Source organism: Papio anubis, chromosome 10, assembly GCF_008728515.1.
Source record: "Papio anubis isolate 15944 chromosome 10, Panubis1.0, whole genome shotgun sequence".
NCBI classification, from domain to species: domain Eukaryota; kingdom Metazoa; phylum Chordata; class Mammalia; order Primates; family Cercopithecidae; genus Papio; species Papio anubis.
Window position 1 is genome coordinate 10,087,400 of NC_044985.1, and position 72,089 is coordinate 10,159,488.

Consider the following 72,089-nt stretch of genomic DNA (forward strand, 5'->3'; position numbering starts at 1 on the left):
AAAAAATCTACAAAAACGCTAACAGCACAGGTAAATTAGCTCAGATTTGTTGACCATATAAAAACAAGAGAACATCCCAAGTCAGCTCCATTTCAAAAAAGATAAGACAAAGGATGTACTACTCCACACAGGCAGTTCAGGTTGTACCTATACAGGTAATAAACTGATCATCCAAGAGGTAAAGGCGAAACACATAAGTGAAATCAACACAGGCTTAGGGAAAACTTGCAATTCCCTCACTTGAAAGTTGATATCAGAAGACAACCGACCAGGCCAGTCATGGTGGCTCATACCTGTAATCCCAGCACTTTGGGAGGCCAAGGCAGGTGAAACGTTTGAGCCCAGGAGTTCAAGACCAATCTGGGCAACACAGCAAGACCCCATCTCTGCAAAAAACATTTAAAAATTAGCCAGTCATGGGGGCGTACATCTGCATTCCCAGCTTCTCTGGAGACTGAGGCGGGAGGACTGCTTGAGCCCAGGAGTTCAAGACTGCAGTGAGCCATGATTGCACTACTGCATTCCACTGTGGGTGGCTAAGCAGGACCCTGTCTGAAAAATTACACCGAATGCTGAGGTCCACACTCCTGGAGAACAGAGATTGCCATAGGCCCCCAACCTGGGTTGGGAGGCCGACCCCTGCATGAAGTTTAAAATGACCCCTGCATGAAGTCAGATCAATGTGTTCACTCTAACTTTGATCTGCAGAAAAAGGAAATCCTAAGTATTGGTGACAATGAAACCAGGGCAAAATGGAAAGCTGAGCCCAAAAGTTAGTCTCTCCTGAGGTCTCTCTTCAAATAATAGTATTTTAAAAAGCCCAGAGGGCACAGAGAATGGAAGGGTCACTAACTGATGTGTGAATCTGACAAATTTACAAAAGCCAAAACCCAGAAGTGAGCCGTTCAATGAGGAAGGAGCTGTTGAGAGGAGGGCTGCCTGCCCACCAGGACCGGCTCAGTCTGAACTGACGGATGGAGCAGCAGAACCACGGTGTGTAACTAGAGACAGCCTAAGTAGAGGTCTGTGTGGGACACGGTCCACCCCACCCCTGCAGGCAGCTCTGTCCATAACCAGAGCTCTTCTCTTGGAAGAAACTGTCTGGAGTGAACCAAGGCATCCAGCCTGGCCATTGGCCCCTAAAGCACACCTTCCCTCGATTAGGCATTAGAGATTCCCAGCACTATGACTCGTTTTCTACCCATTCACCCTGAAGTCAAGCCTGGGCATCCAGGATATGGCTGGACAACCAGGAATCATCAGATACATGAGGAAAGCTGCAGCTTAAAAAAATAAAGAAGAAAAAGTGAATACAAACACAACTTTCAAAAGATCTAATATCCTTCAAAAGTCAAGATATTGAATCCATAAGGCTGCCAAGAACAGTTGCTGTGAAAAAGGAACAAGTAAAGACAAAGAAAGCTTTTGTTCACGCAGGCACACGGTGAACAAGTGAGAAGATAAAGTTGATTCCACTAGTGTAAGCTTCCAAAGGGCAAGGAATTTGTCTGTTTTGCTCACTGCTCTATCTCAAGAACTTACAACAGCGCTTCGCAAAGTGCTTGGAAAAACACAGGGAGGGAGGATAAATTAGAGAAAATAAAGATGGAAAATATAGGAAGAGGATGGAGCAGATACGAATCTAGGTTCCAAAGGTGGTAACAGGAGCTCTGGAAGGAGAAAACAGAAGTGATCAAATAATTTCAAAAATACTTTTTCTAGAGCTGAAGAGGCAGGAGTCTTCATTGGAAGCCTCTGCCGACTGCCGAGCAGGATGAGTCACAAAACAGCCACACTTAGATCCACAGCTGTGTCCATTTCAGACCCTGCAGATAAGGAGAAGGCCCCGATAACAGGACAGAGGGAAAAGCCAGGGCCCCCACTGCAAAGGGACGACCAGGGAGGGCTACACCAGTTTGATCACCGATGATGCACCCTCCAAGACTCTGAGCCAAGCCTTCCACATTCCCAGGGAAAACGATTTTGAACCCAGAATTTTACTCCAAGCTAAACTAGCAATCAAATAAAGGGCGAAAGTACCAACACTCTCACACATGCCGAGGGACTCTGAAAGCTCTCCTCCAGCACATCCTTCCTGAAAATGCACTCCAGCAAAACGAGGATGAAAACCAAGAAATGAAGACGTGAAATTCAGAATAGTGTGGAACCGACCCAAATGTCCGACACAATTCTCACCACCCACAAAGTAACCAGTCCGAATTAGATCGGACAACCCACGAGCTCTAAGCAGAATATCTTCAGAAGAATGGAAGCAGATTTCAAGCAACAGAGAAAGAAACTGGCATGAGGGGGAAGAGAGCACATAAGTGTTCTCTCAAGAAAAAAGCAGCCCAACATCAGGAAAAATGGCGAGGGGGTGAAGGGGCACTGCATAGGAAACCACCAAAGCTGAAGCCCACACGTGGCGTGATCCAGGCAGCCAACAACAGCCCACTGGACCAGACACTAGGAATACTCCTTCAAGTGGTGGCCTGCACAGCACGGCGAAAGACGTGCAACTGCTGCACAGTGCTCAGCTCGGCAATGAGCCAGGTTCACAAGTGAGAATAACCACATCATCCATGACTGATGTTCAACTTTCAGAATTAATCTACAGGAAGCACCAACGCCTGAATTATGGTCACAGAATGGAATGCCCATGTCATCCATCCTGATAATGTAAACAAAGAAGAAAGAACTGACAAGAGCTGGGAAAGAGACGGGGTCAAGAGATGGCGGCAGGACTGCTCACACCCTCACCTTTCCAAGTGGGGAACCACGCAGCACTTTCGAGAGTTGACCAAATAAGAAAACGGAAGTTTAAATGTATGGTTTTAAAGGTATGGCAGTCACCAAGAAAGGAATTAAAACTGAAATTACTGCTGACAGTGGTAACTGGGGGTGAGGGGAATGGGTGAGCTAAATCCTTGTCTGTCATTTCAAGTCCTTACTGGAAAGGTCTGAGGTTGAAAATCAAGAAATAATGGCATAAGATGATTATTTAGAAATACAGGAGTACCCAATGAATGAGCTGAGAGTAGAATGGGTTAGAAGTGAGCTTTGAAGCTGGAGCAGGGAAGAGTGAAACTGAAGTTCTTTCCATCACAAGAACTTCCAGGCCACTTGACTTTAAAGCCCATGCAGTTAGAATTTTAATAAAATAATTTTAGGCCAGGCGTGGTAGCTCATGCCTGTAATCCCAGCACTTTGGGAGGCCAAGGTGGGTGGATCACCTGAGGTCAGGAGTTTGAGACCAGCCTGACCAACATGGTGAAACCCTGCCTCTACTAAAAATACAAAATTAGCCAGGTATAGTGGCACATGCCTGTAATCCCAGCTACTTGGGAGGCTGTGGCAGGAGAGTCACTTGAACCCAGGAGGCGGAGGCTGCAGTGAGCCAAGATCATGCCATTGCACTCCAGCCTGGGCAACAAGAGCGAAACTCCACCTCAAACAAACATAAAATAATAATAATAATTTTGGCCAGATGCCATGGCTCACGCCTATAATCCCAGCACTTTTGGAGGCCAAGGCAGGCAGATCATGAGGTCAGGAGATCAAGATCATCCTGGCTAACAAGGTGAAACCCTGTCTCTACTAAAAAAGAAATACAAAAACAAAATTAGCCGGGCATGGTGGTGGGCACCTGTAGTCCCAGCTACTTGGGAGGCTGAGGCGGGAGAATGGCATGAACCCAGGAGGCGGAGCTTGCAGGGAGCCGAGATCATGCTACTACACTCCAGCCTGGGCGACAGAGGAAGACTCCGTCTCAAATAATAATAATAATAATAAACTTTTAAAATGAAAAATCAAGGTCAAGTTTACTGCTATAACATTAACATATTAGTACTTTTCAAACACTGTTAAGCTTCTATGGTGCTTTATTAGAAAGTAGCTCACAGACCAACAGAGGTGAGTTTTGTATTTCAGTTGTCATTTAAATTATATGCCACAATTGACCTAATCTAAAAGACCCATTTTCTCCTACATTTTTATGTCATTGGAATCAGGCTGAATTCATTTAATTGGTAGGGTTCCTAGTGGTACATAAATTGTTTATGTTGTCTTATAATCAGGGTGCCTTAGATTTAATAGGGCACTTGTAGAAAATTATGTCAACATACTTTTCCCCACATTACCTGATGAAATCATAGATTGTTACATCTATTTCTAATACTCTGCTCCTGCTCCCTTGTACTCCAGCTGTACACTGGTCGTTGGGTTTCTTCCTGAACACTTTAGGATCCTGGGACTAGCTGTATTCTAGCCTGGAAAGCTTCTGCACCCAGCCCACCCGCTCCTCACAGCGCTGGCTCCTTCTGGTCACCAAGTCTCAGTTTACGCATCACTCCCTTGGAGAAGCCTGTTTGCTACCCAATCTAAATCAGCTCTATGCCTTAGAGACATTTTCTGTCATACTGCTCAATTTTCATTAAAGCAGTTATCCTGATGTTTTCATTTCTCTTTCCTTACTAAAGCTTAAGCTCCAGGGGAGTGCAGATCTTGCCTATCTTGTTCAACACCACATCCCCGGCACCTGGAATAGAGCTCGATACCAAGTAGGTGCTCAAATAGTTCTAAAATAAATACTTTTTAAAATAGCACTAAGCTATGGACATATCTAAACATTTAGTGAGTGTGTTTCCAATTTATAAGCAGCATGGCTTCATTATTTTTCAATAGCTAAGAATCTCATATGTACAAGTTATTTTGTTAGAAGATCCATTTCTAACGGCTATCCAATTAAATATAATTGTAGAAATATATTAATAGAATATATCAAGTATAATTTCTATAGCATGAAATAAGTCATAACATCTTTAATTCACTTGTACATATTCCAAATTTTTTTTTTTTGAGATGGAGTCTTGCTCTGTTGCCCAGGCTGCAGTGCAGTGGCATGATCTCAGCTCACTGCAACCCCCATCTCCAGGGTTCAAGCGATTCTCCTGCTTCAGCCTCCCAAGTAGGTGGGATTACAGGCACCTGCCACCACGCCTGGCTAATTTGTGCATATTTTTAGTAGAGATGGGGTTTCCCCCAGGCTGGTCATGAACTCCTGACCTCACGTGATCTGCCCACCTCAGCCTCTCAAAGTGCTGGGGATTACAGGCGTGAGCCACTGTGACCGGCCCAAATTTACCCACTCTTGACTAGAACTGATATCAAATGGATGGCAAACAAGGATGAAAACAAAAAGCTTGTTTCAAAAATTCAAGAGTGCCATTACCCTCAACTTTTTAAATTTTAAGAAGAGATGGAGGAAACATGAAGTTAAAATGACTGCTGATACTTATCATTTTATTTCCCCCAACTCAAGTATTAATTGAAATAGTTTGTCAGATATTGAAGAATGCCTGACAAGAACAATAATGAATAACTGGCCATTCCTGGAGTACTTGCATTTCACATGGATGACAAAAGGATAAAATAAAAAGGCTGCAATCCCAAGAAAGTCTATTTGTCTGCTTTTTTATTAAAAAAAAAGCCCATGATTATTTGGGAGGGGATACAGGATCGTTTTCCAGTCAGATCATAATTTCTACAATCTCTGTGATAATCGTAAATTCAAAAGGTTCCTGCTCTCCGCACCCCAATTCACTTTTGGCACCTATATATGAAATGTCACTTCTGAAAACTGGGAAAAAATGTGAATACTGGGCTTTTTACCACAGTGCTCCTTTCCTGATGAAAATCTTACAGTTTGCTCAATTTAAAATACTGATGCAAGCAAGTTTAAAAATATCTCATCAATGAAAATCTTTTTCTAACTATCTGGCTATCTTAGAAAATAATTAGATTAGAAACAGCAGCCAATTCTCAGAGGCAACGGGGCAATGGCTTATCTCTCTCCACTTCTAATTTTAAATTTGGAATTACAGAGCAATTCTATGAGAGGTAGCAGAAGGTCTGGCACAGGCTCTGGCTTCATGATTTCAGGATACAACTTTAATTCGTCGCGTCTTTGGGAAGAGTGTGTGTGAGACACTTAGCAAGAGGCTCAATAGACCTCCGTGCGCAGTGACGCTGATCAGAAAGACACATGCATTCGCCACTAGTGGAGAGGGAGGGGCCTAACCAGAGGACGAGCAGTTAGGAGAGGACTTAGCCAAAGAACTTAAAAATATCTACATGAGTGGAAACGTGTGTCATTTATAATGTACACCATTCTTGAGTCTTCACTTGGTCTGCCAAAAAAAAAATTCCTACATAAAAATCAGGATGCTTACAGGAGAAAAATAACCAACACAGACTATAATTGGCCAGTATTTAAATAAGAGGAAAACAACTCACAACTTTCACTTTTCATATGTGAGGAGGATTCGGAAGCTTGGTATTGACCTATTTGGCGCAATTCGAATTCATTTTTTTAGCTGTTTCAGATCCATAGGGTATTGCCAAGAAACTTACCCAAAAACTCGGTGGATTTTTCAGTGTGCTTAGAGCTGAAGGGATTTTTCTCAGTACTACTACTAACCTGATAAAAGTGGGAGGGCATCTTACTCCACTCCCTCCTCCAAAACCCACTACAATATTTGTAGTTCAAAACAAAGGATGGTAATGTTATAAAACTAGGAACAAAATAAGATGCTGTGACAATTCTCTCTCTCTGTAATTTACAGCTGTCTCCCACCTGCGGCACTTTATACATAGTTAAGCTTTTGGGAGGGAAGAAGGGGAGAAGACAGAAACTCCACAACCTCCTGACAAAGCAGCCCTTCCACTTGTATGGGCTTGTTTCTTCTGCCAGCCACTGAGTCACAAAAATATTTTTCCCCATTTAAAGAAGTCTGAGTGAATGAAGTTGGGGAGAGCAGGAAGCACAAGCAAGAAGTCAACCACAGCCTTCTCTTTACCAACCCAGCCCTGTGTCCTTATGGGCAGCTGGCTTCATCCGTCACCTTGACATTCATAGTAAGCAACATCTTTCTTTAAAACTTTTCTTGTTCTTGCCGCTTTTCTTGCCATTCTTGTCTTTGTTTTCGGACATCTTCTTTGTTCTGATTTCTCTCATTAGGTCAAAGAACACCTAGGGGGTGAGGAGGAAGGAGTAAAAAGAATGAAGTGAAGATAGAGCCATTTAATGACTTTTTTCTTTTATTAACCTGACACTGTGAACACAGCATTGAAGGATTCAATGAAATAATCTGACTAAGCAGGATATGTAGTTATATTTTAAAGCATAAAGTCAAACTGATTTTTATAAACCATATGTCAACAGAAACAATAGATATGGGCAAATAAGAAAAATTAACCTTAAAAAATTCTAATTATACAAAGCAAACATCTCTCATGCAACTGCTCATATCACACAACTGCTCAAGCCAAGGACAGAATCATGGTACTGTCACTGCCATGCAACAGCGGCTTTTTTTTTTTTTAAATTCAGACAGGGTCTCCCCATGTTGCCCAGGCCAGTCTTGAACTCCTGAGCTCAAGCAATCGGCCACCTCGGCCTTCCAAGTGCTGGGATTACAGGCATCAGCCACTGCACCCAGCCTAATGGCTGCTTTCAAAATGATAAAATCTTACAATAAGTTTGATGAAAGGTAAGATGTATTTTTGCATAGAACAGATCTACACATTTATAAAATTTACAAATATTGAGAGTAATAACAGCAAGCAGAATTTCTAGCATTTCCAACCACCAGGAAAGGGAAGAATGCCGTGATGAGTCCCTGCTCCCAGGTGCTCTTGACACCCCTGCATCTGATTTAATCCTTACAAGGACCCCACAGAGATTGGAACATCATTATGCATGACAGTTTTCCCAGCTAACTCCACAAGAGCAGCCCTGGGGAGGCAGTAGGGTGGGAGGAGGAGGGCGTAAAGTATCAATAACTAAAGCTCCTGCACTAGGGGACTGAGAAGACAGAGGAGGAGAGATGTCCTTCTGGCCACCCTATCCCTCCCCACGCACACTCCCCCACCCTCAATCTCAGGAACAACCACTCCTCCGACCTTTGTGATGTCAGCCGAGAGGAACTTTATCAAGAACTCATGAGACTTGTCCTTTTGAAGGTCAGGGTGTTATTTAGATACGGATTATCCTTTTGTCATAGTAGTCTGGGTTTTGCCCTCTGCTACCAGCAATCATGCCAGAGGACTGATTATACCCAAGCAGACAAAATATGAATCCTACGAAGAGACATTTGAGATTTCTCACAGAGAATGACGGAGACTGCAAGTGTGGGACTGAGCACAGTCCTTATCTTTGGACATTCACACAAAACCACAAGCTCCTTCATGGCCACACCTTCTTCTTGGTGAAAAGCAAGATCAAGCCTCTGGAGTGTGGGGCTCCACATGCATTTACCACCAGCTCCAGGCACAGAAAAGCACCCCCAACCCCAGCCCCCAGCTAGATCAGGCCAACCCAAACACCCCTTCTCGCCAGCCTCTCAGGAAAGCACTACTCGAGACAGCAACAGTGAACAGCTTCCAATGCTACAGGTTTGTCTTTTTGTCCTAACAGCAAAAGACAAGAGGAGGGGAATGGAGTGCATCCAACTTAAAATGATGACAAAGTTGTTCATGGGCTGATCTTATCACACCTTTCATATAAATTCTTTACAAGTGAATACAACGCTGCCAGTCATAAATCTCTGCTGGTTCCTGTTTGGCAGGTCAAGCTGGTCCAGCAGATGAGGGGAGATGACAACGCAGACCCCCCACACGACAACCCATCCAGGAAATACACATCCACAGTTCCAAGCTGAGAGAGTCTCCCTGATTTTTTTTAAATGAGGCATATTTCTGGATTTCCTGTGTGGTTTCCACAGCTGGAAAATAATTTAATAAAAATATTTTAAGTAGCACAAGAATATGAGAGTGTAAGAGTTGAGAGATGACAATATAAAGAAAAGCTGACAAAGGAACATGCGCTTCCCATTGCAGATTACAACTAAATGGACTTAGGTTGTAGGATATATGTATCCTATATGTATATCTATCCTACATGTATATGTCTCCTAAGATACATATTTTTATGTACGACACATACAAATAGATGCATCTTGCCAAAGTGCGACTAAAGCAAATCCCTTCTAATACAACATTCTAAATACCAATGTTCTTCTAGCACCATTTCAAGTGAAAATAAAGCTTGGATAAAAATCTCTCCCTTGGGCACAGTGGCTCAAGCCTGTAATCCCAGCACTTTGGGAGGCCGAGACAGGCGGATCACGAGGTCAGGAAATCGAGACCATCCTGGTTAACATGGTGAAACCCCATCTCTACTAAAAAAAAAAAAATACAAAAAAACTAGCCGGGCGAGGTGGCGGGTGCCTGTAGTCCCAGCTACTCGGGAGGCTGAGGCAGGAGAATGGCGTAAACCCGGGAGGCGGAACTTGCAGAGAGCCGAGATCCGGCCACTGCACCACTCCAGCCTGGGCCTCAGAGTGAGACTCCGTCTCAAAAAAAAAAAAAAAAATCTCTCCCTTGTCAGGTCATGAAGCAAATGGGAATGTTTCTGCACAAGAAAGAGAAACAGAAGATGGGAATATGGGGAATTCAGATGCTGATGCCGCAGAACAAAAAGCAGACGTGTCCACTGTGAGGCCGCCAAAGTGCTATGTGCTTAGATTGTACAAGCACACGGATATGCAGTGAGAGCTAGTGAATGAGCTCAAGGCAGAAGGAAAGCCTCATCTTTAAGGTACAGCGTTAAGATTTTAGCTGTGTGGCAACCATATTGAACCTTAATTTTAAAAAGAAAAAAGGCCTGACAATAGCAACCCCTGACAGGTGGATTTTCAAATTGTCAGCATTCATCATTGTCACTCAAGGTCACCCTTTTATTAGCTTCAGAGATTTGATTGAGAAAGTATGCTGGGATGGGATAAGAGAAAAAAAAAAAGAGATCCCAGAGAGTTGATTTCTGAGAGCAAATACTATTTACAGACTACACTACAAAGACAGAACACTGTGGCTCTGTCAGTGAACAGTAAGGTGAAAAGAACAAATCTAACCAATAACTCAATGAAAGCAAAATCAAGAAGCTCCACATATCTTTCAAGGGCACCTATGGGGGAACCTCCTAGAAGCAGCCAGGCCCGCCCACCTTGCTCCTGAAGAGCAAGGCTGTGGGAGGTAACAGCACACACAGAAGCTAATGACGTCCATCCCTCCAGCCCAGCCTTCACAAACCAGTGGCCTTGTCCCACCATCCTTCCCAGGACCACACCAACAGTAAGCATAGATGGCCGGGTGTGGGGCTCACACCTGTAATCCCAGCACTTTGGGAGGCTGAAGCAGGCAGATCACTTGAGCCCAGGACTTTGAGACCACCCTGGGCAACATGGTGAAACCCCATCTCCACAAAAAACAGCCAGTGTGGTGGTGCTACAGGTGGTGCACATCTGTGTTCCCAGCTACTTGGGAGGGTGAGGTAGGAGGATTGCTTGAGCCCAGAAGGCAGAGGTTTCAGTGCACTGAGATCACACCACTCCAGCCTGGTGTCACAGTGAGACTTTGTCTCAAAAAAAAAAAAAAACAAAAAAAAAACCCAAAAAACACATTAAGCATACTCTAATGAAACCTCTTGACAAAGTGAAAGGTTCTGTGAGCTGTTTGAAATACAGGGTGATATCCTCTCAATGCTTCTCATTCTAATCACGATAATGGCTTAGACATTCATATAAATCAGAACCTTCACCTAGTTTTCATAAATGGTTTCATAAAACCCAGCAGGTGAGATGCCTCCATTCTGCCGTTTCTCAGGTCTGTTTCTGAGAACCACACAGAGTGCACACCTACCTTGTCCACGTTGGCCCGCGTCTTCGCCGATGTCTCCACGTACTGCACACCCCACTCTTCGGCTTTACTCCTGGCCTCCTCCACAGGCACCTGCCTCCGCTCCTCTAAGTCAGACTTGTTTCCCACGACAAGCAATGGAATTTTATCTTCTTCAGCCTTCACACGGAGAATCTGTTCCCTAAGGTGTTACACCAAAAATACAGCAGCTAAAAAAACCAAAGTAACAACCCCAGTTTTGTGAACCCATCTAAAATAAAAGCCTTTCCTAAGGCAGAAGGGGAAAAAAAATAATCAGATTTAGGGCATGTTCTGAGAAAGCACTCCCTAGAGGCAGTCATGAGCGAGACAAGTGTCTTCCAAGTCGGGTTCTCAGTTTGCCTGCATGAGAATCCCCTAGGACACTCATTACAAACGCAGATTTCTGGGCCCAGTCTTACAGAAGTAGGTGTCTGGATAGGAGCCCAGGATTTTGCATCACAACAGGGTCCCCAACTTACGTACAAAAAAAAAAGAAAAAGAAGAAAAATGGTCAATCTCTGCAATAAAAACAAGCTAAAGGAACTATCTCCATAAAATGCTAATTCCCCTGAAAATATTTCTTTGTAACATAAAAGCTATGAAATCCAGTGTTTTCTATACAGAAGGTGGCAGTCTGTTAGTGGATCACGAAACCAATCTAGTGGGTCACAACCAGCAGTTTCCCCCCTCTCCCTCAATGAAATAGATTATAGAACAGAACTGAACAGATCATAAATGTCCAAGGGAATCTCAAGTAGGAAAGGTGAATATTGTTTTGTTTTGAAACTTCAGCTTTGATTAGATCTGCATGTGTACATGACAAGTATGTCATCCCACCCCCAGTTTCTATGCAGACACAGAATTGGGACAGATATGTTAGGCAGTAATCACATTCTAATACATACCATTTTTCTACTACAAAGTGAAAAAAATGAAAGGAAATACTACAAGCCCTATGGAAAAGTTCTTCAAAAGTGTCTTCTATAAAAATACCATTACCCATAGCACATTAAATTTTACATCTACTAAAAATTATCAGCTATCTGAAAGTACTAATCAAAACCAAATATTTTTTTAAAAATTAAATATCCCATTTCCATTATTTTGGTCCAGTGAGAATATTTCTATTTTTATATTCCAATATATTCTAAAAAGAGTCCCCTTCAAAATGTATTTTTTAGAGATCTGCACTGACTTTTATATGGTATAGGGTAACATTTCACAATAATAAAATTATTTTCTAGGCCAGGCGTGGTGGCTCACATCTGTAATCCCAGCACTTTGGGAGCCTGAGGAGGGAGGATCACTTGAGCCCAGGAATTCAAGACCAGTCTGGGCAACATAGGGAGACCTTGTATCTACAAAAAATAATAATAATAATAAAATTTCCATGTAGTCAATTTAAGTGCCAGATAGCAAATATTTTAAGACAAACTAAAAAGATGAAAAGATGCTTGAAACTGGCTTTGTGTAGCCTTGTTATATCCTACATTTGAACTCGGGTCAAAGAACAAGATACATTTAAAAGTCATGTGATCAATATAAACTATGAACAATAAAAACTGACAGCTTTCTGGCTCATTAGCCTTGCAGGGGAACACAAAATTACCTCACTGATAAACATATCAATCCAAAAATGGGAGTACCAAGTTCTGGTCTCTTAACAACAAGCCTATTTATCTTACTTCATAAAATATTTTCCAGGAAAAGTTTCAAGGAAGACAGCATATTCACATGTCATTTTATATTGGGGCCTTTCTATTTGAAAGATAATACAGAAATGCTGTTTTAAAACTGCTAACAGGCATGAAGTAAACTGACTAAGTTTAGCCACAGGGCTCAGATAATCGACCTGCATTCTTCCGTTCCCAACAATGTGAGAAACCTAAGCAAAATTCAAGTCAGAAGAACTAACTTCCCCTTCCTTCTGGTTTTAGGTATTCAACTGTCCTTTTTCTTCTAAGGATCTCTCTTTTCACCTAACAGCCAAAACCCTTTTCCATGATGAGGGGAGCCCTGCTCCTACTCTGTGAGAACGCCCTCGTACTATCTGTGCGTCTGGTGACTGAGGAGAGGACAAGGGACACTTTAAATACCTGTATTTCTTCATATCCTCTGCAAAGGACTCTCCTGCCCACTTCCCTTCTAGGTAAGTCACAGAACAACAGGAAATCAAAAGGCTCGGGGCAGGGAAGAAGAAGAGCGTGTGTGCATCTGTCCTGTTTTACCTTCTAGGAGGCATTAAGAACAACTATGTAGATGCAAACAATTATAAATGCATGGGCTACATTCAAACACAGCAGCCCTTAGGAAGGTCTGAAATGTCTAAAAAGTAACAGGACTTCTCATAATGAGTCACAGTCATTTAACTGGTCACTGCAACACACGCACTCTGCTTCCAGAAAAGTAGGTCTTCGACTCTGAAGCCTGCAGCTATGAAGCATCACTGAGGCACCTCCCTATTATCCTTCACTCGCCCTGCTGGGTGACCTGCGCTCACCTGGCTCAGTGATGCTTCCGTCCAAGTCCTGGAAGGATAGTTAGCTTTCTCCTTTTCACCTCTGGCTGCCCACCTTACTGTCAGACCAGAACTTACTAAAGAATTTTAAAAACTGATTGATTTGGGGCTTTTTCTCTTCAGTTCCCTACTAAACTCTAGATCTGCTTCTTAAAAAGTCATCCAGATAGATATATTTATAAGAACAGATTTTTTAAAATATAATTATGTAGGAGAAACAGGAAGGGCATGGCGTAAAGAGATATTTACAGAGCGTAATAATTATGCCCAAAAGGCTATTTCTTTATAACAAAATGAACTTAAGGTATTTTTCACTGCCATATTTTTTTTTCTTTCTTCTCTAACACCTTCATGGAGAATAACTGCCACATTTTAAAATAAATAACAATGGATATTCTACTCACTATGGAAGTGCCACGTGTATGTACTGTGACAGGGCCTGGGGACAATGGAGGGTAGCCAGGTTCCTGCCCCCATGAAATTCACCGTCTAATGCATCCTTTCATTTCATTTCTCAACTCACAAGTGCATTTCCAGAGAAAGAAACAAAATCCTGACACTAAGTAAACTTGCCCATGGTCAGTGAGTGGCAAGGCAGGGATTCAAACCAGGTCTCCTGACTCTAAAGCCACGTTCTCACCCCTCCACTATGCTAGAAGTCCTTAAGTAGCAGCAAATGGTCGTTTTGACTCACATCTTTCACTCTCCGGTCACTGTTTCATAACCTTCAAAACAAACTGAATCTGCTACTTTTTTAAGTAAAATTATTAAAAAGATAGATGGTTGATTTATCAATGAAAATCTCTCAGGATTTATAGGAACAAAATCATAAGTTCTTGAGTATATGGAATAGCTTCATTCTTTTTCAGGGACAATAAGACTCTTAAAATTATTTCATTCAGAAATCACAGATCAGGAAAGCCCGAAGAGATTATAATCATCATGGTCTATAATGTGCCAAGATTAGATTCAGAGAGCCCCAGAAGATTCTCTTTTTTTTTTTTTTTTTTTTTTTGAGGCAGAGTCTGGCTCTGTCGCCCAGGCTGGAGTGCAGTGACGCAATCTCAGCTCACGGGCTCACGGCAACCTCCACCTCCCAGGTTCACGCCATTCTCCCATCTCAGCCTCCCGAGTAGCTGGGACTACAGGTACCTGCCACCACACCAAGCTAATTTTTTCTGTATTTTTAGTAGAGACGGGGTTTCACCGTGTTAGCCAGGATGGTCCCGATCTCCTGACCTCGTGATCGCCCACCTCGGCCTCCCAAAGTGCTGGGATTACAGGCGTGAGCCACCATGCCCAGCCCTAGAAGATCCTTTAGACAGAATTATTCCTGAGAACAAGCTCAGCCCTCTCCTAGTATGCTCAGCCCCAAATTCCTTATAAGCCTAAGACATATGAAAAAAGGCAAAAAGCCTCCTGGGGGCTTCTGCTATTTCATTTCAGACATACCTGAATTCGGCAGTTGCTGTAAAGGATTCATGTTCTGTGATTGAGAACACAAGAAGAAACCCTTCCCCACTCCGAAAGTAGTTATCTCGAATGGCTGCGTAGTCCTCTTGCCCAGCAGTGTCCAGAATATCTATTTGAACTTCTTCCCCATCAAGAACCACTTTCTTTCTATAACTGTCAGCTTTGGTAGGTTCATAGTCTTCTACAAACTGAGGAAATAAACATTATCGGTAATTAACAAAGTCTTAAGGGGAATAAAATTTGCCAAAAAACAAAATTCCACATATGGGCACTTCACACTATGAACAGGACACTATAGAAGTAACATTTTACATAACACTTCTGTTCTTTATAGTTCCGTTTTGCCATTTTTTGTTTTTAAACAATAAGGACAGATATCCCAGTTTACAGATGAGGAAACCAGGCACAGAGCAGAACACTTGGTAATATTATTGTCAATATAAAATTATAATGCAAATACCTGCAAGGGTGAGAAACTGGAGTTCTTATTCATAACAGAAGTATAAAACTCATCTGAAAAGTAATTTGGCAAGATGTATGATATGGTCTGGTTCTGCATCCCCACCCAACTCTCATCATGTAGGTTGTAATCCGAATTATAATCCCAGTGTGTTGGGGGAGTTACCTTACGGGAGACAATGAGATCACGGGGGCGGTACCCCTATTCTGTTCTTGTGACAGTGAGTGAGTTCTCACAGGACCTGATGGTTCCATAAGGGACTTTTCCCCACTTCACTAGGCACTTCTTCCTGGCGCCTTGTGAAGAAGGACATGTTTGCTCCCCCTTTTGCCATGATTGTAAGTTTCCCGAGGCCTCCCCAGCCCAGTGGAAGAAAAGAGGTTATAACCCTCTCCTCTTTATAAACTACCCAGTCTTGGGTATTTCTTCACAGCAGCAAGAGAACAAACTAACACAGTGTACCAAGAGGCTTTTAGTGGTGTGGGTTTTTGAGAAAGGAATGAAGTACCAACGCACACTGCAACATGGAAGAACTTTCAAAACACGATGCTGAGTGAAAGAAGTTAGACCTAAAGGCCACATATTGTATGATTCCATCTATATGAAATGTCCAGAACAGGCAAATCCATCAAAACAGAAAGCGGTTGCCAGAGGTCAGGGGTGGGACGGGGAAGCAGTAACGGGGAATGACTACTAATATGTAGGTTGTTTTTTTCTGGAGTGATGAAAATGATCTAAAATTAGACAATGGTGATGGCTGCACATCTGTATGAATATGCAAAAAAAAAAAACTATTAAATTGTACACTTGAGGCCGGGGCGGGCGGATCACCTGAGGTCAGGAGTTCGAGACCAGCCTAGCTAACATGGTGAAACCCCATCTCTATTAAAATTACACAAAATTAGCTGGGCATGGTGGTGGGCGCCTATAATCCCAGCTACTCAGGAGGCTGAGGCAGGAGAATCACTTGAACCTGGGAAGTGGAGGTTGCAGGGAGCTAAGATCGTGCCATTGCACTGCAGCCTAGGCAACAAGAGAAAAACTCCATCTCAAAAAAAAAAAAAAAATGTACACTTTAAAAGAGCGAATTTCATCATATGTGCATTACACCTTAATGAGGCTGTGATTTAAAAATTTTTTTTACTTAAAAATGGAATTGGAAATGTCAAAGTGAATTAAGGGTTATTTGAAGAAGACTTAAAAAGAGTATCATCAGTTAACAGCTATTCAAAAATAAAAATATTAAGACATGTTTAGAACTAGGTTCTCTTCAATGTGTACTAATAAATTATCTGCCAATAGAGATGTGAAAACTTGCCTATGCTTTCAAGTGTCCTTCTTTTAACTCCTTTCCAAAAAGAAAAATATATGACAAAAAATCCAAAACACCACTGCCCTCTGAAGATCTCTGAATTCTACCATAAATTATCTCAACTGTGTATTTCTGAACTTCCAAGAATAAAGTCAGCCAGAGTTCCACTGGCTCCTTTGACACAGAAGTCAGAATGTCCTGCCGTACATACCTACATACCTCTGTACTCAGTGAAAAGTATGTTGATTACCCCAACATTCCATTACAACCCTGATGTTTACACTGCTCAGCTGGAAACAGAAAATCACAAAGTCTTTGTATCCTATTAGCATGATCCATACTTATCCCCTACTGGCCTTGCAGAGCTCTGCGTGGCTCAGTTTCAGATGCCCAAGACACACGAGTCTAAGACAAACTTCATGCAGACCCCTTCTTTCTAAGCTGACTTTCCTCTAAGCTGACTTCGCCGGAGACTGAAAGTCTGAAACAGCTGCTGCCAAAGCCTCTCCATCCCCAACCTTACTCTCCCAAAAAAGGCAAAAACAAGTATGTTAGGCCGAGCATAAGGAGGTTAAAATCTGACTGCTGCCACCCTGGCATCTCCCTCCAATTTTTCTCAAAGTTAGAACTTAGACAAGAATAAAGACTCTGGGACTATGGCTCCTTCCATAATCTCATCTTCATGAAAATTCCATCATAGAAACTAAAAAACTTTAAATGAGGGTTAAGCATGCACTATGAACAAAGAGTCTGAATGGTGCAGGAGACTTCAGACCAGGGGTGTCCAATCTTTAGGCTTCCCTGGGCCACACTGGAAGAAGAATTGTCTTGGGCCATACATAAAATACACTGATAGCTGATGAGCTAAAATATATATATATATAGTGAGAAGAATCTCAGAATGTTTTAAGAGAGTTTACAAATTTTTGTCGGGCTGCATTCAAAGTCATCCTGGGCCACAGGCTGGACAAGCTTGATTTAGACAGCTGATCTCCCTGAACCTAGAGCTCAGTTTCCTTTGGTGAAATCAGGCTTGACTAGATGATCTCTCAGGCAGGAGCTGCCACACCTGGCCACGTGTCAGAATCACCAGGAGAGCACCACTGAAACACAGTCCCAGTTCTCCAGCTCTGCCAACATTATTCAGGAGGCCTTTTTTTTAAGTGTCCCAGGAAATTCTATAATCAGCTAGGTTTGAGAATTACTGCTAAGGTCTCTTCGAGCTAAAATATTATGATTCTAGAACCATTCTGTCCAATATACTAGCCACCAACCACATTTCAAATGCACAACAGCCACATGTATCAGACAGTACAGATACAGAACATTTTCATCATCATGGAAGGTTCTATTAGCACCGTTTTAGAAAATCAGTTAGAACTCCTCCCCCAAACATACACTACTTCATTTCTATTCCTTCCTTGCCCCGATTTTATTTTACAATTTCTTCAATAACTGCCACTTTCCCGTTCTCAAATATGTTAGCCCACGAGAAAAACAGACTAAGGCCAGGCACAGATTTCTCTGGTCTCTGTGAAGAGAATAGAAAGAAGAGAAAAAACTCTTGAATCTTCTGCATGCATCTTCCCCCTCATCTTACCCCACCCGCTACCACACACACACACACACACACACACAACCCTCAACACCTCCAGACCAGGCTCTCCTAGTCTCCCCTCAGCAGTGCTAGCTCTGTACCCTTTTTTTTTTTTTTTTTTTTTTTGAGATGGAGTTTCACTCTTGTTCCCCAGGCTGGAATGCAATGATGCGATCTCGGCTCACCGCAACCTCCGTCTCCCAGGTTCAAGCGATTCTCCTGCCTCAGCCTCCCGAGTAGCTGAGTTTACAGGCATGTTCCACCACACCTGGCTAATTTTGTATTTTTAGTAGAGATGGGGTTTCTCCATGTTGGTCAAGCTGGTCTTGAACTCCTGACCTCAGGTGATCCGCCCACCTTGGCCTCCCAAAGTGCTGGCATTACTGGCCTGAGCCACGGCGCCTGGCCCCAGCTCTGTATCTGAACTTGCCCTTGGAACTGGCAACCGGGGCATCTCAATCACTAACACTATAGGGGAATCTCTCCTCAGATCTGCCACAGCTCTGCCTCTAATGCAGGTTTCTCAACAGTGGCACTGTGGCTATTTTGTGCTGGTTAATTCTTTGTTGGGGGCTGTCCAGTGTGATGTAGGATGTTGAGCGCATCCTTGGCCTCCATACACTAGATGTTGGTAGCATCTTCCCCCAAGCTGTGACGACCAAAAATGTCTCCAAGCACTTACGAATACTCCCTGGGGAAGCAAAATCCCCCTCTCTCGCCTCTATTAACAACTACTTCTCTAATCCTATCTCCCTAATGCTAATTCCCCTACTCACCCCCTCTCCTCCCCAACTTCTGTTACAGAGGGAAAAAAACCTTTAGTAAGCAAATTATAAGTTTTTGAGCAAAAACAAACGACACACCTCCAAAGCAGGTGCAGATCTCCCAACCTGCTTCTCTTGCACAAAAATGTTTTGGGGAAATTCAGCAGATTACATTAGATTTATCCAGCTTGACTCTCAGAATAAGATAAAGAAAAGCAGGTATCAAACACAAAAGTGTCTCATTATAAGACATGGGGAGCATGACCCGGGAGGATATCCAGGTTTGGGTTTGAAGCTTATTCATTATGGGGGCCCTTCCTTAAGATACAAAATTACACATGTAATACTGGACATTAAAGTAAATGCTGACAAAGAATGAGAAATCATAATCCATTATAAAGTTTTAAAGATGAGTACTCCAGCACTCTCACTCCCTGGTGACTCTCAGTGAGGTGAAGGGAATACCCCATGATATAAGACCGTCTTGGCTGGCTGGAGACTGAAGACTGTCCTGCTGGCCTTGGAGAAGCAAGCCACCGTGGTATGAGCTGCCTATGGAGAGGGCGCGTGGCAGAGGCCTGCAGGTGACTTGCAGAATCTGAGCACCTGTGTCCTACACCCACAAGGAACTAAATTCTACCAACAATTAGGGAGCCTGGAAGAGGACCCCCAAGGCTCAGGAGAGGTCAGAGCCCCAGCTGACACCTTGATTGGAGCCTTGTGGGACCCTGAGCAGAGGACCCAGCTGAGGCTCCAATTCTGGACCTATGGAAACTATGGAATGATAAATGTATGTTGTTTTAACCTGCTAACTTTGTGATTATACAGTAATAAAAAAAACTAATACAAACAGCACTGACATCACTAAATCCAGCAAAATAACAGTATTTTTATTAATTAATTAAACTGCCTGACATACCTCTAGAATACCTTCTACTTTTTTGTTTGCTGTGTATTTTTTCTTGTCATATGCCAATGATTTTGAAATATTCCTATAGAGAAAAATAATTTAGTCTTTCCTTTAGCATGGTTAATGAAAATTTCTTTTGTACTGACAGTTTAGAAGAGGTTCTTTCAGCTTCACAACTATATCACTTTTTTTTTTTTTTAAGTTCTGGGATACATGTGCAGAATGTGCAGGTTACATAGGTATGCATGTGCCGTGGTGGTTTGCTGCACCCATCAACCCATCATCTCGGTTTTAAGCCCTGCATACATTAGGTATTTGTCCTAATGCTCTCCCTCCCCTTGCCCCCCGCCCCCTGAAAGGCCCCAGTGTGTGATGTTCCCCTCCCTGTGTCCATGTGTTCTCACTGTTCAACTCCCACTAATGAGAACATGTGGTGTTTGGTTTTCTGTTCCTGTGTTTGCTGAGAGTGATGGCTTCCAGCTTAATCGACGTCCCTGCAAAGCACATGAACTCATTCTTTTTTATGGCTGCATAGTATTCCATGGTGTATATGTGCCACCTTTTCTTTATCCAGTCGCTCTTTGATGGGCATTTGGGTTGGTTCTATGTCTTTGCTATTGCAAATAGTGCTGCAATAAACATACATGTGCATGTGACTACATGGCATTTCTAGTAATGAAAGTTTTGGGATTACTGCCAAATTTAGGAAATCTCTATTGAGTTTCACCGTAAGAAGCTGTAAGATCTGAAAAACTTTTCTGGCCCAGTTTCTAGCTTCTAGCTTTCACATTTTTGTGTCAGACGGTGCCACAGGACAGGTTCACATCGGGATCCACCCCGGCCCTGCACCTCACATCACGATGCTCTCACGTCAGCACAGTGGGCAGTGGGAGTACTCCTGAAGACAGCAATAATCGCCACACACCACATGACTCCAAACCACACCAACACATACCACTATTCCCACCCAACCCAGCCCAATTCAACTTCCCTCAGCTAGAGGCCGAAAATGCCCATGGCCACACCAACTGCACCCAGCATAAGAGGAAGCAGGACAATGGGAAAGTCTAGTGAAAAGAGATAGTGATCTTAACTGATGTGGTTGCAACAGCTTTCTTTTGCAAATCTCACAAAGCCAATGCGGCTGCAACGCAAGTGAGAGTCCCTGAGGTTTAAGCTCTGCTGGGAACACTCTGCCTGCCTGTACTAGTCATCCCTCGGTATCCTTAGAGAAATGGTTCCAGGACCCCCATCAGATACCAAAATCTGCAGATGCTCAAGTCCCTCAAAATGGCACAGCATTTACATATAACATCCTCCCGTACACTTTAAATCATCTCTAGATTACTTATAATACATAATACAATGAAATGGCTACACAAATAGTTGTTACACCGCATGTTTCAATTTATATTGTTTTTATTGTCGTATTGTTATTTTCCATTGGGTTTTTTCCCCCAAATATTTTCATTCCGCAACGTTTCATTCTACATTGCTTGAATCTGCAGACGTACAGCCCACAGTAGGCCTAGTATCCTAGGAAACAGCTCAAGCAGGGACTTTTGTGGCTCTGGGGATCAACGCTGTGTTGTCACACTGAACTCAACACCAGTCATGTTATCCACATTAAGTACGTGACGTAAATTTTGGGCAAGGATAGTGCAAGCTTTACCTTGCCGCACGGGAGAACTGGATCTGATGTCTATCACTTGGGAAAGGATTAAGTTGTATGATAACTCAGCTCCCCTTTCACTCTCTCCCATGACTGACAAGCGCAAGGCTAAATGCTCATGTTGTTTGGAAAACCTATACAAAGGCTCCTCTCTCCTCCCTTGCTTTGGTCAGAAAGAAAGCTTGCAGTGTAACAACAGAAACGATGCCTGCAGAGATCTCTCACACCCCTACCGGAGTTGAAATTATTTACCTAGAATCAGCAATCCAGATCTTATGCTGATTAGACCTTCCTAGGAAACCACCTCACCACAGACTTGCTCCGTGAACCCCTGTGCACAGGAGGACTGGCACAGAAACAGTGGGAGCAGGGACACTGCTACAGCCAATGCCATCGGAAGGTGGTCTGTGCCTAGCAGGGCTTACCTCGTCATACATGAACTGAAGCGTCAGGGCCGACTTGCCAACGCCTCCACTGCCAACCATGATCACCTTGTGGAGGGCCAAGGAGCTCTGGCCCTTACTCTTGTTGGCAGCCATCTCGCTGGTCTTCTGAGGCTGTGACACACAGACAGATGACCCAGTGAAGAGCTGCTGATGACAAAGACAAAGACTTAGAGGCGATTTGCTTTCAACCTAGCTGAAACCAAACGTCATTCACATCCTCCATTAAAGCCTAACTAACCCAGACATTCCAACAGGAAAGTACTCCTTCCAGGCTCAGGGCAGAGATGCAAGCCCTCCAACAACTCGGGAAGTCACTTACCCCAGCAGAGCTGGGGCAAAGCCAAGGCTAGAGGGGAGAAACGGGGGCGCACACCCCGCACCCGCCTCACTGGGCAGGATAGAGAGGACACCCAGTCACCAAAAATCATCAGACCCTCAGCAGGGCCTCACTGAGGCAGAGACCAAACCGCTCTTGGCCCCCGTTTCCTACCTCTCTGCCCGGTCCTCGGCTGCCGCGGAGAACAGCTCGGGACCTCAATCCCCAGCTCTTTAGCTTCACTCCTCGCTTTGCCCTCGTGCCCTCTACCCCATAACGTGCACACACTCACAACACGCTCACACTTTCATGTTCACACACACACGGTCACTAACACGCTCACACGTGCCCACATTCACACACACCCGCTCACACCCACACACACCACGCTCACATTCACATACTCTCACATTTACATTCACACATGCTCACTCACACATGCTCACGCACACATTCACTCACACATGCTCTCATTCACACACATTCTCTCACACACGCTCACATTCACACATTCACACACATGCTCACATTAACACACATTCACTCACATTCACACACACGCTCGCACACACGCATGCTCTCATTCACATTCACATTCACACACACACACATTCACACACACGCTCACATTAACTCACACATTCACTCACATTCACACACATCCCCGCACATTCACTCACGCATGCTCTCATTCACACACATTCGCTCACATTCACACACGTTCACATACACATTCACACACATGCTCACATTAACTCACACATTCACATACACACACATTCTCACACACTATCACTCATTCTCAGGCTCACACGTTCTCACATTCACACATGCTCTCACATGTTCTCACGTTCACACACATTCACACACTTGCTCTCACACACTATCACATGCTCACACACATGCTGTCATACATGCTCACATTCACATACAAGCTCACACTCATCACACACGCACTATCACACACTCATATACACACACTTTCACTCATAACACGTTCACAATGCTCTCGCAACACACTCTCAACCTTGTGCTCTCATATGTACACTGAAGGTCACACACTCTCAACACTCTCCATACACTATTACGCACACACTTGTCCTCTCACAGGTACACTCATGCTCTCACACAACACATGCACTACACTCACACATGCTCTAACACACATACATGTTTACATGCTCATACCACACACACGTTCATGCTCACACCACTCTGACATGCTCTAACACATACATGTTCACACCACACATGCTCACATGCTCTCACACGTGTTCACATGCTCAGACATGCTCTCACGTACATGTTCATGCTCACACCACTCACACGCTCTAACACATGCATGGTCACATGCTCATACCACACATGCTCATGCTCTTAACACACACGTGTTCGCATGTTCATACATGCTCTCACATGTTCTAACATACATGTTCGTGCTCACACCACACGCATGCTCTCGCACACATACATGTTCACATGCTCACACACGATCTCATAGGCTTTAACACATACATGTTCGCATGCTCATGCCATGCATGCTCTCATGCTCTAACAAATACATGTTCACATGTTCACACAACACACTCACACATGCTCCCATGCACTCTCATGCTCTCATACACACATATTCTCACAAACACATATGCTTTCACACTCTTACACAGCTTCACACATCCCTCTGGTTGATTAAAGTGAGTTCAAGAATAAATACCCCTTCATGACACATGAGAATTAAAAGAAGAAATCTCAAAACCAGTTTGCCCTCATCAGAAGGAAGATAAAATGAATACAGCAACTCCAGTACTGTGGGATGGCAAAGCATCCCAAGTAAGTATATTTAACAGGGACTTGGAATCTACTGTAACCCAAGTGCCAATCTTTATTTTAACCAATTTGGATGGAAAAACCTATTTCACATACACCAAAACACAAGGAGAAAGGGTAGGGCTTGAGCATCTGGCAGGCCTGAGTTTGGTTCTGCCATTTGTGAGCTGTGTGACCCTAGAACTAGTTCAGTTTCTCCAAGACAGTTTTCTTATGTGCATAAAACCAACCACCCACCTACCTTGCAGGAATGTTCTGAGGACTAAATGGGATACGCATGGGAAAGACCAAGGCACAGTACCAACCACACAGTAGGAATGAATCAATGTTGGTTTCCATCCCATCTAATTGTAAGAGTGATACTGGAGGTAGAAAGAAACCATTTAGGCAAATAGTGAGGGCAAAGAGTCCTCGGCAGAACTTTTTTTTTTTCTTCTTTTTTGAGACAGAGTCTCACTCTGTTGCCCAGGCTGGAGTGCAATGGCACGATCTCGGCTCACTGCAACCTCTGCCTCCCAATTCAAGCAATTCTCTTGCCTCAGCCTCCTGAGTAGCTGGGATTACAGGCACGCACCACCCTGCCTGGCTGATTTTTGTATATTTAGTAGAGATGGGGTTTCACCATGTTGGCCAGGCTGGTCTCAAACTCCTGACCTCAAGTGATCCACCCCCTGGCTCAGCCTCCCAAAATGCTGGAACTACAGGTGTGAGCCACTGCACCTGGCCAGAACTTCCCTTCTAACAAAAAGCAGCCCAAGAAATCACTTATTTTCTAAAAAACAGCAGCCTGGAAGATCAGGCTGCACACATAGATAAGGAAGCCAGAAGCTTGCACAGCTGCACGCCAGCAGCTGCACCAATAGAAGGGCTACCTGGGGCCAAGTATGTTCACCATGGGGGTTCCACCTCCCCTGTTTTTAGCACATGCACAACAGGAAAGAAATAAGCAACATGGAGTAGCTCAGGCTGAGGACCCCCCTGCATAATGAAAGACTGTGATGGGGGCTGCCAGAGATTCATGCCTTATGCAGATGGCACACTTGGTCCTAACCAGTTTTACACACCCTATGTAGATCAGATACTGCCTCCCCACTAGCTCATCTATAAAAAACTCTGCATTTCACTGCAGGATGGCAACCCTTTTTCCAGGACCCCTCTCTGTAGCAGAAAACCATTCTCTTTCTTTCACCTATTCAATTTCTGCTCTAAACCTCACCCTTGGTGTGTCTGCATCCTTGATTTCCCTGGCCATGAGACCAAGAACTCTGGGTGTCACCCCAGACAACGAGGCCACTTTAAGATGGTGTTCATTCTAACTACAACATGGTGGACTCCTATTTCCATTACTGCTGATGAGATAGCCTGAAAACATCCCCACTAGAAAAATAAACACACACAACACACACACATCATTGGGTGAAATAAAACAACATCATTTTAAATCAGTGGTTCCCATTCTTAGCTACACAACAGAATCATGCAGGGAGCTTCAGAAACATCCTTACGCCTGGGTCCTACCCTAGATTCTGAAAGAATTGATCTGAGATGCGACCTGGGCACAGGAAATTCTAAAAGATTCCCAGGTGATCCTCATGAGCAGCCAAGGCTTAGAATTGCCCTTAAATGCACAGCTGAGCTCAAAAGAAAGCAAGGATCCCCAAACAGGAAAGAATCAGAGCAGTAAGAGCAGCAGTTCCTGCAGTTCTGGATGGTTGCTGTTCTTGGTAATCTAGGATTTAACGTACATGTGTATGTGTGCGCATGGACACACACACACATTCACATGGCTGGGAGACCAGACACACACACAAGGTAGGAGTTAGAATTGAGACACCTTTTCAACTGAGAACTGAGAAATCAAGACCCTTGAAGGAGCATACCATCTGTGAGCCAACAGAGGAAAATGACAAGGAAGCTTGTCTCCCTGGGCTCTGGCTGTAGGAAATTCTCCCCTGAAAACCTATACCCACAACACTCCTCCAAAGCCAATAAAGTAACATGAAAAGTGGTCCCAGGATGCCCATAGTGCTGGAACCCCAGAGAATGCTAAATGAAACCTCTCTGGGGGAACAAGGAGCAATGAAGACAGTTCGTGAGTCTCACAGGTAAAGCCTACAATTCCAACTCACAAAACACAAGCAAATCGCAATTCATGAGAGTCAATAGCAGTAACAAGCAGGACTCTTCAGGCAAGTGTTATAAAAAGTATTAGTTGATCAATTTTAACAAAGACAAAAGCAAAATGTGAAAAAAAATGACATCATTGAAAGACCAGATGGAGTTGAAAAAGAACCATTTCGAATGCTTAAAATACTTTTTAAGTATTTTAAATGAAAAGTAATGATGCTCATAGCAAATTTACAGAATACACATAAAAAGCACCTATTATTCTATCACCCAAAGATACTCACTATTAACTGTGTATACCAGAATTTTATCTACACCTTCCTATATTTAAAACCTGTTTGAGGCCATATTTACATAGTATTGCAAGTTACTTTTCATGTATTAGATTTCTCTGTCTTCTGAAACAGCAAAGACTGAACATAATCAAGCTTTCTCCTGATGACCTCAGGGCACTCATCAGTTAGTGAAGGGCCTTGGCTGCCAGGAGTCCAGATCACATTTGCTGTTCTCCCCGCTACACTTGACCATTTACCTGCCTACACCAAGCGTTCTTTCCACTTTCCCTTTGCGAATTACGAGCTTTTTTTTTTTTAAATAAGTGAACTAAGCAATTAACTAGATAATTATGCACACTGAAATGTGGCTAAAATAGAATAAATGGGATAAGAAGCAGACCTCCCCAAAAGGCTTGAGTTTAGAAGGTGAAACTACTTCTGGCCTCATTTCTGGTCCACACCGTTTCCTACAGAGCTGAGGTTTGTGAATGAGGTTGGAACCTCCAGACCATCAACCTGTCACACAATTTCTCGGAAGCAGTCCTGGTCCTATGAATTATTATGGCCGTCTGAAACGGATATTTTTCCAGGCTTGGAGGTGGGGGGATACTTTCAAACAGGTGTAGTTATCTAATTCTGAACTGCTGTTTTCAAAAACAAAGTCAATCTACATAGAAGAAATAATAAATGAATTGAAAACTATTCAGCACACCCAGATACTTCCCAAAATATCTGTCCTTAAAGTTCAAAAACTGAAATAACCATAGTGGATATTTCCAGCCTATATCACTGCTTCAGTCAACTTGGCACGATTAAGGGAAAGAACAGGGAAGGTAGAGGTGCTGACCACATGCCCCTCACTGAACCAATCCTGGAAACAGCAACCTCCAGACTTTGGGTGAAACTGCTTTGCAAAGATTCTGACAGTGAGAGAAGCCCAACATGCTGACTCCATCGTGCCTCTGGTCTCACAGGCTGGCATCTTCTCTTATTCCTGGGCATAGGCCACACCCACCACGAGAGGAATTTCTAGTTTAACAAGGATAATAGTCCCTCCCTAAAATTGATCCTTTCCTTGTTCAGGGACTGAAACTGCCTTTATAAAACTAGTAAAAGGCCATGAGATTAGGATTATGGGAGGGGCCCGAGTTCCGCTAAAATATAGGCCTCCTTTCTATAATCCCTTACTGCTCAGGAGTCATGGTCAGAGGTCACAAGATTGGGACTACCCTAGTTGCTCCTCTAGATAACATCAGTGTTGTAAAGCCTAACATTGGTCTTTTGAGATGTTTTTCAGACTGACCCCACCTGGACTCATGACTCAACCAGTCCTGTGGTTCCTCACCACCATCCAGAGGTGGACTCAGTGCACAAGCACCATTTTCCACAACCCTATAATTGCATCCCCAACCAACCAGCAGCACCCTTTCCCTAACCCCCTGCCTACCAAAATATCCTTGAAAAACTCTAACCTCTGAGCCTGTAGGGAGACTGACTTGACTGATAATTCCAGTTCTCCCAGGTGGCCAGCCTCAAGTCCACTGAACTCTCTTTACTGCAATACCGTGGTCTCAGTAAATTGGTTTTGTCTCTGCAGTGGGCAGGAAGACCCATCGGGCGATGACACAGGGTATTCGAGATAAGAAACTTATAACTGTTTAAGCCACAGAGAGTCTATTGTTGTGTTTGCTTTTTCTTGTACCAAAAACATTCCAGAACATAGTCTTTGCCCTCAAAAAACTCAAAGACTAGTGGTTCTGACAGATTAGTAAGTAAATGATTACAGTACAAGATGATAAATTCTATGGCAGAAGTATGCAAGTGGTGCCCTGGGAACATGGAAAGACACATCTATATCAGGCTGGAAGGTCAGAGGAAGTTTCCTGGAGGGACATCATATGAACTGAGATCTGAGGGAACTGACTAAAGACAGGAGGAGAAGGAGCAGGAAGGAAAAAAAAATCAGTCAAGTTTAAGAAGCTCACAGTAATGATTTAATGGCTATAATAGAAATGCCTACCCAATAAATGTTTTCTGAAAAAAATACAGGTATCTTCCCCAACATTTTATCCCAAAAAGTTTCAAACACTAAGAAAAACTGAAAGAACTGTCCTGTGAATCCATACACTCACCGCCTGGACTTTACAATCAACATTTTGCTCCATTTGCTTTATTATAAATCCATTCATCTGTCATCTCTCTACCCATCAATGCATCTCATTTTCTGATGTATTTCAGTACAAGTTGCATATACTTCATCCCTAACATGAAGCACAGACATTCATTTTCCCCAAAGCAATTAGACTTCCCCCACTGAATTCACTAACAATTTCAGAACTACATCTTGGGGTGGGGACCGCTTGCAAACCATAAGGTAATACGGATAGGGCCCTGATCCTATTCGATGGGTACACTTATAAGAAGAGGAAGCGATACCTGGGCTCTTTCCACCATGTGAGGACACAGTGAGAAGGCAGCTCAGGTATCTCTTCCTCTTCTTCTAAGGCAGGAAGAGAGCCCTCACCAGAACCCACCATGTTGGTGCCCTATCTCAGACTTCCAGCCTCAGAACTGTGGGAAGATCAATTCCTGTTGTTTAAGCCACCCAGTCTATGGTATTTTGTTATGGCAGCCTGAGTTAAGACGGCACCCTTCAACATGTTTCTATCTACTCGCACAAAAGCTCTGTTGTTTGACTCAAGTTTGTTCAAAAAACATTTGGGCTCTACTCTGTGCCAAGTTTTGGGTTTCTCCCCTTAGAAAATTCAGTCTTCCCAACGAGACTTCTATAAATAAAGCATTTTAATGTAATTTCTCACATGCAATGATAAAGATGGTACAAGACATAATGGAAAGCATAATGAACTCCAGGAAAAGGGAATCAGGAAGGCTCCAAAGGTGAATAACAGTCCATTCAGCAGATGGGAGTGAGAGCATGTTTCAGCTTAATACATAGCACGTGCAAAGCAACAAAGGCATGAAACATCACAGTGGGTTCAGGCATCACATAATATTGAAGCATAAAGTATGGGATGGGGAAGTGCCTGGGTAATGAGTCTCCAAAGATAGCTCTGTCTGTCTACAAATGGGCCTAAAGTGCCATCTTAAGAAACTCTGATTCTAGAGAAAACAGGGAGCCACTGCTAGGCAGGTCCTCCAGCCCATCTTAGCTTGTAAGGCACCGAATCAACAAGGATATAGAATAACAAGACACTCCAAACTAAGAATGTCCACTTAGATGACTTGTTGGGGAGGGGAGGCAAGAGCACTGGGAAATGGTTTTTCTATGTTATGTTATATGAAACACTAATATTAGATAAGACTCTCTATCACTTAGCATAAAACCAAATACCAGAACATATATTCACTTGAGAAGCAAAATGTATTTTGAAAGCAAATCACAGTATATAAAACCATACGTGGTAGGATGAAGAGGTGGTTTCTTCTAGCCTTAGTCCCATAGGCTAATATAGTCAGTCTTTCGTTAAGCTTGAGCAAAGAGGAAATGCATTGGTAAGTCGAGTCCAAATACCACCCTGCAGTATCATAGGGTTGTCATGAAAATCACAAATGAGAATCTGAAAACCTACGGGAAACTAAACTTTCAGTCCCCCTCCTAAAATTCTGTGTCCTGAGTAATATGGCAACAGAAGCACTCAGCAAAACAGTCAAACATTATACACCTGCAAATAACTGCATTCAGCACTCCTCCAGACAGTATGAACCGGAGGTAACCTAATATATTGGCCATAATAATATTTGAGTCTGGCAATCCTAAAGCTGGGACGATGTAGGGACAAAAACAAGAACGGTATTGAAAACAGACCCCTGAAAAATTAGGGATCCAGAAATCCATACCTATAACAAATATTAAATAAACAAGAGAGAAGGGAGGGCTCTGTTTCAGTAGAACACCAAGGGGAGACTGGTCAAGGTGGAGGGCACACCTCAGTCAGAAAATTCACATTTCCCTATAATCACAGAAATGACCTTTCCTTTGTTTTAATCCTTACAACAAAAACTAACCCGATTTTAACCAGTTATTTTCCATTGTTCTGTCTCCCTGTTCTGAATCCCTGTTTCAAAGAAAGTAACTTTGAAATGGCCTATTTTGGGTTCTTAGTTTCTGCATTCTTCAGCCCTTCTCTGTCCACAAAGTCAGCCTCCTCTCCTTAGCTCACTCAAACACAATCTTATGGAATCACATGCTACCCAATACCAGAACTGCAAATAAAGCCAGTTAAGATCTTTAAACTACATTTGTGATAATTTTGTCTTTTGACTTTACAAAAGCTCAAACTCAACAGTAGAGGTAAAATTCAACTTCCTGTTATTTTTTTCAAAGAAGCGTTCCAACAGGAAGCAGTAATGGAAAAATGCAGGGAATCAAAATATGGTAAGAAATCTTTAATTCAACAGTTAAAAAAGGGGAAAAGAATTTGAAAAGTAAGAGAGAATTATAAGAAGAACTGAAAGACAAACAGATTAGGAGAAAATATTTGCAACACAAAACAAAGTAATATCCCTAATATATAAAAAGCCCCTGTAAAGCAGTAAGTCAAACAACCTAACTTTTTTAATGGGCAAAAAATGAAGAACTAAAAGTGGTCACAGATAACAAACATATGAAGGTAAACCCAGTTTCTCTAGTAGTCAAGGAAATGTAAATAAAACATTAGATTGGGTTCATCAAGAGTTTGGGGAAATGAATACTACTGATAATAATATTAACTGTCAAAACCTTTTGGGAAAAAATAAGCAACAACTAAAAGAATTGTTTGTAAAACTCTTCTAGGAATTTATTCTATAAAAGTATAAGGATATAATTACAAGAATGATTTTTTGTCACCACAAAGAATGCTACAATAATCTTTAAAATTTCCATCAATGGGGAATTCTTGCATAAATTATGATAGTGAGAGGTGAAGCCAGCTGGACTTCCTGGGTCGAGTGGATACTTGGAGAACTTTTCTGTCTTACGAGGGGATTGTAAAACGTGCCAATCAGCACTCTGTGGCTAGCTAGAGGTTTGTAAAATGCGCCAATCAGCACACTGTAAAATGGACCAATCAGCGCTCTCTAAAATGGACCAATCAGCAGGACATGGGTGGGGTCAAACGAGGGAATAAAAGCTGGCCACCCCAACCAGCAGCTGCAACCTGCTTGGGTCCCCTTCCATGCTGTGGAAGCTTTGTTCTTTCACTCTTCCTAAGAAATCCTGCTGCTATTCACTCTCTGGGTCCGTGCCACCTCTGAGAGCTGTAACACTCACTGTGAAGGTCCGCGGCTTCATTCTCGAAGTCAGTGAGACCACGAACCCACCAGAAGGAACAAACTCCGAACACATCTTGGGAACAAACTCCAGACACATCACCTTTAAGAGCTGTAACACTCACCACAAAGGTCCGCAGCTTCATTCTTGAAGTCAGCAAGACCATGAACCCACAGAAGGAACGAACCAAATTAGAACTAAATTTTAGATTATACAGCTATTGAAAAGAATGGGGAAGTGCTATATGTACTGACAGGGAACAATGTCCAGATGTATCCATTTAGGAGGTACAAAATGGCAATAATCCAAATTCTATCAGAAACGTGCAGAAAACATATAATACAATGTTATTTGTTTAAAAAATTTGTTTGTTTATATATAAACAAAGAATTGTTGTAGGACACACAGTTAATACTGGCAACAATGAAGTTGGACTTTCCTTCTATTCTTTCCTTTCCTTCCTGTTCTAAAGCTTTCTGATAGACTTTCATTCCTGATCTGAAGCTTGCCTTGGTCTCTTCTTCTGCTTTAAAAATAAAAAAATTTAAAAAACACATACTCCTTATTTTGCCTAATTTGAACAAAGTAAACTGAGGAAATCTGAACACTGATTGGATTTCATTTATTTTAGGACAGGTTCTTGCTCTGTCACCCAGGCTGCAGTGCAGTGGTGCGATCATGACTCACTACAGTCTTGACCTCTTGGGCTCAAGCAACACCCCACACACACACTCCCGTCCTGGGCCCTCTGCCCCCGACTCCAGAGTAGCTGGGATTACAGGCGTAAGCCATGGCATCTGGTCGGATTAGTCATTCATTGACTGATGGTGACAAGATAGTGCATTATGTACTATTCTCTGTCCTTTCGTGTATGTTTGAAAAGTTCCACAAAAACAAACATAAGGTAAATTAACTTATACCACAAAGGGGGATTTACTAGCAGACTACTAGTGTATGTCACTGACTCAAAATGAAAAACTATGCTACAGGAAGGAGGCCGAGGATAGGGCTGGGACTCGGGAGGAACTGGACACAGGGCCCTGAGAGCTGCCAGACCTTCCCTGTGATTCTCGACACGTGCTGGCTCTGTCTCTCTTCCTTGCTGTGGATCAGCTTTCACCACTTGGCAAAAGCAGAGATGCCAATTTGTAAAATTTGGTGGCCTGCAGACATACTTTGTTTGTTCATATAGTGCTTTTAAGAATTCATTTAAGCCAGCACGGTGGCTCACGCCTGTAATCCCAGCACTTTGGGAGGCTAAGGAGGGTGGATCATGAGGTCAGGAGATCAAGACCATCCTGGCCCACATGGTGAAATCCCATCTCTACTAAAAATACAAAAATTAGCTGGGCATGGTGGCTCGTGTCTGTAATCCCAGCTACTCCGGAGGCTGAGGCAAGACAATCGCCTGAACCCAGGAGGCGGAAGTTGCAGTGACCCCAGATCGTGCCACTGTACTCCAACCTGGCAACCAAGCAAGACTCCGTCTGGGAAAAAAAAAAAAAAAATTCATTTAGTTACTTACATTTTTTAAAGAACGATTTCACATAAAGTCCAAATTTTTGGCATCTCTTAAAAAATCAAGAAGTCTGACATTCCTAAGTACGACTCGGCTGGTGCTGCAGAGCAGCTGCCGCTTTTGGAAGGGTCATACGCCATCTGAAAGCCAGCGTAAGCCTGCTACACTCTTACTTCCACCTGCCTCACTCGTTTGCCTGGCTCCCTGACCCAGCTTCAGACAGGATGGACCCAGTCCTCCCGATCTCATACCCAGACCCTGGCCTGAGTCAAGTGACCTCCTTGGTCAAGTTCCCCTTCCCTTGTGTAGCTGCTATTCTAATTAGCACAAGGAAATGGAATAAGTTTATATGCTCATACACGTTACGACTCACTTTCCATGTCTATAAAAATCAGAAAGTTGAATTAAGTGATCTAAATTATCTTTCAATTTTTGACTGTTTTTTTCTGACATTAGATATGCAAAACAACTCTAATTAGCCCTCTTGTTTGCCTAAAGAAATTTGTTTTAGGTATTTCTGTTCCCTAACAGATACCTTTTTACCTGTCCCTCCCCACCCACCCCCCCCCAAAAAAAGAAAAACTAAATTAACAAAAACAAATGAAATTAAAACAAAAACTAGAAGGCTTTGGAGTCCCTTCTTGTAAGCAGGAGGCTGCTTCCGGTCTGTACCTCTGTGCACATGCTATTCCTTCTGCCAGGACTGCCCTTCCTCCTGATGGAGGAGGATCGCCTATAATTTCAGACTCAGCCGGAATATTTCCTCCTCACCTTTCGAGATATCCCCCAGCCAGCTCATCCTCCCAGTCTCAGAGGGCCCCCATGCCTGTCAATACTGTCTACCATTTCACTTCGGGAAAGTGGTGATTTCCCCCAAGATGAGGTCTGTTTCTCCCACCACACTTCAAGCCCATTCATCTCTGTGTGCCCAGCGTGCCTGGTACTTAGGGGACGATCAACATTCGGTAGATAAAACACCAGAGCTGGTGTTCTCCACCTGGGTTGTGAGGCCTCAAAAAGATAAGTGGTAGCTGGTAAGCTTTTTACTTACTTTTTTGAGACAAGGTCTCACTCTGTCGCCCAGGCTGGAGTATAGTGGCATGATCATGACTCACTATAGCCTCAACTTTTGGGACTCTAGCAGTCCTTCCACCTCAGCTTCCTGAGTAACTGGGACTACAGGCACATGCCACCACGCCCAGCTAATTTTAAAAAATTTTTGGCCGGGTGCAGCGGCTCAAGCCTGTAATCCTAGCACTTTGGGAGGCCAAGGTGGGTGGATCATGAGGTCAAGAGACTGAGACCATCCTGGCCAACCAACATGGTGAAACCCCATCTCTACTAAAACTACAAAAATTAGCTGGGCGTAGTGGCACACACCTGTAGTCCCAGGTACTTGGGAGGCTGAGGCAGGATAATCTCTTGAACCCAGGAGGCGGAGCTTGCAGTGAGCCGAGATTGCACTACTACACTCCAGCTCGGGTGACACAGCAAGACTCCGTCTCAAAAAAAAAAAAAAAAACAAACGTGGTAGAGACTAGGTTGCCCAGGCTGGTCTCAAACTCCTAGCCTCAAGTGACTCTCCTGCCTCAGCCTCCCAAAGTGTTGGGATTACAGGCATGAGCCACTGTGCAGCCTAGTATGCTCTGAAACATTAATGCATTTATCTCATGACTTTCCTAAAGTATAAAGCAATGATAGATGGTGGGAGCAATTTGCAAGCTGATTTTAATATAATTATTTCTGAAATAAAGTTCCCCTCTACCCACCCATGGAATCTGGGATTTTGCTAGCCTTACAGATGGTTACCAATTTATACAGATTCGCTCTGAAGTTCCTGCTACCTGAAGAGGCAGCTGTGGACACATTAGAGCTACGGGACTCCTAACAGCTGAAGGCAAATTTGGAATTAGCATACGTGTCTCTATTCTGAATTACTTATTCAAATAAAATCCTATTTAGAGACTTAAACAGATTCTACTACTACTTCTACTGCTATAGCATCTCTAGTATATTGCATACTCTCAGAATTTGTATGATTTGTCCAGGGTCACTTAACTAGTGGATGGCAGGGCTGGGACTGGAGCCCTAGCAGTCTACACTCTGAGCCGCTACATGGTCTGTGCTCTATGAGTGGATTAGAGTGGGGTGGGGAAGAGCTTCAAGTATGAGGTGAAATGTTGAAACTTATTTCAGGGACACAGATCTATGGCTCAGAAAGTTCACTAAAGAGGGAGAAAAATGCATAGGCAGGCAACACAGAGCACAAGCTCTAAGACAAAGACCTGAGAGAAAATATACAACAAAAAATAGTAGTTATACAGTTCCACGCATCAAATAAAGATGTTTGTCAATGACAGACCACGTATACAACAGTGGTCCCATAAGATTACAGTCCTGTACTGTCACTGGGCCTTTCCTACATTTAGATATGTTTACACAAATACTTCCCCATTGTGTTACAACTGCCCACAGTATTCAGTACAGTAACATGACGTGCAGGTAGCATGTTGAGCAAAAGGATGTACCATACAGGCTCGGTGTATAGTAGGCTACGCCACCTAGGTTTGTGTAAATATACCATGACGTTTGCAAAACAATGACATTGCTTAAAAGCATTTCTCAGAACGTATGCGTCATTAAGTGATGCGTGGCTGTATATACAGAAGAACTGAAAGCAAGGACTTCAACAGATATTTATACACTCATGTTCACATCAGCACACAATAACCAAGAGGTTGAAACAACCCAAATGTCCATCAGTAGATAAACAAATAAATCAGATGTGGTATAAATGTACAATAGAATATTCAGCCTTAAAAAGGAAGGAAACTGACACATGCTACAACATGGATCGCCCTTGAAGACATTATACTAAGTGAAATAAGCAAGACACAAAAGGACAAATACTATGATTCCACTGATATGAGGTACCCAAAACAATCACACTGGGAGTCAGAAACCAGGACAGAATGGCGGCTGCCAGGGGCTGGGGGAAGAGGGGAGTGGGGAGTTGGTGTTTAATGGGTGCAGAGGTTCAGTTTGGGATGAAGAAGTTCTGGAGATGGATAGTGGTGATCCCTGCACAACAAAGTAAATGTGCTTAATGTCACTGAACTGTACCCCCGAAAATAAGTAAAATGTTGAATTTTATGTTATGTACATTTTACCAGAATTTTTAAAAAATAGTTATATACCAACTACAGTGTGGGACAGGAAAACAAACCCTTGACTTGAAGTCTGCCATTAGGAAGCCAACGGTTTTGGTTAACATTTTTCGTCCTCAGTCTGATCTATAAAATACAGGACAAGGCCAGGCGCGGTGGCTCACACCTGTAATCCCAACACTTTGGGGGGCCGAGGTGGGCCGATCACTTGAGGTCAGGAGTTCATGACCAGCCTGGCCAACATGGTGAAACCCCATTTCTACTAAAAACACAAAAGTTAGCCGGGTATGATGGTGGGCGCCTGTAATCCAAGCTATTCGGGAAGCTGAGGCAGGAAGAATGGCTTGAACCCGGGGGGTGGAGGTTGCAGTAAGCCAAGATCTCGCCACTGCACTCCAGCCTGAGCAACAGAGTAAGACTCCATCTCGAATAGATAGATAGATAGATAGATAGATAGATAGATAGATAGATAGATAGATAGATAGATAGACAGACAGACAGACAGGCAGATAGGCTGGCCGCAGTGGCTCATGCTTGTAATCCCAGCACTTTGGAAGGCTGAGACAGGCAGACCTGAGGTCAGGAGTTTGAGCCCAATCTAGCCAACATGGTGAAACCCCATCTCCACTAAAATACAAAAGTAGCTGGGCATGGTGGCGGGCACCTGTAATCCCAGCTCCTAGGGAGGCTGAGGCAGGAGAATCGTTTGAATCCCGGAGGCAGAGGTTGCAGTGAACCGAGATCGCGCCACTGCACTCCACTCTGTGCGACAGAGCAAGACTCAAATAAACAAACAAACAAACAAATAAATAAATAAATAAAACACAGTACAGGATAGGCGCAGTGGCTCGTGCCTATAATCCCAGCACTTTAGGAGGCTGAGGCAGGCGGATTGCTTGAGCTCAGTAGTTCAAGGCCATCCTGAGCAACATGGTGAAACCCTATCTCTACCAAAAATACAAAACACTAGCTGGGCTCGGAGACTGAGGTGGGAGGATCGCTTGAGCCTGGGAGGCAGAGGCTGCAGTGAGCCAAGATTGCGCCACTGCACTCCAGCCTGGGTGACAGAGCGAGACTCTGTCTCAAAAATAAAATGAAATACAGGAGGGCTATATCCTCAGGACTGTTATGAAGATTAAACGAAGGAATACCTATTAAAAGAAGTTCTCAGTAAGCACTTAGCTGCTTTTTAAACATCACTCTCACCTGGGCACAGTGGCTCATGCCTGTAATCCCAACATTTCAGGAGGCCAAAGCAGCAGATTGCTTGAGCCCAGGAGTTTAAGACCAGCCTGGGCAACGTGGCGAAACCCATCTCTACAAAAAACACAAAAATTAGCTGGGTGTGGTGGCATGTACCTGTAGTCCCGGCTACTCAGGAGGCTGAGGCGGGAGGATCACTGACCCTAGGGAGGTCCAGACTCCAGTGAGCTGTGATCTCACCACTGCACTCCAGCCTGGGCAACAGTGAGAACTTATCTCAAAATAAATAAATAAATATCACTCTAATATTCTAGAAGGTCTTGAAAAAGCAATTGGCCTCAGAGCCAAATACACGCTAAGGCAGGAAAAGCTGCCAGTCCATAAGAAACAGGTAAGGCAAAAGACTTGTTACTCAGATGCAGTTCCCCTTGTCCCGAGGAATGAAGGGGCCTGGCTTCAAGTCCTCCTTCAGCCACTGACTCACTAGAGGATTAGGCAAGTCATTCCCGCTCACTGACAATATCTGCCCTGCCTATGTCTCAGGGCAGTGGGGAGGGACACCTGGAAAACGTGTACCAAAGGCATACTCAACCGGGTAACAAGCACAGGCACATTCTCATCAACGGAAGCCCTTCATACCCTTCTTTCTTCACCACTCAGAACACAATGTAATTTCCCTTTGAGGCATAACCAATGGGCATTTCAGGATGTCCCTGCCCTAAATCTCCCCAGCAACTCCTGAAATGGCTCTAACCAAAACAGTCTTGCCTTCTCCTCCCTGCTGTGTCAGTGTGTGAAGCCTGAGAGGATCACACAAGGAAGGTGCCACCTCCCCAGCCACGTTTGGGAACTACGGTGCTAGAACAGGACCACCCTCCTCTCAGGGGGACCACACTGCTGAACATCTGTCCTGAACAGTCACCACCAGAAGTGCAGGCGTCCCCACCCTTCCCTATGACTAGGGCTCTCAACCCAACAGAACTCCATCCACCTCCTGAAATGGCTAACCCACCTGGTCCCTGCAACCTCAGGCACCCCAGCAAACCCTTCGAGAGCCTCTACCTCTTCTAAGAATGTTCCTCTACCTTCTAGCTCTGTCTGAGACCTGGGTGTGCCCTGGGGACACCGCATCAAGCAGATGCTATTTCTCCTCCATGCCATGTGCTTCAGGGCCAGACAGACCAGATATGTGTCCTTCCTCCCTCCCCAATGTCGCCTGCACTTCAGTACCTCCGTTAGCCCCCTCCCTCTTACAAAAGCCCCCACACGTTTGAGGCCTGGGCTTTCCAGCCATAATAGCCTGTCCCTCACCTCGTTACTATCCACTACGGACCTTCTGGTCACTTCTCTCATTTATTGAGGACATCTGCTTCTGGTCTGCAGACTTCCGTTCTACCCCAAGTCCCGTCGTCCTCCCCAGTGACACCTGAGCATATGGATGTCCCAGCCAAGCTTGGCCCCTCTCAAGTCCTTGATCCTCTCTTCTCGGAAAACCCTTTCCTTCATTCTATCTAACATTGTCATGGTCAAAACCTGAACTTCACCGTCACCAGAAACAGTTACCTCCTCTAACCCTCTAGCCTCAGCCTCCATCCTTCTTGCTCACTTGTTCAAATACCACCCCACACACAATTCTCTGCCCTCTTGAAACCTGCAAGCACTGGCCTCCAGCACTCTCTGTCTGTGTAACAAGCCCCTCTGGGCTGCACTGCCTCCCTCACCAGCTTAGATCCCAAAGCCTGACATGAGAAAAGCCCTCTTGCAGATACCTCATCTCCCTGCTCCCTTCCCCTCCATCTCACTCGCTGTTTTCAGCACCTGCACCCAGCACGCAAATGCTGCTGTCGAGGAAAAGAAACTCAAGAAAGCAGCCTGCCAACACTCCACTTTCAATGCACTTATGATCACAAACCACGAATGGGCACTCCCCCACACTTCCTAGTAATCTCGCTGTGACTCACCCCGTGCCCTCCCTCTGCTCACTCTTGACAGATAACCAAACCTCATTTGTCCCAGAGAACACCAAGCCATCAAGCCCAAACTCCCTTAGAGCTCCTTCACCAAATCTACAAACTTTCCACGCCCTTCTTCTCCTTGTCTCCAGCCTCATGGAGTGCACAATCCTGCTCTTAGCAAAGGCCGAGCCCTCCACCAACACCATACCCAAGAACTTAATTCCTACCACTACCCTTTTTCGGCAGCACCCATCAGTCTTTACTTTGCTACAGGATCACCCCCAACAGTGTGTAGACTTGAATCTTCACCCTAAAGACTCGTGGCTCAAGCCTGTAATCCCAGCACTTTGGGAGGCCGAGGCGGGTGGATCACGAGGTCAGGAGATCGAGACCATCCTGGCTAACATGGTGAAACACCATCTCTACTAAAAATACAAAAAACTAGCCGGGCGTGGTGGTGGGCGCCTGTAGTCCCAGCTACTCGGAGGCTGAGGCGGGAGAATGGCATGAACCCGGGAGGCGGAGCTTGCAGTGAGCCGAGATCGCGCCACTGCACTCCAGCCTGGGCGACAGAGCGAGACTCCGTCTCAAAAAAAAAAAAAAAAAAAGACTCGCACATGCGTGCATGCCTTTGACCCCCATATATCCTTCTAGCTAATGACACAATTCCTCTATAGGAATTATCTATGCTAACACTTCTCAAACTTTAACGCATAGTTTACCTGGGAATCTTGTGAAAATGCATATTTTGATTCAGTAGGTCTGGAGTGGAACCCAAGATTCGGCACCACTAACCTAGTCTCTAATCATGCTCCTGACCCACAGGCCCCACTCTGGGTAGCAAAAGTCTGTGTTTCCTTCCCTCACTATTTATGGAAACCATTCCAATCCAACTTCCTCCCAACATAAGCTCACAGAAACTTGTAAGATCAAGATCACCCACAAACTCCACGTAGCTAGCTCCAATAAAAACTCTTCTTTCTTCCTTCCCATGCCCTCCTCCTCTTTAAAATGAGCAGGTAGCAAGAGCGATAAAATGCTGCCTGGAAACGGAAGGCCCACAGCAGGCCAGTATAGGGCCCCTCCCAGCATCCCCCTCCTGAAGCCATCCCTCCTGGCTTCCACAGCCCACATTCTCCCACAGGCTGAGCGCTTCCCAGGTGGCTCTCTGGGCCCTTTCTCGGCGCCACTTGCCAGGCATTCCTCCTCCCCCTCTAGATGGCAACATTTCTCAGAGTTCAGTCTTGCTCCCTCCTCATCTGCACTCTCTTCCCAGGTACCGCATACAGCTCAGTGGCTATACAGGCAACTTATGAACCTGAGGATGCAGCCCTGCCCACTCTCCTGGCCCCCAGGCTCACAGCCTTGCTGCTGCCCCTGCCCACTGGGCTGCCACAGGATTCTCAACTTATTCCCAAAATAGAACTCTTTATTCTTCCCCCTTAAAATCTGCTCCTTCACTATCCCCCATTTAGTAGCTACCAAAGTCACTACTAGTATCCCTACCATTACCAATGACCTGGAAGTCATTCTTAACTCCCATTGCCTCTCCCCAGCTCAATTCATCACCAATTCTACAGATTCCATCTCCAACATAGATTTCAAATCCATGCACTTCTTCCATCTTCTCTGCCACCATCCACTCAACAGCCCCAGCTTCCTAAGTGACCCCTCACTGCCACTCCAGCCCCTCTTCAATCTGTTCTCCACACAGCTCTTCCAACGAAGCTTCTAACACTGCACATGACACTGTGCTTAACGCTCCTTAAAGGCTCACCATGAGCAGCAGCTAAACCCTCTACTGGCCATGGCCTCCGTGGCCTTTTCCTTGCCTTCCTCCAGCCCTGTGAATGTGCCAAGCACTTTCCTAGCTAGGACTCCTCCCATATCCCCCCACCCTGATGCACACATACGTACACACACACACACACACACACACACACACTGCATTCAGGAAGGCCTGAAGCAAGAGGAAGCAAAGTCTAGTCAAGAAACTGGAGAAAGACCTTCACAGCTATCTGCAGCAGAGAGAAAGGTGGAGCCCAGTACAAGATACCACTGAGGAGGAAAGGAAGGGAGGGATCATTCAAGACCCCAGTGTAGGCCAAGTTTAGGGATCTGGGACCTTTGAACGCACTGGAGAGCCACTTAAGTATTTCAAGTAAACAGGTAACATAATTAGGCTTGAATGTTGAAAAGGTAATCGTGGCTACAGAGTAGAAAAACAGAGGGGTCAAGAGCAGATGTGGGTATGTACCAGGCCAGGCCGGTAACATGGTGGGGACTAAGGAGATGATAATGCCCATGAGGAAAGTGACTAAATTTTAGACCTACTTAAGATGTTAAAAAATGGCAGTGTTTACTAAGTGAACAGATATAATTTGAGATGTTTAAAAGGCTTGCCATGCAAGTATTACTAGAGGTATCACATTGGCTAAAATTCATTTCTCACAATAGGATCAGCTATCAGCAGTAAAGCACTGGCCACCAATCCTTCCTGTGGGAGGAAGGAGGGAGATTACAAGGAAAGTAGAATGAAAGAAAAGAAAGATACTAGCTCATAAATTAGGGCAGACGATGGGAAAGGAGCCAAAAATAGGAAGCAGAGGAAGTGCAAATAGTGCTGACTTTTCAACTCTGCCTAACAGTGACTCTAACAACCTTCAACTGGATTGGGAAGAACAAAAGCTATTCTCAGAAAAGCTTGTCTTCTGAGGTTGAAATTTAACATGATTAATGAAATCTTTCATTATAAATATGCACAACTCAAAGGATATTCATTATAAAAAATATCAGGATCATAAAATTTTTAGAGATGAAAGGGACTTAGAGGTCATTTAGCCAGGCTCAGGCTCAGGATTCAGAAACTCTTCTCTCTACCTGTAGGCACTTCAGGAAGATTTCATCCAGAGCTAAAAGAATAACGCCCTTCTATCCAGGTGGATAATGAAAATGTATGAGGGTCTCAAAAGAGAGCTGAAGAACTGCTAGGCAAACAAGCAGTATCCAAAGTTTTAAAATAATGGGGAAGAGTAAGAGGGTTTAGGTTCTCCAAAATTTTTCAGCTACTTTGCCAATGAGTTTTATTTTTAAGAACGCACAGATAATGAATGACTAATTTTAAGCCATTCATCAAAGGAGATCACTCTGTCAATATTTTTTTACCAACTTGTTTTGGGGTAAAAGAAAAAACTTCAGACGTTCCTTTCGGTTTAGGGACCAGCAAGATCTGAATTTCTAATTTCCAAAGCTACTGCATACTTGGCTAATTCCAGCATCTGACAAAGAACCAGAAGAAAGAACATAAAAGTTTCACGTACAATATTAAAGCTTCTAGAATAGTAAAGACCCCAGCTGTGTTTCCATCTCCTAAAGTATACTTCAGTGAACATCTGAAAGAAAGATTTTCTCAATGATGTTTGGACTAAACCTTAAAAAAGTTGTGGTGGCTAGCCTCCAAGAATACTGATGAGCCCTGACCTCCCCTCTTGTAGTCCTTTCCCACATTGTACCAGGTCTGGTCTGAATGCTAGTAGAAGGGATGGTATGCCATCTCCAAGATTAGACACTGGATTAGTCTGTTCTCACGCTGCTATGAAGAAATATCCGAGACTGGGTAATTTACAAAGGAAAGGGGTTCAATTGACCCACAGTTCCACAGGGCTGGGGAGGCCTCAGAAAACTTACAACCATGGCAGAAGGCACCACTTCACAGGGCAGCAGGGGACAGAATGAGTGCCAGCAGGGGAAATGCCAGATGCTTGTAAAACCATCAGATGATGTGAGAGCTCACTATCAGGAGAAGAGTATGGGGGAAGGCCCCCATGATTTAATTACCTCCCACCAAGTCCCTCCCACAACATGAGGGGATTATGGGGATTACAATCAAGGTGAGATTTGGGTGGGGACACAGCGAAACCACAACAGACACCAATATACTGCTGCTTCCATCTTGATCATTATCATACTCATTCTCTCCCTCTCTCCCCACCCCCCTCAGATCACTTTCTCTGGGGAGAAAAGCCATGTTGTGAAAAGCCCTGTGGAGAGGCCCACAGGGTGTAGAACTGAGGCCTCCAGCCAACAGCCATGTGAGTCTGCCATTTTGGAAACAGATCCTCTGGTCCCCGTGGAGCTCCAGATGACTGCAACCTCAGGAGGGAGCCAGAAGCACCCAGTAAAGCTGTCCCCAGATTCCAGAACTTCAGAAACTGTGTGAGATCATAAATGTCTGTTGTTTTAAGCTGCTAAGTTTGGGGAAATTTGTTATGCAGCCCAGAAAACTCATTCAAAATGTGGGCAAACCACAGGCAGCCAGGCGCGCAGGACCAAACTACTAAATTTCCTTCAACTCATGCCGTATACTCAGTAAAATTACATAGCTTGGAACAGTGCTATCTATAAAATGCCCACAAAGCACTGACAAAAGCAACAATGAAAACAATATATTGGCAATTATCAATTAATGATAACTTTTTCTGCATTTAGATTTCGACTAAAAAACAACTAGCCACCACCACCACCACCAACAAAAACAAAAACAGCCAAGAGAACACTAAGGAAAATTACAAGCAGCTACTTTTTTTTAAAGTGACAAACTTGAAATTGAGACCTGGTTAGAATTTTGCAATTGCTATAGTAAGCAATACCGTCCCTCTTTGACACTCACTTCCACATCCTCTTCATCTTTCTTTCCACTGTCACCCATCTAAGGCTCATTAACCCTCTTGCCTACTGGCCCCTCTGCTTTTTGGAATATCTAAGAATATGTGTACACATAGACCAATATTTATATTCCTGGCTACCAAAAGAACTGAGGAGCTAAAGAAGACAGCCCATGGTCAAATCTCCAAAGCCATATATTTAACTGGTATGGCTTGGATCAGTGGATCTGTGCCAAATAGACAGCTGACACTCAGTAAATGTAAGTTTCTCTCCTCCTTACGTACTCCGCCGTGTGATGAGGGAACAGTTCCTTTTCCTCTGTGCTCGGCTCTCTTTGCGCTAACATTCAGAACAACATGCATTCATTTAAAAAAACAAAACAAACAAACAAAAAAGCGTCTTGCATGTCTAGAGCAGGGGCTGGTTAGCAGTAACTAGAGCCAATGAAAAGTGGGACTCCTGTATACCACCTGCAGACAAGTTACACTGGAAAGCTACAGAGTTCACCTAGATCTCTTCCCACTCTAGTTGTTATGTTGTCTCTAAATTTAGCTTTCAAGAAAGGTCTCTAATGATGTTTCTAACTTCCATAAATTACATGAGGGGGGTAAGAATTTAGTAACTAAATGCAAAGAGATATAGTAGGATTATGTGATTTGGAACAAAGGATTATCCCTGCCAGACGGGGTGGCTCACGCCTGTGATCCCCAGCATTTTGGGAGGCCAAGGTGGGAGGATGGCTTGAGCCCAGGAGTCCGAGACCAGCCTGGGCAACACGGTGAAACTCCATCTCTAAAATAAAAATAAAAATTAGCGTGGCATGGTGGCGCAAGCCTGTAGTCCCAGCTACTCGGGAGGCTGAGGTGGGAGAATCACCTGAGCCTGGGAGGTCCGGGCTGCAGTGAGCGGTGATCGCACCACTCCACGCCAGCCTGGGAAATAGCGCAAGATCCCGCCTCCCAGAAAAAAAAAAGAAAGATTATCTCAATTCTCAGGCTTAAAATTTTTCATGGAATCTCAAGCCATCTTCAGCCAAGGCAAGAATTTAGAACTTTCCTACTCTCATTTTTTACCAAAATCTTTTCATATGCCGTGAAAGACTCTAAATCATGTTTCTCTATCCTTATGGTCTAGGTCCCAAGTTCCCAAAAGATATCTAATAACTTACACTATTGTCCACAGACAATCCTGGGAAAATGTTCTACTCCTCCGGTAGAGGGAAATCTGGCTGAGATCTCCGAAAAGAGTGCTGTTTCCAACAGGAAGCAATGTGAATGGGCAAGGAAGGAAAGCCCCAGATATGGTCAGAATAAAGCAGGCCGGCTGACAACTAAAACCACACACCAAAAACATGTCTCCCTGGCCGCCTTCTCCCCCCTTCCCATTTCGTTTAATCCTAACAATTAGGGTAACTATCATCGCCCCTCTACAGTTGTTGACTCTGGAGCTCAGAGGCGGAAAGATCGTGCTCCACATCACAACACTGGTAAACTCTCAGAACCTGCATCAAACCTAGGTCTTCAAACTCACCCCTCCTGTTTTTCCCAATATGCAGTGCTACCTTTCATGGTCGCCCCATTTCTGAGCCTTGACCTCTTCTGAGCTTTGACATCCAACCATCTTATGGCTCTGCTTTGAACATCAGTCACTGACACCTCTAAAAGATTCACTATCCCCTCTGATACTCCGTGCCCACCATCCATCCCCAAAACTTCAGAAGAAATGAGGTTAGAAAACCAGGACAGAGCAGAAAGTGCACTGTTCTACAAGAGCTGAAGACGAGTCACAGTTAACCCAGATGAGCAATCAGCCAAGTCTCTTCCACGGCCAATTCACTCAGTCCGCCAGGCACAAGCACTTCTCTCCGGAAGACTCACCTGACAAGAACACCCACCGAAGTTCCAACGTTTCTCGTTGGAAATGAGCACGGAGAGGACACTGCTCACGCAAGCAGTGTGGACGCAACAAGCTCCGCGCCCCGCAGCCCTCCACCGAGCACGGATAACCTCACACCCCCACAGGTGGCGAAAACCGGGGCGGCGATGCCCAGTCCAGGCGCTTCCCCTTAGAAGCCCCTTCGCCGCTGGCCCCTATCAGAAAGGAACGGGAAGGAGGCTGGGGGAGAAATAACTTTATGCTCATTTGCTAGACAGGACCAAAACAAAACCAGCAAACCGAAGCCCTTCAGGAACACCGCCCAGTTCACGGCGCGTGCAAGTTCCGAGGGCAGTAAGTTTTTGCAACACTTCCCAGCCCTGACCCTGCCCAAGCTGCAGCCGGAGGACTGAGGAAGTGGACGGTCCCGGGCGGGAGGCCCGCGGCAGGAAGTGGAAGCAGAGCCATCTGCGGGATAGTGAAGGAACCGCGGCGACAAGGGAGAGGCGGAGGCCGCCCCCGCTTCCTCAGCCCCAGGCAGCCCGGGAGGCCGAGACTCCCCCAGGGAGCCCCCTGGAGCGGAGCGGGGCCGCTGCCGGGGCGTCGCCCTCCGCCGGCCTCGGGACGCGACGTGTCCTGCCGCCTCCCGGCCACAGCCCGGCACGGAGGGATCAAGACGCTGCGGGCGCGCGGCGTACCCCACTCCGCAGCCCGCGCCCCACCCCGCCCGGAGCCCGCGGGCGCCGCGCCCTTACCAGAGACCAGTCCAGCCGCCTCCGCCGTCCGCACCCGGCCAGCCGCTCTTAAACGCGCCCCGCCCCCTCCCGGGGCCGGACCCCAGCGGTCCTACGCCGATTTGTCATTGAGTAGCCCGGCTCGCTTTCCCACCCCCCGAGCGCGCCCCCGGCGTCGCCTAGGCAACCCCTCCTTTCGAGAGCGCGCCTTCGCTTCCGTTCTTGCCCTCTCGTCGGAAACCACGCCCGTCGAGGGGCTGTCAGCCAATCCGAGGCGGGTTTTCCAAGCAGCGGGCGGCCGGGGATGAGGTTTCGCCAATGAGAAGCTGCCTTAGGCAGGGGGGGCGGACCCGGCGCGCCTGCCCCGCCCCCCTCTGTTTCCCTCTTTGCCCCCGCCGACACGGAGCTCGTAACCCTGCGGCAGTGGTGGAGCTGCCCGCCGGTGCTGAGGGCGGGTGCGGGCGGGAAAGGTAGGGGCGCCAGTTGTGGGATTCAGGCCAGGGCCAGGACGAAGTAATGGAAAGCAAAAGCGAAGGACAGACCTGATCATACAGAAACAGAAGAAAATTACGAGGCGGCGAAGAGTGCTTGAGCGCGGCGATGGGGACGCCGCCAGAGGGTCCTGGGGCGGGACTCCACCTGCCGCCACCACTCGCTTCGCTGATGACATCCCATCAGCAGTAATGGAGTTACTGAGTGCATCGCGGTGACTGGACCCAGGCCGCCTACAAGGGCCAGAATCCCACCCCAGCCACAGCCTCGAGTCTGGAAATGCAGTGGTCAAGCTCCCGGCCAACAGGTTTTCTCCTGCCAAAACCCGAGAACGTGTGATTTTGTATCCAATACAGCTTCATCTCGGTGGATTTTTCCTCCCTAACCACCTCCGCCTCCACAGGTTTTGTGACCATGCGACCTCATGCGAGTCACAAGGCATCGCAACTAACAGTTTAAATGTCCGCCTCTCTTATCTCTAAGGAAGAGAGAACTATCTCTTATGCAATGTGATATCCATGGCTGCTAGCACAGTGGAATTAATTATTTCATTGTTAATCATTATAAGTTAGGATGCATGTGTACTATACTGGAGACTTTGGGCCATGATCAGATTGCTATGTATCTACCAGATCCAGTCCCTCCATCAGCATCTATATCAAAAAGCACAGAAGCTTTACTTTAGTCTTAAATGACCAGCTTAACAAAAACAGTGCAATCAGAAGAATATCTTAGTGTTAGCCTACTATTTGAAGTATTCTGTTTTTACCATTCTCATTCACATTTAAAACTTTTATTGAGTGCTAATTGTATGACAGACACTTTGCTAGGCACCGTAAGGAGATGGGGTAGGAGGCTTCTCAAAGAGGAAGCTCCCTAGTATTTATAGCCTAGAAGAGGAATCAGACCCAAACCTTTTCTTATGGAGTAACAATTAAGTGCACAGGTTTGGAGTCTGGAACCATTGGATTAAAGGAGGGCTCTACCTTATGACTAGCAGTTACTTAATTAGGAAACTACTTCTGTGAGCTTTAGTTTCACCAACTGCCCAATAGCAGCACCTCCACGCTATCGGTATGAAGATGTACATGAAAGTCCACATAGAGCTCTCAGTAACAGTGGTAGGAACTTGGTGAGTGCCTCACGAATGTGAGCTTACACAGTGATTGCCACCAGAGGCCACGATGTACAGTCAAGTGCATGATCACCAACCTGGCACAGCCTTATCTCCCAAAACCCATCTGTATCAAGTGTGACCGCATGCAGCCTGGTGGAAAGGGCCTGCTGTGGTGGTACCCTTTGTCAAACGCAAGTATAGAGAGGAGAGCAGCTGCAGCGGCCTACCCAAGTGAAAAGGGTACTGTAGTTGAGGGAACAGGGTCAGAAATCAGGTCACAGGCCAGGATTCTCCTGTTCCCACCTGCCCCCAGCCCCCAGGACTCACAGCAGCTGCAGGAGGTTTCCCCACCTTTCCTGGGGTGCTGAAGTGCCATTCCTTTGCATTGGTAACAGGATGCACGGGGCTTTCTGAGAAATGCTGCATTCATTCTCTGCCTGCCTAGAACTCGGAGGGGTCCTACTGGGACTCCTCCAGCAGGATCATCTGTTCAGATCCCGGATATGCCAGACCCTGAGCTGTGTGGTAGAGTCAGACAGGAGTGGCAGGACCCTTTCGGTGGGACAGTATCATACAGGACAGCAATAGGGGAAACGTGTCCCAACAGGAGAAGGGCACCAAGAGGCCACCAGCCTCAGCTGCCTCTAAGATGGCTCATTCCAGGTCTCAGGGGACCTCTTGTCGGCTGAGTTTTCCTGCCAGAACTCTGACTCCCAGCAGAGCCAGGGGCTTGAGCAGCAGGAATACATCCTTCTACTTATTGATTACTGTGGGAGTCTTTAGTGCTGTGTGACAAACATTTCTACTCCTCTCTTCTGAGCACTGGGAACTTCCTAACCCTGTAGTTGGGTGGAGCCATGTGACTAGCTCTAACTGATCACTTGTGAGCAGAAATGACACATAAATCATTTATAGGCTGGAGAAGTTAATTGCCAGTATAAGACCCTCCAGAGCTCTCTTGTCCTTGGTATGGCTACTGAGAATGTTAGAAAATGTGACTGCTCCATCAGTCAGGGTTTCTACAATGAGCACACAGGCCCCCTGCCAACCTGCGATGGACATTTAGAATGACTGAGAAATAAGCCCTTAATGGTTTGAAGACACTACGATGTGGGAATTGTTTGTTACTGCACGTAGCTTAGCCTGCTCTGACTGATGCAAGGTGAACAACTCAGACAAAAGGACTGAGAAGAGGCCAGTAAACAGACAAGCACCCCGATAATTACAAATTACGTCATTACAAATTATTTTAGACTGAGTGGTCAAAAAAGATCTCTCTTGGGAGGTGACATTTAAGCTAGGACCTCAAGGATGAGAAAAATCAATCTTGGCAAAGGTTGGGGGTGGGAGGAAGGTCAGGAGAGTATTTCAGGCAGAGGCATAAGCCTGTGCAAAGTTCTGAGGCAGAAGAAAGCTTGGTACTGCTGAGAATGGCCAGGAGGCCTGGAACCGTGAGCAGGGGAAAGTGAGTCACACAGGGCAAGAGCCAGATGATGCAGGGGCTTCTCGCTTATATGGAGGAGTTTGAAATTTACTCCTAGTGCGGTGGAAACTGTTGAAGAGGTTTGATATGGTTTGGACATGTGTCCCCTCCAAATCTCATGTTGAAATGTAATCCCCACTGTTGGAGGCGGGGCCTGGTGGGGGTGGGTTTTGATCACGGGGGCAGATCCCTCATGAATGGCTTAGTGCTAGCCCCTTGGCAGTGAGTGAATTCTTGCTCTGAGCTCACATGAGGTCCGGTTGTTTAAGAGTGCGTGGCACCTCCCCGCCTATTCTTATCCCTGCTCTCAGTATGTGATGCACCTGCTCCCACGATGCCTTCCACCATGACTGGCAGCTTCCTGAAGCCTCCCCAGGAGCAGATGCCAGTGCTATGCCTCCTGTACAGCCTGCAGAAACATGAGCTAATTAATAATTAAGCCTCTTTTATCAATTACCCAGTCTCAGGTATTTCTTTATAGCAACACAAAATGGACTAACACAGATGGGCAAGGTGGCTCAGGCCTGTAATCACAGCACTTTGGGAGGCCGAGGTAGGTGGATCATGAGGTCAGGAGTCCGAGACCAGCCTGGCCAACATGGTGAAACCCCGTCTCTACTAAAAATATAAAAAAATTAGGCAAGCATGGTGGCGGACGCCTGTAATCCCAGCTACTCGCGAGGCTGAGACAGAGAATTGCTTGAACCCAGGAGGCAGAGGTTGCAGTGAGCCAAGATCACGCCACTGCACTCTAGCCTGGGCGACAGAGCGAGACTCCATCTCAAAAAAAAAAAAAAAAAAAAAAAAGAACTAACACGAGGTTCAAGCCAGGAGGCTGACATGCTTTGATTTTGGTTTTAAAAAGATCACTCTGGGTCAGGCATGGATTATGCCTATAATCCCAGCACTTTGAGAGGCCAAGGAGGGCAAATCTCGGGGTCAGGAGTTCAAGACCAGCCTGGGCAACATGGTGAGACCCCATTTCTATAAAAAATTTAAGGCCGGGCGCAGTGGCTCAAGCCTGTAATCCCAGCACTTTGGGAGGCCGAGACAGGCGGATCACGAGGTCAGGAGATCGAGACCATCCTGGACACGGTGAAACCCCGTCTCTACTAAAAAAAATACAAAAAACTAGCCGGGCGAGGTGGTGGGCGCCTGTAGTCCCAGCTACTCGGGAGGCTGAGGCAGGAGAATGGCGTAAACCCGGGAGGCGGAGCTTGCAGTGAGCTGAGATCCGGCCACTGCACTCCAGCATGGGCAACAGAGCGAAACTCTGTCTCAAAAAAAAAAAAAAATATATATATATATATAAAAATTAGGCAGACAGTGGTGCACACCTGTGGTCCCAGCTACCAGGGAGGCTGAGGTAGGAGGTTGAGTGAGTCCAGGAGGTGGAGGTTGAGCCCAGGAGGCAGAGGTTGCAATGAGCTGAGATAGTGCCACTGCACTCTAGCCTGGACAACAGAGCAAGAGGCTGTCAGAAAAAAAGAAAACAAAATTACTCTGGCTGTGGTGGGGAGATTGAGCTGTGAGGGGTGGATGTGGAACCAAGGTTAGGACCCTGTTCCGGGGGTCCACGCACAGTGGGGTCCAGAGGGCTAGAGACGGTAATCAGCTCTCAGATCACAGATTTGGAGAGATTGCAGGAGGAAGGGAGCAAGAGAGCTGAAGACTAAACAGAACAGTCTTCCTCCAAACCCCAGAGGAACCAGAGGCAAGGTTTGAAGTTTAGATTCCCAGAGGTGCTTCGACACCAGGGACATGGGTACTCAAAAGCCAGGAAGGAAATGGAGGAGGGTATGAATTTCCCAGAACATCAGCCAGCAGTAGAGACTTCCTTCCATGAGCTGGCAGGCGTGTATACATAGATGGTATTATTAGAAAGAGGCCCGGCAAGCTTCTGTGGGCATCCCTGTGGGCATTTGATCTTTGTTGACCACATCAATTAGAAAAGAAAAAAGGCTGCCAATCTACAGACGGGGGAACAGCCATTCTCACCTGCTGATGGTTCTGGACAGACGCTATTCCGAGCAGCCACAGCAAGAGGAGCTCGCCCTCAGTCCTTTCTCAGCTTTCCCATCTGTGTTTCGCCACCCCTCAGTGCCCAGATGTTCTCGCCTCACTTCCTGCTGTCTGGTCCTGTTCTCAGGCACAGGTTGCACAGGCTGATTCACATGCAGGAATAAATGGCTAGTTACAGCTCCATTCCTACTCCTTCCTAGGCACTTGATGAAAACCTGAAGTTCTAGGCCGTGGGAGGTCTTCAGGGGAGGACCTCAGACCTTTAATTCACATCACTAGGATGGAGGGATCTACCCCTCGTCCAAAAAAAGCTCAGACTCCTGAGTTCTCACGCAAAGCACCAGGTAAGGACAATGCGTCGCGTGGGACAATGCGTCGCGTGAACCCTCATGGAGAGCCTGAGCAGTAGCCCCGAGCCTTCCTTTCCTTGCAGCCTTTTGCAGGCAGCTACCAAAAAAAGCTCTTGCCCTTTACTGATTCCCAAACATATTCAAAAGCTTGACTCTGTTTCTCAGTTTAGTCATTGCCACTATAACAGACTTACGAGGGACTTTAAAAACCACTTTTCCCTAAGCGTGGTATTGAGGGCTTCTCTTTCCCCATCACCATCTCTCAAGGCGGTCCCTACATCCCAGCCAACCAGCAGGCACTCACCAGATGTTCCTGGGAATTGCTCTCTTAGAAAGTCAGAGGCCCAAGTCATTCACTAAAGAAGCAGCTTTCATCTTCCAACAGGAGCAAGTCTACTCGGGAAACCCATTAGGAAAAAAACTCATGCATTTCAATTTCAATTTTAAATTATTTAATTAGCTGGGCTTATCTTTCTGCCGTCATAGTTTACACAGAGTTATCTCCCAGAAATGAAGTCAAATCTGTCTTGTAACTGAGACATACGCCTTCCTCACTATTGCTCATCCCAACTGCATGCCCGCTCGTGTCCTCCCCCTTCCCTCTTCCCGCAGACGCATGCTCTGTGCTTCCCACAACCTGCACAGGAACAACCGCTGCAGATCTGGTACCGACCTCCAGGTAACCAGATAAAAGCCGCCACGGGGTGACAGCTGCAAAGTACTCCATTGTGAGAGAAAATGAGATTCAAGTGTCTAGATTCTGCACTGAGCTCTTTCCAAAGTGAAATATGATTTGCAGCCTACCAGGAAGCCAACCTCATCCAAGAGCATGACAGGACCCTGCTTGGCCCCCTCCCTCCCTCCCCAGCTAAGTTGTCCTCTTGATAGCATCACAAGGCTTCCCTGGATGCCGCCTCAACAACAGACGCAGCGGGGACTGCACTCAGCCACAGGCTCTTCTTCAGACTCCCCGTGACCTCTGCTGTCCTTGAAACGTCAGAGCACCCTGGAGAACCACAGCCACACCTGCAGCTCACCCATCCTACATGCTGACCGCACCCAGGCGGATCCAGGTCCTCGGCCCCTGATCTGCAGATGCACTAGCAGCCAGCCAGCTCTGGATGGCTGGACAGACAGACAAAGAGGACATGAAGACCTGAGTTAGGAAGCGGGAGGAGGAAGGAAAGGATGTTGGTGGCAGGCTTGGCACTGTTAGACATTCAGCTGTGCTCTCCTGGCCCCTCACAGCAATCCTCACTTCACAGAGGAGACCCCGGGTCTCAGAGAGTCAAGAGGTTACAGAAGCCTCAGGGCTCTTTAGTCACCGCTTACTGCTGGAGGCTGATTCTAGGATGGGGGGGCGTGGGGTGCACTTCAAAGGGAAAGTGGATGCCCCTCTGTCTCCCAAGCCCATCCCCCTTCCTCCTCCAGCCCTCAGGAGGGGCAGTGCCATGGGCCACCCCAGGACTGGGACTGGCCCCTCAGCAAAGCCCCAGGCAGCCTCTGTCACCCTGTCCCACCCACAAATGCCAAACCCTACCCTTGTGAATTTTTATGAGCAGCATTTTTTAAATTGTGGCTTTGGTTATAGACAGCCCCATTCCTTTCCTGCATCCGCTCCAGAGAACAGGGCAAGGCCAAAGGGTCAGAGGTTCGAGGAATGCGGGGTGGTGTGGGGGGTAAAAGGACATAGCTGAGAAGTCCCCAGACCCTAGCTCCACCAGGAGGTAAGACTACCAAGCCATTAAAATGCACATCTCTGGGTTGGGGATCAAAGGGCGATTCCCCATTTTCCATTGGGGATGTCCAGTGATATGATTTGGCTCTGTGTCCCCATCCAAATCTCACGTGGAATTGCAATCTCTAATTTGGGGTTGGAATCTGGTAGGAGGTGATTGAATCATGGGCGCGGATTTCCCCCTTGCTGTTCTCATGATAGTGAGTTCTCACAAGATCTGGTTGTTTGCAAGTGTGTGGCTCTTCCCCCTTTTCTCTCTCTCTCCTCTTGCCATGTGAAGATGTGCCTGCTTCCCCTTCACCTCCTGCCATGATTGTAAGTTTTCTGAGGCCTCCCCAGCCATAGTTCCTGTACAGCCTGTGGAACTGCGAGTCAATTAAACCTCTTTTCTTCATAAATTACCCAGTCTCGGGTAGTTCTTTATAGCAGTGTGAGAACAGACTAATACAACCAATGTCTGTGGCAGGCCCTGTTCCTGTCTAGGGTCAGCAGGTCCTGGAACACCCAGAGCATCATCCACTACCCCTTCTCTAGTGGACACAACCCTAAGACTAGAGTTGCCACATGAAAGACCAATGCAATACAGGGGCCATACTTATATGAAGAATGAAATCTGAAATTATATCTGAAATTCAAATTTAACTGGGCATGTTGTATTTTTATTTGCAAAATCTGACAACCCTACCCAGGCCCAGGAATCTCCAGGTGGGCAAATCTCAGGGGCCCACACCCACCAACAGCGTCAAATCCCCCAGCTGCTGAGAGGGGAGGCCAGAGTGGCAGGCCCAAGAAACAGCTCTCAGACAGAGGGACTCCTTTCCCAGGTACGAGAAGTCCCCCAGTGAGGACAGCTGGGGACTCCAATGAGGCAGTGTGTGGCAGCTCTCCTGCACCAGGAGGATGGAAGGAGGTGCTCCCCAGGCCCTGCTCCTCCCCATGGCTCCAGAGGCATGTGCCCTTCTCCTGAGGAATCCCACACAGCCTGTTCCCACCCAGCAGAGTCCTGGTAAGGGCTGGGGCAAGAGTGGTGGCCCAGCCATAGCCTCTGGACTTCTCCCACTTCCTCCTCTTAGAAGCCTTCTTGATGACTCAGGCCTCCCTCATCTGTCCACACATTTTCACAACCAATTACATGGCCCTTTCCTCTTCTGTTGTTTTGAGTGCATGAGGGCTCCCAGCTGAAATCAGAAGCCCTGGCAGATGGAGTGCCAATGTTATAACCCAGCACAATGCACCGAATCAGTGCTCACCTAAGACATAAAGACCAGTGAAAGCCTTGGGCGAAAAAAGTCATGCCTCTGAGCCACGGTTTCTGCATCAGAACGAAGGGAGCTCTCTCACAGAGGTTGATGGGAAGATTACATAATACAATGCCAAGGGCTCCATGCCAATTTGGCCCCTGAGAGCCAGTTAGTCCATGTCCATTTTCTTTATTGTTTTATTTACTTTTTTAAAAAACAGATGGGGTCTTGCTGTGTTGCCCAGGCTAGTCTCAAACTCATGGCCTCAAGTGATCCTCCCACCTCGGCCTCCCAAAGTGCTGGGATTACAGGCATGAGCCACTACACCAGGCCACTTTATTTTTTGTTTTGTTTTAATTTTAAAATTATTATTATTATTATTTGAGACAGAGTCTTGCTCTGTTGCCCAGGCTGGAGTGCAGTGGTGTGATCTTGGCTCACTGCAAGCTCTGTCTCCTGCATGCACGCCATTCTCTCACCTCAGCTTCCTAAGTAGCAGGGACAACAGGTGCCCGCCACCACACTCGGCTAATTTTGTTTTTGTATTTTTAGTAGAGACAGGGTTTTACCATGTTAGCCAGGATGGTCTCGATCTCCTGACCTTGTGATCCGCCCACCTCAGCATCCCAAAGTGCTGGGATTACAGGTGTGAGCCACCGTGCCCGGCGTAAAATTATTTTTAATTGTGGTAAAATATATATGACATAAAAGTCACCATCTTAGCTGTTAAGTGTATAGTTCAGTGGTATGAAGAAAATTCCCAGTGTCATACAGCCATCATCACCATCCACCCCAGACCTCTAAACTCTACACCCATTAAACACTCAATCCCCTTCCCTCCTGTGCCCCCAGCCCCTGGCAACCACCAACTGACTTTCTGTCTCTGTGAATTTAACTACTCCAGGTACCGGGTAACAGTGGAATCATACAGTATTTGTCCTTTCATGACTGGCTTATTCCACTTAGCATAATGTCCTCAAGGTTCACCTATGTCATGGCCTGTCCTTCCTTCCTTGTTGAAGCTTGAGGAATCATTCCATCGCGTGTGTCATACTCTGTTTATCCACTCACCTGCCCATGGACACGGGTCGCTTCCATCTCTGGCCTATCGTGAGAATGTTGCTGTGAATGTGGGTTTGCAAATATCCCTGAGACCTTGCTTTCAATTCTGTCGGGTATACACTCAGAAGTGGAACTGCCAGATCTTATGTTAATTCTGCTTCATTTTTTGAGGAACCATCATACTGTTTTCCATAGCAACTGCACCATTACACATTCCCACCCGCAGTGCACAAAGGTTCCAATTTCTCCATGTCCTCCAACAGTTGCTCTTCTCTGCCTTTTTTTTTTTTTTTTTCAGATGGAGTTTCGCTCTTGTTGCCCAGGCCAGAGTACAATGGCACGATCTCAGCTCACTGCAACCTCCGCCTCCTTGGTTCAAGTGATTCTTCTGCCTCAGACTCCCAAGTAGCTGGCATTACAGGTGCACACCACCAAGCCCAGCTAATTTTTATATTTTTAGTAGCAGCGGGGTTTTGCTATGTTGGCCAGGCTGGTCTCAAACTCTTGACCTCAGGTGATCCACCCACCTTGGCCTCCCAAAGAGCTGAGATTACAAGCATGAGCCACCGTGCCTGGCCCTCTCTGCTCTTTTAATAGCAGCCATCCTAAGGGTGTGAGGGGGCTGTTTCCTTCCTCTTTGGATCCACACACCTTCGAGCCCCGCTCATAGCAGGCACTCCATGGATGTTCACCCTGTGAACTAGATTCTCTCCTGAGCTTTCTCCCCTGGTCTTCTGGCTCTTAGGAGGCAAACAGGCTGTTTCTCTTCCTGCAGGGGACCTTGGGCCTTGTGGCACTTGGGGATTATTTACAGCCAGGGCCACTCCTGTTCTCCCCTTGCACAGGCTCAAGGATGAGCCCTTCTGAGGGAGTGGGAGGCAGGAGGCCAGACACATGTTGCATGATTCTCACCACCGGGCAGTCTCAGCCTTGTGGCTTTCTGCTGGTGCATCCAAGTTAACCTGCCCATCAGCTCCCACAGGACTAAGGACAAACGCACACCCCGTGACAGTGGATCTGGGGTCCTTGTGACTGCTGCCTCCTTTCCAGCTGTAGGCACCGACTTTGCTCCTGTTCCCAGTTCCTAGCAATAGGCTTCCTGCCCCCCCAAACCTAGCTCTCTCTGTCCACCCAAAGGCTGAGTGGGTGGCAGCCTGAAATCCCACCAGATGCTGTCTCCCGAAGTCCCCACACACTCACCCAGGTGCCCAGAAGCCAACCTCACACTGACTCAGCAGCACATGCAGGAGAAGGCATGACAGGGAAGACACCCAGGAGGTCATGGAAACAGTAAGCTCTGATGGAGGGAAGGCCTGGAATGATCTAGAACAAGACTGGGGATAGTAGGTCTGTGTAGGCCTGCCATTCTTCCCATCCAGGGGGACGCTTCAACATGACTTTGGTGCCACAGAGACCTGGATTCAAATAGCAGCTCCTGCCAGGTGCAGTGGCTCACACCTGTGATCCCAGCAATTTGGGAGGCCAAGGCAGGGGGATCCTTGAGCCCAGGAGTTGGAGACCAGCCAGCCTGAGCAACATGGTGAAACCCTGTCTCTACAAAATACAAAAAAAAAAAAAAAAAAAGCCAGATGTGGTGGCATGCACCTGTAGTCCCAGCTACTCAGGAGACTGAGGTGGGAGGACCACTTGAATCTGGGAGGTGGAGGTTGCAGTGCACCAAGATCATGCCATTGCACTCCAGCCTGGGTGACAGAAGGAGACCCTGTCTCAAAAAAAAAACACACAAAAAACAAAATAGGGGAAAAATAGCAGCTCCATGAGTACATGCTGTGTGACCCCAGGCAAGTCTGTTTACCTCTCTGAACTTCATTTGGCAAATGAGGATAACAACAGGCAAGTCACAAGGTCACTGTGGGGCTTCGAAGGGAAATCCACACGGACGGAGGGCACCCACCTGACTGCTGCTGTTTCGTGCAGAGACCTCCTCCTGCCACCCGCTCTCCCGCTGCTGAAATCCCACACACAGACCCGGGGTTGGAGGGAAAAAACGAGATGAAAGGATAACGGCCTTCCTTTTTCCGACATGAGGCGGCTTGTTCTTAAGGGAAAAACAGCCCCCTCTGCAGCACCACCTCCACTGCATCCTCTCTTTGTGTTTGGGCTTCTGGGGGAACAACAGGTCCCACGGTGGTGGTTTCCTTCCAGGATCCCCCTCCCTCCAGAAATTCCCCAATGGCTGCCAAACTCAGTGGTAAGAAAAATGAGCAATTTCCAGATCAAGGCCAGCACATTTCAGAGGCATGGAGTGGAGGCCACGCCCCTCCTGACTGCCCCATGCCCCGCAAACAGTCGTAGGTCACCTGGGCCCACACTCCCAGTCTCACTTACCTCTCAGAATGCACGGAGGAGGACACAGTGAGACTGCGGCAGAAGGCCTTGCGGAGGGGAAGGTGGAGAGGGTCATCTCCCCGACCCTTGTCGCTCTGCCCCTGCCCCACATCCTGGGCAATTAGACTACTGCGGTGGGGGATGGGCATCCAAGGCGGAGGCAGGTACTGGCCACCCGCGATACACCTGGGACTTGGAGACAGCGACCCTGGCGTTCAATAAGCATCCATTTAACGGTTCCCCAGGCATGGTGCTGGGAATCAGGGCACAACAGGGGCCAAAACAGACCCTCACGGGGTGCCTGGAGGAGTGGGGGCATCCAGAGAAACATGTGGAGCGCGTGGCTGCCTTTGCCGCCCTCCTCCTCCCTGCCCTCCTCCCTGGCCCCGCGTGGCTGGTGTTCAAAGCCGCTGTGCGCTCTGCTCACTTGAAACCAGCTCAGCTGAGGGGCTGTGCAAATAGCAGAGGCTGAACAGAGGAGCGAAGTCCCTGAGGGAGAAACCGCCCCAGGAAAGGCAAGCCAGGTGTCAGGGTGGGGAGCTTGGTTACCACCGTGGGTGCAAGGAGATGGAGACTGAGCAGGGCCTGGACATGGGCGGCCTTCAGGAAGGGCCATCACCCTCCCTGCCCGGGCAAGTTCAAGGGCAGCACCAAACAGCAAACTCGCATTTTCCACCTTTTATTCCAGGAAGGGCGCTGTGATGCTGCGGCGGGGAGGGGCAGGGGACCTGGGACCAGGATCTCTGACTAAGCCTGAGTCAGGGCTGCCTTCCACTGGTCCCCACCCACCCTTGCAGGCCACTGAGCCACCTCTCCTGGCTCAGCCTCTCCCACTTGTTGCCCCCACCCTCAACTCCTTCAGTGACTTCCTCACCTCTTCATAAAGTCCAGGCTCTCGTCTTCTCTCCCACTGCCGCCAACAGTGCCCAGCACCCAGCCTCTCCCACCACCTGGCTCCCATCCTCCCAGCCTGTCCTCCTCCTGTCCCACTGCCTGACCATACTCCTGCTCCTCAGGTGCTCCCGATGTCCTCTAACTGTCCTTCAAACCCAGCCCAGTAGCAGGTCCTCTCAAAGGCTTCCTGCCATCCCTTCCCTTCCCTGGGTAGGTATGGAACCCCTTGCCCAGGCCTCCTCCACCCCAGCCCTGCGCCCTCCTGAGAGGCCAGGGGCTGCATCTCACATCTGTATTTTTGTACCTGGCGTAGAGCAGGAAAGGAATGAGGATTTCACTGAGCACCTACTGTGTGCTGGCCACTGTTATGAAGGTCATCACAGGGAATGTTCACAACAAACCATGACATGGTATTGTCTCATTTTTACAGGCAAGGAAACTGAAGCCTCAGGGGAAGAGAACTTCAGAACTTCAGAGCTAAAAGTCTTCTTTGACTAAAGTAGGCCCCCGATGTTTCCTGGGAGAGGTGGAGCTTGAGTGGGCTTAAAAAACGATGAGGATTCTGACAAACACAAAAGAGGGACAGAGAGAGACAACTAGAGCATTCCAGGCAGTGGGGACTGAGATAAAGGAAGGCCAGGAGGCAGGAAAGCCCGGGAAGTGACTGGCAAGACTAGGTGGTTTAGTAGAGAGTCCGAGCTATACTTACACAAATTACTGGGCGCGGTGACTCACACCTGTGATCCCAGCACTTTGGGAGGCCAAGGTGGGAGGATTGCTTGAGCCCAGAAGTTTGAGACCAGTTTGGAAAATATAAAGAGATCCTATCTCTATTTTAAAAAAGAAAAGAAAGAAAAAAAAGAGAAGAGGAGGGGAGGGGAGGGGAGGGGAGGAGACGGGAGGGGCAGCAGAAAGCCTAGAATGGCAGGAGGAACACCAAGCCTGCCACGGACATGGGACATTTCTGAGCAGACTAGGCAGTGTTCCAGGGACGGAAAGCACTTGCGGACAACTTCCCTGTCAAAACCCTTCCCAGGAACTTGAGGGGCCAGCGTGAGAGACCCTGTGACCTCAGGCTCCAGAGATAGCTCAGCAAGGCGAACCCTGCCATGGCCACTGGTCAATGAATCACTTCTCCTCCCGGGCGCCCTCCCAGGGCTGAGCGCTCCTTCACGCGGCCTCCCTTAGCCCTTGCTCTGGTCTCTCTGCAGCTGGGGTCAGTGTTCCCAGTGAAGTCAGTGTGTGGAGTACACATGCTTCGTACCCATGTTCATGCCTGTGTGTGTGTGCACATGTATGTGGGGCCTGTGTGTCTCTTTCTCTGAGACCCACTCGAGATCTGCATGCAGCCTGGGCCCCCTCCCGGACTGCTGCAGCCAGATGCACCCGGAGCCCCAGCCGTCAGCCCGGGGAGACGTGCCCCTGCCGAATTCAGAGAACGATGCAGAAGGATTCGGGAAATGAGGACCATTCATGAGCCCAGTGACTGATGAAGAGCACCTCCCTCACATCTGCTGCCAAACTAACCCGGAGAAGAGACAGACGAAGACCCTAGATGATTGCAATTTGGGAACACTTCCAACTCCAGCTCACTGCACTTGTTCCAAAATGATCAGAGGGGAGATTTGACACATGCTCTGGTCTCACTGGCTCCCATCACCATTGCCTCTGCCCCTCACGGCTCTGCCAGGTGCCTGGCTCTGACTCTTGCTGACACTTCAGGCCCCTCTCCCTTAGAACTGACTGCCATAGGGCTAGTTGCTTATTCTTCAAGTAAAGGGGGCCTGGAGGACTATGGAGGAGGCAGAGCTGCCTGGAGAGCCCCTTGACCCAAGACACTCCCCCCGCCCCCACTGCACTTGGGAAGAAAGTCAGGGCTGCAGGATGGAGGCACTGCAGGGGCCCTTCCTATTTGGCGGCAGCTGCAGCCACGCATGCCCCAGCCACAGCATGCAGCACACATCTTCTGTCTCACAGTGATTGAAGATTTTACGAAACCACCGGTCAGACAGATGTCCCCTGAAGCCCCACATTAATTGATTTTTGGATTCTGCAACCCAAGCTCAAGCTCTGAGCTCACTGCTGAGCTCAAAACTCCTGGGTGTCCCACAAGGTCTTAGATGTGGAGTCCATGATGCTGGAGCCAAAGTTGTCAGACACCTGGGCTGCACCTGCCTGTGCAACGAGCCTGGGAAAGCAGCTCTGGGATTGCACCCTCAGTGCCAGGGCTGGGGAGCCTCTGAGCTCAGGAAGGCCTTCGGGGACAGGCGCTCGGCCAGCTGCCTGGGTAGGCCACTAATGAGCGGATGTGTTCCAGGCTGTCTGCCCAAGGGGCAGCTGCACCTGGGCTGGAGAGCCGAGACTCCCTGGGGTTCCGCAGCCTCCGTCCTCCTCAGCCTGGCCCGACAGCCCCTCGTCCTGTTAGAGGAGGGCACAGCTGCCTGCCGCCCCTCCTTCCCTCATCTCTGCCTCTCTCATCTTCCTTGAGGAAGATTCCATCAGAGGTTTAAGTTACATATTCCTACACCATGCCTGGAATATAGTAGGTACTCAATAAATCCAACGTTTCCTGAGTTAGTGGTGAGGAAAAGCTGGACTCAGGATCAGGCTGCCTGTGAAGCCTGGCCTGTAGCCTACCAGCTGTCCCAGCCTCAGGGTCCCCACACCCAGACGTGCATGCAGTAACAGAGCACTTCTTGCCTGCAACAGTGCTTGGTTCATAGCGCATGCCAGTTAAGTGATCCATATTATTATTTCATCTTAAGAGAGGAATCCAGCTGTGTCCAAATGAGGGGTTGGGACAAAATAAAAGCTAGAATCCAGTCTTGCAGGTGGGGACATGGCACCTGGGTCTCCACCCTGACCCCTGCTGCCCACCCTCTCACATGTTATCTAGAGACGGCACTCGTTGCGGAATGCTGCAGGAGGTGCTCCACTGGCACGAAGTGGGTGGGCTCTTAGCACAAACCCAAACAGTAAGTGACTTTTCACACTCCCATCTCCAAAGCTACATGCAAAACATTGATCGTGACAGGGGTTAGAACACAACTTTCAGAAGACCTCTTTTTTTTTTTTTTTAATTATTATACTTCAAGTTCTGGGGTACATGTGCAGAACGTGCAGGTTTGTTACCCAGCTATACACGTGTCATGGTGGTTTGCTGCACCCATCAACCCGTCATCTACATTAGGTATTTCTCCTAATGCTATCCCTCCCCTAGCCCCCCAACCCCTGACAGGCCCCAGTGTGTGATGTTTCCCTCCCTGTGTCCATGGTTCTTACCGTTCATCTCCCACTTATGAGTGAGAACATGCGGTGTGTGCTTTTCTGTTCCTGTGTTAGTTTGCTGAGAATGATGGTTTCCAGTTTCATCCATGTCCCTGCAAAAGACATGAGCTCATCCTTTTTTATGGCTGCATAGTATTCCATGGGGTATATGTGCCACATTTTATTTATCCAGTCTATCACTGACGGGCATTTGGGTTGGTTCCCGGTCTTTGCTATTGTGAACAGTGCTGCAATAAACACACGTGTGCATGTGTCTTTATAGTAGAATAATTTATAATCCTTTTGGTACATACCCAGTAATGGGAATGCTAGGTCAAATGGTATTTCTGGTTCTAGATCCTTGAGGAATTGCCACACCGTCTTCCACAATGGTTAAACTAATTTACACTCCCACCAACAGTGTAAAAGCATTTCTATTTTTCCACATCCTCTCCAGCATCTGCTGTTTCCTGACTTTTTAGTGCTCACCATTCTAACTAGCATGAGATGGTATCTCATTGTGGTTTTGATTTGCATTTCTCTAATGACCAGTGAAGATGAGCTTTTTTTCATATTTGTTGACTGCACAAATGTCTTCTTTTGAGAAGTGTCCATTCATATACTTTGCCCATTTTTTGAGTGGGGTTGCTTTTTTCACGTCAACTTGTTGAAGTTGCTTATAGATTCTGGATATTAGCCCTTTGTCAGATGGATAGATAGCAAAAATTTTCTCCCATTCTGTAGGTTGCCTGTTCACTCTGATGATAGTTTATTCTGCTGTGCAGAAGCTCTTTAGTTTAATTAGATCCCATTTGTCAATTTTGGCTTTTGTGGCCACTGCTTTTGGTGATTTAGTCATGAAGTCTTTACCCATGCCTATGTCCTGAATGGTATTGCCTAGGGCATCTTTCTAATCCAAGAAAGAAAGGGGGCAGATCAGATGCCGAAGCATTGCCAGGGTTCACGGGGAGTCTGCAGAACCAGTGGGTAAAGATCAAAGACAGCCAAACTGCTGTAATAGCACCTCTCTCTCAACAGGAGGGCACCCCACCCTGGGCATCAGCAATCCTGCACACGGAGAGTCCCAGAGCAGCCTGCCTCCACCGGAGCGCAGGGATGGGGCAGAATGAATGTCCACCCACGCCGGTGCTCTATCAAATGTCTGCTTAGAAGTTCTTTTTAAATAATTATTTTCTAAATATCCTGGTTTGTTCAAGCTGCCATAACAAAGTATCACACTCTGGTAGCTTAAACAGCAAACATTTATTCATCAACAGTTCTGGCGGCTGGAAGTCCTCTTAAGATAAAATAATAATATGGATCATTTAACTGGCATGCACTGTGAACCAAGCACTGTTGCAGGCAAGAAGTGCTCTGTTACTGTGTGCACGTCTGGGTGTGAGGACCCTGAGGCTGGGACAGCTGGCAAACTACAGGCCAGGCTTCACAGACAGCCTGATCCTGAGTCCAGCTTTTCCTCACCACTAACTCAGGAAACGTTGGATTTATTGAGTACCTACTATATTCCAGGCGTGGTGTAGGAATATGTAACTAAAACCTCTGATGGAATCTTCCTCAAGGAAGATGAGAGAGGCAGAGATGGGGAAGGAGGGGCGGCAGGCAGCTGTGCCCTCCTCCAACAGGACGAGGCGCCTGGGCCAGGCACTTGACCTTTCTGAGCCTCAGTCTCCCCTGTAAATAGAGCAGATCTCTCCCCCAGCCCCCACGGGGACATCATGCTAAACAGATGGTTGTGCTTCTCACCATCTTCATTGCCATTGCTATTCTGTTTAACACTGAAAACAATTTTTTGAAGCCCCTTTCAGACCAAAAAGAGAAAATTGGGCCCTCTATTTACTTCTAAATGTGTTCCCGTTTTTTTGTTAATTAAAAGAAAAAACAACCTCCAACACCTCCATCCCGACCATATTGTTCCTGAAGTTCCCTTTTTCTGATTTATCTGTTGTCATGGCACCAATAGTTGTAAACCACTTCCATTCTTACTGAGGTTTTGTTTCGTTTTGTTTTTTTGTTTGTTTGTTTTACGGAGTTTCGCTCTTGTTGCTCATGCTGGAGTGCAATGGCGCAGTCTTGGCTCACTGCAACCTTTGCCTCCCAGATTCAAGTGATTCTCCGGCCTCAGCCTCCCAAGTAGCAGGCATTACAGGCGTGTGCTACCACGCCCAACTAATTTTTGTATTTTTAGTAGAGACGGGGTTTCACTATATTAGCCAGGCTGGTCTCGAACCCCTGACCTCAGGTGATCCACCCACCTTGGTCTCCCAAAGTGCTGGGATTACAGACATGAGCCACTGTGCCAGGCTCTTACTGAGGTTTTTAAAGCACCCACTTAGAAACAATCAGGGAGGCCAGGCGCGGTGGCTCACGCCTGTAATCCCAGCACTTTGGGAGGCCAAGACGGGTGGATCACGAGGTCAGGAGATTGAGACCATCCTGGCCAACACAGTGAACCCCCATCTCTACTAAAAATAAAAAAATTAAAAAAAAAAAAAATTAGCTGGGCGTAGTGGCAGGTGCCTGCAGTCCCAGTCCTCAGGGTAGAGCCTGAGGCGGGAGAATGGCGTGAACTCGGGAGGCGGAGCTTGCAGTGAGCCGAGATTGCGCCACTGCACTCCAGCCTGGGCGACAGAGCGAGACTCCGTCTCCAAAAAAAAAAAAAAAAAAAAAGGAAAGAAACAATCAGGGAGAACCTCTTTCCCTCACTCCCCTGCTCTGTTAAGAGCACTCAGAGCTCAAGAGATGAGCTGTCTTCACGGGGAAAATCTAGTAACGCTGGATCTGCAATAGGAATGCACTATGTGAACAGCAATTCACCACCCCAAATACCCGCCAGATAAAACTGGGAAAGTTATGGCTGTTTGGGGCAATCTGGAAAGAACCTCAGTGACAGTAAATAATTTTTATGTTCTTACGAGAGCAGGAACTCTGAGGAGTTTCATTTTCTTTCTTAGGTGGAAAGCAGCCACGTGAGCAGGGATTGCTTGTCAAGGTTTCAATCCTGTCACGGATCTCCAGCCTTGGAGGCGCATTTTCAGTTTCGATTCAGCCGATGGGTGGGGAGAAAGCACCCCAAGTCTTGGAAGTTAGCTGTTTCCCCTCCTCACAGACAACCTCCAGAGCAGGGCAGCAAGCAGCTGCTAGAGATTGATTTCTCCACTCAGTTGTCTCCGCTTGCGGCTTCCTCCCACCAGTGAGGAGTAAGAGAACCCCCCTGTCTCTGATGAAAGTGGGGGATGAACACTGAACCAGACCCACGCTGCTCAGCACATTTGATGGGACCAGAAACACGAACTGCAAAGGCTCAGAAAGCTTTTCAGGGACCATCTGGCTGTGTGGGTGCAAAGACCAGGCTGTACTTGGAATCACCTGGGAAGACTTACAAAAATGGGTTGTGAGCCTCACCCCCAAAGATTCTGACTTGGTGAGTCTGGGGTGAGGCCCAAGAATCTGCCTGTGTATAGCCAGCAGTGCTGCACTTGGACCTGCATCTGGGGACCTCTGGGCCACCCTGAGTCCCTTAATTTATGAAGCAGAACCAGTCCCAGGGTGGAGAATGAATGTCTGTCACCTGGTTACATAATTTCAGGTGTCCTTAGTTTTGCTCAGCTGACTCAAGCACAGATCTCCCTCAGCATTCTCCTCTATAGCAGCACAGGGTGGGGCATGGGAGGCGAGTACGTGCCCATGCGGGCATCTACTGAGTGTGCCAGGCCTCTATTACTTCACCTCTATACTGTGAAGTAGATATTATCCCCATTTTACAGATGAGAAAAACTAGACTCAGAGAGGCTGAGCCATTGGTCAAGGACACACAGCTGCTGAAATGACGAGGCCAAGTTTGAACCCAGGTGGTCCCTTCTTTGGCCCATGCTTGACTACACCAGGGCACCCTCTCAGCAGTGGTCTCCTCCGGGTTCTGTTGCAGCCAAGAGCACAAGCTTCTCCCCAATCGCTGCCTTATAGCTTATTTCCAATGTTTTTTAAATTATTATTTATTTTATTTAATTTTTTTTCTGGTTTTTAGTTGACTTTTCATCATATTCAGCCCAGTGACCTCTGGTCCTCTCCTTGTCTCTTTCAGGGTTATTCAGTGTCTCATGTTTGCGTACCTTAACTGCACAGAAGAGTGCCAGTCCTTGGGAACAACGGCCACAGGGCATTGCTTCCTTCCCCAGGGCTTGGTACCCACCAGGCACTAGCAGACAGGCAGTCTGGTCATAGCAGCTGAGTGATGAGTGAACCGCTTGGAGGCTGTGCATGTTGCCCAGACTCTTTTAGGACTATCTCCCCTAAACACATCTGTGAAAACACACAAAGCAACACCCTCAGGCAGCAACAGCTCCAGTCCGGGAGTCTGAGGAGCAGAGAGAAACTGAGGGGGCCACAGGAGTCCAGTGGGCAGTGAGGTAAGGCCAGGGAGATGGACCACGGCCGGTCAGCCAGGGTCTTGAAGGGCACGGTAAAGCGTATGGATTCTGTCCTGAGAAGTGAGAAGTCAGCTTTGACAGGGGAGGGCCATGCTCCTGTGGTCCCTGGGTCACCAGGCTGTGCTGTCTCCTGTACTGCTAGATGCTCCTTCAAGTCAGGAGCCTCACACTGTTCATGGGGTAACTCCCGGGCCTGACTCTCGGTGGCGTGCAGAGGGATTTATTTATTTATTTATTTATTTATTTATTTACTTATTTTTGCTGCTTTGCACCCAGGCAATGGAAGAAGGAAAGGCAACCCAGAGTGAAATTGGGATTACAATTTTACAAATGTCTGTTTCTGACGCAAGCAGCACATCATTTGTCCACATCACAATCTCTTGGAATGTATGACAAAGCCAGGTGACAGCCAGGCTGGGAATGACCTTTGTCCAAGAAGATAATGTTTTGCTGAGTAAATTAAGAGCGCAAATGAGACTGGAGAAAACACTTAAATTGTACCTGAAAGCTTCTGAAAATATTTTAGTACTGTCCACTGAAGTACAACTGACACCTCGATTGCCTAATTCCGTAATTCAGGAAGCTTCCCACTCACGCCACAAAAATTAGTTTGAATTAATTACATTTAATTATATTTCAATGCCTCAAATTAAATGATCCCAATGCTTATTGTGTTGTTCGTAACATTTGCAGGCTGTGATCTGGCCTGGAAAACCCCTACCTCTGCATGTGCACACTCACAAACATGTCAACACTGGCCCTGTTTTTAGTTGACTTTTAATATTATACAGCCCTATACTTCAGTCTACCTTTGCTTTCAGCCTCTTTAATTCTTCAACCCTGTGGAGTCTGCTAACTAAGCTCTGCCAGCTGCTATCAATACAGGCAGATTCACACACCAACTCGGTGGGGGCACTGACTCAATTTCCTCAAAGATAACACAGAAAACAGAGTAAAAGGCCAGGCACAGTAGCTCAGGCCTGTAATCCCAGCACTTTGGGAGGCCGAGGCCAGCAGATCACCTGAGGTCAGGAGTTCGAGAGCAACCTGGAAAAGATGGTAAAACCCCATCTCTACTAAAAATACAAAAATTAGCTGGGCATAGTGGTGCACCAGTACCACCCAGCTACTCAGAAGGCTGAGGCAGGAGAATTGCTTGAACTCGGAAGTGGAGGTTGCAGTAAGCCGAGATCGGGCCACTGCACTCCAGCCTGGGTGACAGAGCGACTCCATCTCAAAAAACAGGAAAAAAAAAATCAACCTCTAAAGACACACTAGGCTTTATGTGTCAAGGGTCTTTAGAATGAAGTTGTCCCGCCTTATCGGTAGGCGATATGTCCCAAGACCCCAAAGCCACAGATAGTACCAAACCCCTATATACACTATGTATTTCCCTGTGCATACATGCCTACGATAGAGTTTAATTTGTAAATTAGGCACAGTACTCTTGTGCTTTGGAGCCATTATTAAGTCAAACAAGGGTGACCTGAACAGAAGCACCGTGATCTGACGACAGCTGATGTGACCGCCCAGGGAGCACGCCCGGTGTGGACAGAGGGGTCGCGTCCCAGGCTAAATGGAGCAACATTTTGTCATGCTACTCAGAACAGAGTGCCATTTAAAGTTTAGGAGTTATTTCTGGAACTTTGCATTTGATATTTTCAAACCTCGGTGTACTGCAGGTAAATGAAAACTTGGAGAGATAAACCTCAGATAAGGGGGGAACTACTGTATTCATTCCTTCACCATGGCGCGTCTATGTCTGGGAATCTACCCTTAAAAACAATCTGGATGCAAAGAAGCCATGAGATAGAGCACAGTCCCTTCATTTCATAAAAGAACGGAACTCACTCAAATACACAACGGAATGGGTGAGTAAAGTATTGTGCTACCCTTAATGTAATATTGTGGGGCCATTGAAAAGATGCTCACATGTTGATGGAAATCTGAGAAGTGTTTCTACCTATGGCATTTTATCACATTTAAGACACTGTTGATTAGAAAACACACCACCATTTCACATACCTTTAAAGAATTAAAAAATACCCAGAATGGTTATCTAATAAGGGAGGTCTAAGTAAAGCTGGGATCCTAACGGGCTATTTCTTTGGTGTGAGGAGAATGATAAGCAGCCTTGTCAGGCAGAAAGAGCCAGTGTCCCAACCATGGAGCTGGATGCAGGGAGGGAACAAAACCGTCCCTGAGGACGTGCACAAGCCAGTACTCACGCTGGTTTGAGTCTGAATTTGCACTAACATATGGTCTGGAAACACCTCAAGCAAATGCTGTAACTGAATTTAAGTTGAAGGTTATGTCAAGTTGGCAGTGCCCCAGGTGACTGGCAGAAACCAATACAACCTCCAGAAAGAGCTGAATGTTAACACCACTGGCAGTGCCTGTAAAACAGCCACTGTACAGTGCAGGATCCAGAGATGTTACAATGTGAAGTGAGTCTTAGAATTAACCGTAAGTCAAGAAGCAGAATCAAATGGGTATGTGGAGGATGACATCTCTTTGACGAGTAGAACGACTGGAAGGAAAAAGACAGTAAAACGTTCACAGTGATTTTCTGTAGCTGGTAAGACTACAGCATTTTCTTTCTTTAAACGAGTCCACATTTTCCAGCTTTTTCTAAAGTGACCATATAAGAAAAGGAGAAATAAAACAAGGAGACGCAAGTGGGAGAATGACTTTGGGTGGGGTGGTCAGGGAGGTGACCCTGAAGGAAGTGACACCTCAACTGAGAAGGGACCAGCACAGCAGAAGCCACCTGAAAAGTCCACTGCTACATGTGTATCCAGGACAAGGGTCTGGGGCACAGGGAAGATGCCTGATATGTATTTGTTAAATTAATACTTGGGTTAAGGAAGGAAAAAGCTGCTAAAACAGGAGCCTAACTCTCAAGGGGTCCAGCCAGAGGCTGGCTCTTCAGGGAGCCATTCTCACCAGACTGAGCTGATAAATGGGGCAGGGACGCCTGCCTGGCCAACAGCAGGGCCCTGTGGAAAGTCTGCAGCTGCAGAGTTAGCAGAGAACCACGGCTGTGGTCTTGGGCCTGTTTCCCCATCTGTCAAATGAGGTTAGTGCTTTGCTACCTCAGCCTCTGAAGTGAGCTCCAGATGATACAGTGCTTTGAATAAACAAGCCACGTGCGAGCGTGAGGGGCTGTCATGCTCCAGGAGGTCCTAATGCCAGCCCAGCAGCACCTCCCTGTAACACTGGGACCTGTGAGCTTCAGACAAGCTGCTTTGTCTCGGGAAGGTTCCCATGCTCTGCTGCTCAGCCCACAGGAGCTGTCACCTCAGCGCCTGCCTTCCTGCCCGCACGCACTTTCCAGGTTCACTTACCGTGTACGGGCCTGTGCTAACAGAGATAAGAGATGGGTCCCTGTCCTTGAGAAAGTCACAGGGAGTCCAGAGAGTCAGATGAGCAAACAGGATGATACCCTGTGGGACCTGAGGGAGGGGACACCCGAGCTGCTGCTGAGGCCGTCAACAGCCACCACTGGGGGGAACAGTGGAGGCATTGTAGGTTTCCTACCCTGTTTCCTTTTGCCGTCACAGTTTTGGGAGGTTATCTCCATTTCATAGATTGGGGTCAGAAGCTGTCATCTGTCAAGGTCACAGAGCCTGGACTCGCACCTGGGCCGGGGTGACTCAAGTCCTTGCCCACAGGCACATTACCATACCGGTGTGTGTGTGCTGGCAGTGGGGGAGGCAGGGAGATGGGAAGAGCCTATTGTAGAGGTGACAGCCTGCTCTTCATTTAGAGACTGGGGCCAAGGGGTAATGGTAGGCAGTGAGGCTGGCACAAGGCCCAGGTGGACTGTGGCTTTCTTGTGAAGAAGCTGATGTGAGCAAATCCACAAATCCGGCCGCAAGGCAAAATTTCTCTGGGCCTTCTGCACAGGTCATCCCCCTGCCCCAAGCCGGCCAGCCCCTCAGAGGACATTCAGCAAGGGCATCCCGTGTCCTGCAGCCACAGGGCCACATGGGAAACCTAACTCCTGCCAGCTTCCAGCTGCTCTGACTGGGACCATGCCCAGGTGTCACTGTTACCCTGGTCTGCTGTGAACGGTGCCAGGCAAGGGTTCACTCTCCCTGGAGACCCAGCTCAGCTCTTGCTGAGCAGTGGCCGTTGTCGGGCAGGAAGAGCCGAGCTGGGCCTGGCCGCTGGTACTGAGCGAATTCTAAGGAATTTGCAGATGGAATTATGGCTACTAACAGGCTGACCTTAAAACAGAGAGGTGATCCTGGGTTAGCTGAGTAACCCAAAGTAATCACAGGAGCCCTTAAAGCAAGGAAGGCAGAAGAGAGACTCCAGACATAAGATGGGTTTGAAGGAGGCCACAGGTCAGGAAATATGGGGGGCTGAGAATGAACCCCGAGGCCGATGGCGGGCAAGGAAACAGGAACTTCAGTCCCACAACTCGATGAAACTGCATCCTGCCAACACAGAGCGCGAATGCAGGTTCACCGCCCAGTGCCCCCACCCAGATCTTCCCTTGTGACTCAAGCGGAGCACCAGCAGGGCATGTGATGCTGACTTCTGACTCTCAGTTCACGGGGGACAGTAACTGGGTGCTGCTTTGAACCGCTACATCTGTGGCAATTGGTTACCGAGGTAGTAACTCATCAGTGAGCTATCGGAAGAAAGATCACCTGGGCTGCAGAGTGGAGGGAACAGGACCTAGGATGCTGGCGGTGAAAGGACACCAGTCCCGCTGTCGGCGGTACGCTGGCCACAGGAGCATCTCCTCTGGG

At 46.7% G+C, this 72,089-nt stretch overlaps 1 protein-coding gene across 6 annotated transcripts; it reads right to left on the reverse strand.

Annotated features, from left to right (window-relative positions):
- Positions 1-5,456: 5,456 nt before the first annotated feature.
- RALB (RAS like proto-oncogene B) lies at positions 5,457-58,340 on the reverse strand. Of its 6 annotated transcripts, none has more exons than XM_021923511.2 (5): positions 58,284-58,340; positions 21,908-22,072; positions 14,747-14,955; positions 10,759-10,936; positions 5,457-7,030 (listed from the first exon to the last, which is right to left on the reverse strand). In XM_021923511.2, the coding sequence occupies exons 2-5, from the start codon at positions 22,019-22,021 to the stop codon at positions 6,911-6,913; spliced, it is 621 nt and encodes a 206-aa protein (XP_021779203.1). In that variant the 5' UTR covers positions 22,022-22,072; positions 58,284-58,340; the 3' UTR covers positions 5,457-6,910. The 6 variants fall into 6 exon arrangements, with proteins under 6 accessions (XP_021779203.1, XP_021779204.1, XP_021779205.1 ...); XM_021923512.2 differs by lacking the exon at positions 58,284-58,340 and adding an exon at positions 46,885-47,106; XM_021923513.2 differs by lacking the exon at positions 58,284-58,340 and adding an exon at positions 46,885-47,053 and having other exon boundaries at positions 21,908-22,075.
- Between the last annotated feature and the right edge of the window lie 13,749 nt (positions 58,341-72,089).

Bases quoted from the DNA above. Each gene is read 5' to 3' on its own strand.
- RALB (XM_021923511.2), bottom strand. From the start codon at position 22,021: ATGGCTGCCAACAAGAGTAAGGGCCAGAGCTCCTTGGCCCTCCACAAG. The intron at 14,956-21,907 runs GTAAGCCCTGCT...TTATTTCCTCAG, and splicing joins TTCAGTTCATGTATGACGAG to TTTGTAGAAGACTATGAACC. The intron at 10,937-14,746 runs GTATGTCTGAAA...GTAACACCTTAG, and splicing joins ACAGCAACTGCCGAATTCAG to GGAACAGATTCTCCGTGTGA.